This window comes from Strongylocentrotus purpuratus, unplaced genomic scaffold, assembly GCF_000002235.5.
Source record: "Strongylocentrotus purpuratus isolate Spur 01 unplaced genomic scaffold, Spur_5.0 spur5_scaffold_6, whole genome shotgun sequence".
Classification (NCBI taxonomy): Eukaryota; Metazoa; Echinodermata; class Echinoidea; order Camarodonta; family Strongylocentrotidae; genus Strongylocentrotus; species Strongylocentrotus purpuratus.
The window spans coordinates 58173630-58230127 of NW_022145612.1; the positions used below are offsets into that span (position 1 = coordinate 58173630).

Sequence of the window (56498 nt, forward strand, 5' to 3'; positions counted from 1 at the left end):
GCTGTATTTGTTAGCTTCCTTGATACATACGTCATGACGAAGGATATCTATTTCTGTGTAATAGTCTTTTCTGGGAAGTATCACAGCTGCTTGGAAGGCAAGTTTATATTTGATTCTTGTATCTAGCTTAACATCTGCGCAGCTATCTCTCTGTGTAATAATTAGACACACGCCCTCTCTTGTTTAGTGTTAACAGAAGAGGAATGAAGGATCAACAACAGACTTTCAAACACATTCATGACATTATTAGCACCTATATATAAACATGTATATATGGAAGCTATGTGAATTTAAAATATTGAAGGAGAAGAGTTACTTTGCATGTTGGATGGTTTCACACATGCTGAGAATCAAGAAATGATCAAAATAGAGTTGAGTTGAAGGAACCCCCCCTCCCCCCCCCCCCTTCAACCCCTGCTTTTCAAAAAGGCATCTGGAGAATCTGACTGGTTGTCAAAAAGATTGTTAGTGAATTAGCAAAAGAAAATGTGATGATCATTTCCAAGTTTTTGCTTGTCAGAATTGTATTCCCTTCAAATTTGTGCCCCCTCCACCATTACAGAATCCTGAGTCTGCCCCTGCCCACACTTACATTAAATCTTTAGCACCACAGGTTGAGGGTGTTTCCTTCACACCTCCTATTAAGTAATAATCAGAAAAAGGCGTCAAAACAAGCCAAATATCTACCACATAATTTCTCATTAATTGATAATTTCCCCCATCTTGGCCTCAAACCACTCCACAACAAGTGCGTGTATCACGCAATGATCCAGACCGCCCAGACAGTGTTAACCGCTTTACTGCCATGGGCAGTGCAGCTAGAACTAATCTGGCACTCTGCCCTCAGTGTGGAAATACGGCATGATCATCATGTACTTCATAATTCAGCAGGTTAATTGGGCCAATGAACTATTTTGGCAAAAATAGTCAGGGATGAATATTTTCTAAAATTTGAATGTAAGACTTAAGACAAGTGTGAGTTTTGAATTTTGGCATCGGTGTAACAGGTCGTGGTTCTTGTAACATGACTTTTATTTTGTCCTCTTGAATGAAAATGCTGTTACTGGCAAGGTTTGGCAACTCAAAAATTATTTCACATACTGGCCATGCATATATATATATATATATATGGTAAGTCACGTAAAACTGAAGATGTTCATCTGTTTGAAACATAGAGGGGGGGGGGGGGGATATAGACATACAGAGAGATAAAGAGATGAAGAGATGAAGTGAGATATTCCCCAAAAATTCTGCTCCCAGGTGGAGGGTGTGGCAGTGTCTGCCAAAGCAGGGCAGGGCCAAAATGGATGGCGTTATCGTCTAGTAGATTTTGGGGTAGCGTGAATATTGTTCTGAGAAAAATATATCTACGTCACACTATCAGTCTTAAAAGACATATTCACATGAATTCAGGAATTTAGTAATGTGATCAGAAATTGAATAACCAAACTGGTATATATAACCACATTGTCTTTAAAAGAAAAAAACCTTATTTACCTTTTCAGTAGCAGTTAATTTACAAAGGGATACTATAAATCAACTCATTTATATATATTTAAAAGAGATCACATTCTTTTCATTTATTGGTTATCTGAGGTACAACATCTAATTCATTCTATTTCCATCTTACTCAGCAACACCAGCCTTCTTTAGAAAAAAATGTGGAGTATGAATTTAAGATTAACAATTTGAACATGTACAGCACCTACTGACCAACCTAAAAGTGATTGACCTTCTAAGCTTTCTACTAGTACCCCAACGCACCCTACAATTGACCATTTCAATGATGTTCTTGTGGGTGAAGCTGTGATGTCATCATTTCCTCGCCACAATGAGCCTTCCTTTTTAACAATGTCCTTGGAATTGACAAATATCAAAGTACAGTATCAGATAGCGTGAAATAAAAAAAAGTTTCAAATGTTTCAGTAGCTGCATTTACCAGACAAAAAACCCATCTCTGGAGTGTGGTTTTTTAAACTAATACTGGCAGATATTCCACCACTTTTTGCACTTTAAATGCTCGTGCTCAAAACACAGATGAACTATTCAAATTTTGGTCACATGACTCTTCTATCCTCCATATGCAGAGCAGCGACAAGTTGCCCATGCTACTACTCACCAAAAGAACAGAATGAGCAAACATTTGAAAAACTGAAGTAATAATTAAAAAAAAAGATTCAGAAAAATCCCTCCTAAAATTACTTTTATTGGCCGTAAAATAATTTTTGGCCGTCATCTAATAATTTGTTTGTGCGGTATGAATTTTGTTTCTACACAGAAATATCAGAAGTTGAGAGCCAAAAGGGCATGAACTCTTACAATTCTGTAGAGTTAATGGCCTTCTGGCTCTGAGCAAATGGGACCCTCTGTATTGTTTTCGTCCTGGAAGCCGGTGGCTGAAACAATTCCTTCCTATATGGCCTTGAGCTTGACTAGCAATAAATTGGTACCAAATCTGAGCTGAATGTTTTGCGAGAACGTGACTATTGGCTGGGTCAACAGCCTTTTCTGCCAGAACAGATGGAAGATCATCACATGAAAATGTGCTAGGGAGAATAACATGCTACGAGAGAGAGTAAGTGAGAGGTGAGAGAAAGAGAGAGAGAGAGAGAGTTGAGAGAAAGAGAGGGAGAGAGAGAGAGAGGCAGCTAAGAGATGGTAGGAGAGAATGAAAGAAATATGGAGGTACTGTGCCAAGAACAATTGGCATGAATACAATTAAGGCATGAATACAATTAAGCCATCATTTAATCCCTAATACACTTAATGTCTATAAAGCTTAAGTCTGTAATACATCAATGTAGACCAAAGTAACAAACAAAGTTTACAGATCAAAAGAACAAAACTAGAATCCAAATACAGAGTTTGTGAAAAGCTTGAACGTGCAAGGAAGTGCACATGCCTAACCAACCAATGAGAAGTCAAAGAACAACATGTCGGATACCGGTATTCCTGTGGTGGTAACTAGTCTCTAAACAAAAGACCTAGTATAACTTTAAATTACAAAAATGTTGATATTGTGAGCAAAAAGCCTAGGACTAATCCACAATTGAGTCATTTGCGGTTCAATACAAAGTAGAATCATTATTTGTAACCATAAAGTAGTTTCTTGTTAATACAAACTTCAGCATCTTGGTGCCTGTATTTGACGTCACTACTTCTGTGTCTTTATAGACTACACCTTTTCACTAGACACTGTGATTGGTAGTTGGAGAATACAATCTTACTAAATATACAATTTCCTCTTTCCACTCTTCTTCTATCTCTATGTTCCTGTGAATCTAGAGTAGACATCTCTCTGCCCCCCCCCCCCCCCCCGTGCCAGCGCCCCCACCCCCACATCAAGAGAAGGTAGAAAAGGAATTCTGGAGTCATGTAGGGCGCTAATTAGGGGATGGTGGGGGAGGCTGGTTAGACGGAGAGAGTCTGCAGTGGCTAAGGGGATATAAAAAGAGCTGTCGGTGTTGCAGATTTGTCAGTATCAGGACAGTATCATCAGCATTATCCAAGGAATCTGAAATAACAATGTTTTCTTGATGAACATAACTGAATCAGCGTACTTAACCGCAGGATACACTGCATCTGTGCTTCCAAAATTGGATCTCATTTCTTTTTGTTAATTTATGTGTTTATATCTTTTGATTCCTGAAGAAAAAAATATCTTGATTTTGAGATGGAATTGAGAAATTTTGTTTGGAGTGGTGGTGTAATCTTTGTGTGCTTCCTTCAGTTTTTGTCACAGAGTGAGGCTTGTAACTGCCTTGTAGACCATCCTCAGAGTAAATTTTGCCGCTCCGACTTTGGTAAGTCTTAATCTTTTCTCATCAACTTGACATTCAATTGTAATAATAAAAAAGGTGGCTTTTGTTTAAGTATTTACTATTTGATTCATGCCTCCAAAAAAATGTATATTTAGAAGCAAAAATAAAAGATAATCAGAAAAAAATAATACTTCAACTATGACAATCATGGATTTGATTTGACAGTCAGACATGATTCTATTTCAGACAAACCCACACAATTAGATTATAGTTCGCTGATGCAATATTCAACCATGCAGACACTGTAATAAGAGTTGATTGCATGCTGACTTACTCAGTTGCATCTTCTTTAGTCTAGAGAGAGTTTTGCTGAGATTGACATTTCTTACTCCATCCAAGTAGTTTCCAACCATCCTCATCGCCATAACAACTCAATGAAATTCATTGAATGTGAAACAAAATTCACATGCACAGATATAAATTTGGGTTTAGGATTCAAGTCATTCTAAAAATACATGTGGGATGAGGCATTTGTCATATCAGACATTTTGATACATGTCATCAATATGGGAATTAGTTCTTTCTGTGACCAAAATATACCTCCCTCCCAATTTAATTTTTTTTTTTTTTAATGTACTAAAATACATTCCAGAAAACTTTTCAGTTAAGATTTAGCTCTTCAAGTAAAGTTTAAGTGAAGAACTTAAAAGATTCTATGAATTCATGTACTTCAAGAGAACATATCAATTTGTTGTACATCAAAGTCAGGTAAACTTTCAAATGAAGAAACTCTTGAAAACATACACACCAGTAACATTTGTGGCATAACAATCTCTCCCTCACTCAACTTGTTGATACTATTATGCAAAAAAACTTATTCATAAAGCCCAAATTATCTTCAGAATGTGGAATCAATCGAGTAAAATATGTTTCTTCTTTTATCTTCATCTTTCAAAATTTTAAATGATTTGAACAGCCATCCAGGCTAAAGTGGTGGAGAAGAAGAGAACTGAGCAATTTGACAACTGAGATTTGAAATTCTTGAAAACATAAACATACCAAATCTTCCTCAAACAATTGTTAGTACTACTATGCAAGAAAGTTGTTCATGCAGCCAAATGCATATTTAGAATGTCGTAACTTAGTAAACTCATTTCTTATTCTCTTCCCCTCTCTGAACTTTTCCAATGGCTTGAAACAGTTGGTACTATTACATAGAACAGTTGCTCTTCCATTCAAAAGCATAACAGGATTGTGGTAATTAGAACCAAGTAAAAAATCATTTCCTTCTCTCTTCTCTCCCTCATAATTCTCAATGAATGGAACAGTTATCCAGGCTAAAATCCTAGAGAGGAAGAGGATTGAGCATCCGGACAAGAGTCGTCCGTTGAATTATCGTTTCTTGATCGGCTACCGTGTGGAGCTCCTGACCGTGTTCAAGGGAGGAGATTTCCTAGGAGAAGCTGATGAGATATGGGTCCAGTCTCCCGATGCTGGTGGACTCTGCGGTGTTACTGGATTAATCATTGATGATGTATATCTACTATCAGGTAAATCAAACAAGTATTTAAACTGATTTAGTTCTTTGCAGCCCTATATTTGATGTTTCATCACCAATCAAATTGTAAATCACTGGCTGCTATTAAAGTGCAATTTGTATGTTCATTTTTTCATTGTTTACCGTAATATACTAAGTAAGATTACTACACTTGATAAGGAGGTTGGATATAGTTTAGTGCTTTACCTTTACTCATTAAATTTGTTTATGGGATGAACACTTTGCTATTAAAATTCAGAATTTTTTCCAGTTTCCTCAGAGTTTTGAAATTACAGTCCCAAACGTACGCAAAATACTCTCACCCTTGCCCCCCACCCAAAAAACCCTTCCCTAAATGAGTCTGCTCTGGCTCTCTGATTATTTACCACAAACATAGCCTAATCTCTCTCATTTAGGGGTATACTCTTGAATACTTTAGCAAAAATATGCCTAATCCATTACAAACTATCATTAATCACTCTCGTCAAAAAACATACTTTAATTAGGATTTATTTTTTAATGCTAAATGAGTTTCTATTTTAGCTCGTAATTGCAAAGAATCCAATAACCCAATTTCAGAGAGAATGTCATTTGCTGTACTCAGATTAATCGTACTTACATAAATCACTCCATTATTAAACTACCAAAACATTCAGATAAACATTCAGACAAACAATGAATGTTGTTCAGATCTAGATTTGCACCAGACTTGAAATATATCTGTCATATAACCTGTTTTCCTCTTGAAATCTACTGAGCTGATCTGGAAGAATCCTAAATTTAGTCTCCTGGAATCAACAAGACATACAATACAATACATGAATCATATCATTTATGCAAGAATTATTAAAAAAGATATCACCAGAACCAAAATCATTACTAATTTTCCTTTATCAGAGTTTTCAGAAAAAAATAAGAGATTTAAATTGCAATATAATTATAAACAAGCAATTTCAAGATTTATATATAAATTTGATGTTTTATAATTCTCTCAAATGTGTAGATATTTCTCTAACAAAGTTGTCAATTTTATATTGTATAACGGGTTCCTAACGGTATCCTAACAGTAGGGGAGAAAAACGTCTTGTTTTGTAGAAATCTACTTTAAATATGGTCTATTGGAACAAACTTCTCCAATGATTGCAATCATTTCTACAGAATTTTTTTCCTTCCTATTCTTATTCTGTCAATATTTTGGATGGCAAGAATTGAAGATTTCAAGTGAAATTTACATTACAAAAAGAGATTTCACTACATGTACACCTTCGAGCTAACAGCATTCTTACTGAATTTCTTAATACCTTATTTGATCTTCCCTCATTTTAAAAACCTAAATTACAATCTTTTTCCTCCCGATAGGTCGTATCAAACTGGACCTTAACTACGTGACATACTGTGATATGTGGTTCGAATGGGATAAGTTAACTGAGGAGCAACTAGTCGGCCTGACATCTAAATACAGCAATAACTGCGCCGATTGTAGGGTGAGTTGATTGGTTGGATTATCATATACCCATTAATGATCATCTTCATTTGGTTGAAAATTGCTAGGTTAGCAAAGAGCAGGACAATTTTCCAAGCCTGTAAGATGTATCATGGAATGACTTTCCATGCATGATTATCAAGAGTGAAGATCAAGTACTAGTAGTCTAGATCCATCAAAGTGTATTAACAACATCGTGAGGGCTGATTGCACAATCAAAGAATTGCTATGAGTGTCAGGACATGAGTGCTATGGCAGGTACCAAGTAAGAGATGGGTTGCACTGAGCATTGCAATCTCTTAGCATATTGATCCTTTTCTGGTCTTAGTTGATTCCATGGCACCTATTTTATCACATGTGATTTGTGAATTTATACACCTGAAAATCAAAAATACACTGGAATCAATTAACAAAAATACCCCTTTAGATATGTGGCACAGGTACATAAGTTGAGTGGTATGTTAAGATTTAAGCAGCATCACATAAAAAGTTCATTCAAGAATTTTAATTGACTTTATAATATCTTTGAATTCTCTTTCAGATAAGAGGCGTAATTGGAATCATCAATATAGACACTCATTCCGAAGACAAATATACAGCTTCATATGTGGATAAGTCCCCTCTTTGGGATGACGGAAGTTGTCGTTACAACCCTGTTGCATCTCTCTTCTACAAGTCGCACGATTGTGAGACGCAGTACAGCCACTGCATATGGGCCAACGACACTTGCCTATGGGAACCTTCAAGAAACTACAACCTTTGCTACAATGCTCGGGAAGCGGTGTGGAGACATCGCAACAAAATGAAACGCCTAGCCGCCGATGTACCTAAAACTAGACCACGATGCAAGAGTTCCGCGACGAGATACATAAGGCGCTGTGCCGCGGCCAAAGAGAGGAGAAGACAGAAGAAACAGGAGAGAAGAGAAGGACAAAGGCCACCTGTCAAATACCTTCAAATTTTACTTAATGGAACTAGAACAGCACTGGAAACATCAACTGCTTTGATGGAATGATGATTAAAAAATAAAACCCCAGAGATGGACTGTTTCTTTCCCTGTTCTATTCTGAATAAAAGGTACAGTATCCTTGCATCTGGGAAAAAACAACTTCTGATGACTGTTGAGCCTTTTATTTGGTGTGGCTAGTTCTCTGCAGTCATTGTCCTCCACTGACAAAAGTCCTGACTTCAAAGTTCAACCAAACATTGTATCTAACACATTCAAAAGCCCCATAGCATACCTAACCCTAACCTTAAAGTTCAGAGCAAATGTCGATTGAGTAACATTTGTCAGATCACCTAGGAAGAATCAGCATCAAGTTTGTGTTTAAAGAACAAGCCCTTGGATTCCTTGTCTTTGAAGTAAAAACAAAAATCAAAGTCTTGTTTCGCTTTCAAACTTGAACTTTGCCCTGTTTCATAAACTTCTTGTCAATAACAAATTTTAAATTTCTATGACAAATTTGCTCTCAGCCAATCAAATACCACGATTTCAGTAGCTTACTTGTGAGCTACAAGTTACAAGCTAGTAACAAGTTAATATAACTTGTTATTAATAACAAGTTTTTTTCAAACTGGGCCCAGTTTAAGACAATATCATTTGATATGCAGTTGCCAAGATACAGGATAATTAAATCATTCAATAATACTTGTGATTCTTCCAATAAGTGCATTTGATATAAGATCTTAGTAAAAGATGGTCAGATTCATGGAAGCTCTTTGCTGCCACTTTGCACATGTTATAGGGTTGTATTTGTGAAAACTATATTATTTATTAGAAATGCTCTCACTGCTGAATCTTCACTGAGTCATCATTGTATTGAGTTTTAGCAATGTTTGGGCAGTACTATATACATTCAAACATCCTTTGCATCCACCTGTATAGAAAGACCACCTGTCAAATAGGACATCATTGTGTTTCCCTGTGAGGTAAGTTTCTCAATGAAAACTGGATCAAAGGAACCTGTAACCCACCTACATATAAAAACTACTTTTCTTATCAATCTTTTTGTACCGGTGGTCTTTATATAAAAGGTTTAACGGTGTTGCAGTTAGTTGCTACCCTTTTTATAGGCACTTATCCATGTATTCCTTTACATAAAACAGTGACAGAATTAGACTGAAATAGTGACATCTAGACAGACACAAACTTAATGAATGTTTGACTTTTCCAAATCACAGAAAACTTTACAGGTGCATGTCTTAGTAGAAAATTAGGCAACACTCTAAGCAAATCTTAATGCTTACTTTTCTAGAGAATTATTGTATATTCTGTTAAAGGAATTTCTTATTATTATCAAACTTGAATAGTCATAGCATGCAAGAAGGATCATCATTATATTTGTTGACAATTAAAAGGGAGCTGCTTAGTTTTGAGGTAATACAAAGTTTTGGTATGGGGTCATGAATTTGCTTCAAATGAACATGTTGGAAGCATATGAGAGCCTACAATATTAATGATCGCTGTCAGGGTTGAAATCGATTCTAAAGTGATGAAATTGTGAATAATAAACTTTTTATGTTGTATAGCTCCCTCTCAAGATTGATATTGCTTTAGCTTCAAAACAATGTTTTTTGACTAAAATCAACCAATTTTCTATTCCCGTTTGGAAATTATATATCAGAACTGCATATTCCGAGATTTTCAAGGTTGCAGCTACCATTGTATGGCCGTAGACCTATTTGTAAGTTATCGGGAGCACCAATAAATTTGATAAATTAAAATTCTCAAAATCCTTAGCGTTTGAGATCCAAATTTGTTCAAAGTTGCTTATTTTAACACTAGGTTTCACAATGGTAATGCAAATTTTAAATTTCATAATCCAATCCAGTAGAAATATTACCAAAACTTTGTATTATCTTTAACATGACACTAGTTCCTCTCTGGCTTTCAACAGACTGTAATGAAACCATAGCGGTAAGAAGTTGCAACATGTACTTATTTAAGCTAATTGATTTAATGATGTCACTATAAACCTGTACACTTTACATGTAAAGTTTAAAATTCTCAAACAAAAGGCAAACTGTCACATTTATGTATACAAATGTTTAGGTTTACCATATTGAGTAAACAATACATTTCATCTTTACAATCTAGTGCTAAAAGAAATGTGATTATCATTTGTTTATTGTGAGGCAGTAATATAGAATCAAGTCTTAAAAAGTGCGTCTTTGTAATGATGCCTAAATCGAAAGAAGTAACTTCAAAGGCCCATACAACAATTTCATTTTATTTCTTATCAGAAATAAAGACCCAATCTTTAAAATTCTATTGTTGAGTCATCAGTGTGGAAGTTTTAGGGGGGAGGGGGGGGGGGGTGACATTTTAAAGGTTAAATCTGTTCAAACATTAGGGTTGGTGGTTCACTTTCAACCAGTTCCTTCCCTTTACCAAGGACTAGAATAGATGAAGCAAATGAACCAATCCAGATTGATCATCACATGATATCTAACCAAACATCTTAACCTACTGAATACTGAAATATCTTTTTCCGATACAAAACATTGCTCATTTCCTGTAGGCAATGGGTTGGTTAACCTGGCATTTAAAAAAAAAAAAAGGAAAATGAAAACCAACATTAAATTGAAAAAGAAGAGAAAACCAACATCAAATTGCCAGTATGATCTTCAAGTTTTCTATCACTTCTATCACCAAACTATTGAGGTTAATGAATTAACATTTAAAAATGTAATAAAGTCTGCAGCAGAAGATTTTTGTATATGATGTAGGTATGTCAGCATAGCAAACTTCCAGTAATATATACAGTACACGCCGAAAATCTCCGCAACACGATTTACACGATTCAAAATTTACACGATTTGACTGCTCGCGGGAATCGTGTAACCATTTATTTTTACACGATTCGTTTTTTGCCAATGAAGCGAAATTTGAATCGTGTAAACGTGTAATCGTGTAAAATTACACGATTCCTCAATTCAGGTCGAATCGTGTAATCGTGTAATCTGCCCGCCGAAAATCTCCGCAACACGATTACACGATTCAAAATTTACACGATTCGATTGCTCGCTGGAATTGTGTTACAATTTATTTTCAGTGGTGATGGTGAGCAGGTTAAGGACGTCTAGTTCAGTAAAAGCAAGAAGTTACCTCTTGGTTGAACGAGGACAACGTGGACGATACGAGGGGATAGCGAAGATTACGCTTTCTTTCTCTTGTATATATTTTTAATTGCAGTGTCTTGTCTCTAATTTTATTATAGAATGTTTGAAAGTTAAAAAAATCAGTCCACTTCCCGAAAAGCACTCTCGGATTTAATCTTCGGTGAGAAAAAAGAAAAAAGCGATGAACAACGAAGAAAGGGGGGAATTTTGTTATTCCTAAGTTGTAAATTAGTAAAAATGATTACAAAATGTAAAGGAGGGCTAACATAATTAAGTATGTTGTGATACTCTTACATTACAAGGCTGTACCAATTAGAATTACGAAAACCAAGGTTTGTCGACAAACCTCCTTTGTGAATTCGGGCCTTAGACTTTGATCACTTATTGCTTTTTTAGCGTTCCTCATTTTCGTAAATTACCTTTTACAACATTGCATTATTCAGCTATATGTATAAAGAGCTACGGTCAAGGCTTAAGGGCACACTTCCTGTCACATACAAAAGAAGCTTACTCTGAATGTGGCCTGCCATTGACCCTCGCCGGGGACAAAGGCCGTTGCCCTAGCTACAGGCAGAGATCCTTACATAATACCTATTGTTCAGGGGGTTCCCCTTGAACATAGGATCCCCCTGAACAATAGGTATTACATGTACGTAAGTATGTAAGCCACTGGCTACAGAGTTTAGGGAACAGTTCCAAGCCGAGAATGAATAGAATAAGTGAATGGCCAACTGTCTTTGAGTTACGTTTAGCTAGCGGCACAGTGTCCCCCCACTTTTTCAAGTTCCCCCAAAGTGCCCCTTTGTATGTAGGAAAAGTACCTATTTTACTTTGACAAGTGTCCCTATTAATTTGTAAAAGTGCCCCTTCCCCTTTTCAACTCTGATAAGTACTCCTTTTCTTTTGACACACACCCCTTTTCCTTCGACGAGTTCCTATTTTCCTTTACAATAAGTATCCATTTTCCATTCTCATTAGTGTCCTTTTAATCTCTAGTAAGTATCCCTCTTTAAGTACGAGAAGTGCCCCTCTTCACTTTTGATAAATGGCCCCATCAACTCCGATAAATGCCCCTATTAAAATCTGATCGGTGCCCCTTTTCTTTCAACTAAAGCTTTTTTTTTATCTCTCTCTCTCTCTCACTCTCTCTCTTTCTTTCAATATCTTTCCATTCCCCCATATCTTTCTCGCCTCTCTTTCCCTCATTATGTTCCCCTCTTACCTTATTAATTTGTCTCTTTTCCTCTCCGTTTCATAACCTTCTCATTTCTGTTAATTTTACTAGGTTTCGTCCTTCTTTTTTTTATCACTCTATTTCACTCTTTCTTTTCTTCCGGTCAACTTTTTAGTTTTCCCTTTTTTCTCTCTTTTTTTCTGTTTATCTTTATCGTGCCTTTCAACCCTCATTTTCCTTTTATATATTATGTTCCCTTCTCCTCGTAGCTATCTTTTTTCCTTTACTATTTCATCTATCATGTCTTCCTGTTTCTGACGTTTTCCTACCTTGTCTCACGGATTAGTATACGATACATGTTAGTGGAAAGTGCTGAGGTTTATACACGAATATAAAGTACAGTAATTAACTGATGTACACTGAAGGTAAGTTGTGTATAAAGCAATTGGTGTCAGCAGGATAAGATTTAACGATTGTTGCAGCTTGTCGCATCGTTCTACCAATGCCCTTATAACCCTAATAACTATTTACACGATTACACGATTCAGAGCGACATTCTTCAATCGTGTAAATTTACACGATTACACAGTTACACGATTGTTACATCTGGTCGAATCATCCCACCAATGCACTTAACTATTTACACGATTACACGATTCAGAGCGACATTCTTCAATCGTGTAAATTTACACGATTACACAGTTACACGATTCAGGTGAATCGTGTAAACCGTGTAATCCTAAAAATAAATCGTGTAATCGTGTTGCGGAGATTTTCGGCGTGTACTGTACTATACTGAATTCAATAATATATACTATACTGAATTCAATAATATTACTAATGGAATCTTTGCAAGAAATATGTTTCATCTTCAAAATGCCTTTTCAAAATCTTTCTGAATTTAGCAGAATGGCAAATGAACAATCATGAAGAAGACAATTACCTTCATGAGATTTATTTCTTGTCTAAGTTATTTCATCCAATTTCCACATTACTAGCTGAGCATTATGTTCTTCTATGCTGTGTAGTAACAATGAAATATATCTTTATTTCTGCAGCTTAGAGAATTGGGAGTTTTGAAATATACACTTGTAAATAAAGACAGAGGTTGAAAAAGTGCAATCCAGTATTACTAGCACATATAGTGCAAGGATTAGATAGAGAAATGGTCATGTTATGTTTAGTGCTCTTCAACTGTTACTTATTTCATTTTGCTATTTAAAATCATGAAAGGCAAGGGAAATGGAAAAAAAGACAAAAGTAGGGATGCAAATCTAGTAACATTTTTGTTGGTGTGTTTTGAGACTACTGTACAGATTTTCATTGTAGTTTTTGTTTAAACCACTGTCTATTGTAGTTAAAGTTGTGTATTGTGTGTACAGAAATATTTCTGATGTTATATATGAAATGTGCTGAATAAATTATTTGTAAAAAGGAACAATTTTATGGCTGCTTTTCTTTTTTCCAAGACTGATTTTGATTGACAGGGTTTCAAATAATAGTATGTTTTAAGATAAATGATATCATGCAAGGCTATTTTAGACAAGCCAATCTTAGCAGTTATAATAAATGACCTAAGCAAGAAAAAGGAAATGATGATGATGATGATGATAATGATGATGATGATGATGATGATGATGATGATGATAATGACGATGATGATAATCAGAAGGAGAAGGATATGCTGCTGATGGTAGTGACTTATTAAACCACATTGACATGCCAACTTGGATATGACGACGATGATGATGATGGTGAGAAATTTTAAGATAAGTCTATAACATTGACAGTTACTTGGATAACATTTTATTAGAATTATAAAGTGTCAGTGGTGCCCATTTAAGGATAAATGTACTTAATTTATATATTTTTTTTTTTAGGGGGGGGGGTTATTCTTTCACCCCAATTTCTTTCTTCTTTTGCTTTCTTTTCCTTTTTTTTTATTACATTTTTTCCATTCACCTCCAAGCCCCCACCAGTACACCGCTGTTGTCATGTATGCCTATTAAGCATGATTCTTATTCTGTTGGCTCAGTCTAGTCCTTGAGAATGTAGGGATGTGTGGCTGACATACTTCGCAGGAGGAAATTACCTGTGCAAGCAGACAGAACTGGTGTTACAACTACACCAGGAAACAAAAGGTGTGTCCAAGTCTGTCAAACAATGCTTCCAACCTGTCAATAATGTCTAAGAAGTTGGGAAAGCCTTGAAATTTTGACCCAAAGTCTAGTCATTTGATGACTCAGGAATTGATTTTTAAAGAAATCGCAGCAAATGTGACCTAGGCATTACACCAGTCAATTTAAAAGGTCTTTTTGTGTGCCAGCAGACAAGAGTAAAATGTAAACTTATGTGCACTTACAAAAACTTGAACATAATACATTGTTAAAGAAACGCAATCATAACTCCATTTGATTCAATCACAAAATTGAAACATATTGTACCAGAATTACCATGAAAATATCAAGATCGTATCATCTTTCTCAGAATATCATCATGAACGAGTGAATTTGACTTCAAATTTGGTATCAACAAGATAGTAATTTGATTACAGCTTTGTTAGGCAGTCAACGAATGAGCATCAAATATTCTTATGTTGTATGATGTTGTAAGAAGAATTGGGATGAATTATTTGATTCACAACTTATCAAACTTTAAAGTGGTACAATCTAACACCTGTGATGGTATAATGTTAGGGTCATATTTGGTATCTATAGTAGACACAGATGAACAGGTGTCCCGCTGTGTCTGGGCTTACATTCATGTTCCCATCTTATTAATGTTAGGGTGTCACACTAACACCTGTGCTGTTTCAGTTTCACTTTCTCATTGTTTGGGGTTCAATGTACGCCAGTGACATACAATCCTTGTCTACATTCTTTAAATCCCCCTTCAAATATGTAATGACATGAAGTGCAATGAAACAAAACTGGACACAAGTGCTGAAAAGTTCTGGAACTAGATAACTTGATTTCATCGCAGTAAGCGTGAGAATGAGAGAACTTTAGATTTATAAGGTATTCTTGGACAGCGTTCCTGTTTAAATTGAACAAAGTGTATAGGTGCACATACATGGCAGAATAAGAAAAGAATTTGTTTACACATTATTATAAGACAAACAACAAGTTGAGTTTGATTGAACTATAACAGCGAGATTTGCAGACAGAAATGTCAAATTCTAGGTTCTCATTCTTTAATAATACGCCACACTTGATACTTATATTTTGTTTTATAAAATCATCTCTTGTCACAAACTAGGTTTACAAAATGAAAGTCTGGAAAGAAAAAGTACTGAAATTAATAGTTTTTGTTCTTTTTACTTCTTTTTCTACAAGGAAAAGATGATAGTTATGAAATGTCAAGTGATGCGATAACTTACCTTGAACATGCAGTGTAAGCATGATGCATGACTTCATTATATTCAGGTATTTCTTGTAGGTATTATCTTTTCTCTTCACCCACCTGTACATGTGCCTTCTACTCAATCAGCTATGATGGATCAACTCTTGACATTGATTAAAACTTTACCAGCGTGATACTGACATTTGGTTTGAAAGAACATCATTCACTGTATGATGAACTAGTTTTTCTTGATTGCAAAACAAGAGAAAAAATACTTTACACTGTAAGTTAAGTTAACTTAATCTTCATGTCTCTTATGCTTGAGAAGAAGCCTTCACTTTTCATTAATCAAAACAGAACTACAGCTTTCAAGCTCTTCAATTTAGTAGTTTCTTTCAAGTTCTTTGTCACCATCATTTGTGATCTCTTATCAAATACATTTCAATGAGAAATTGTGAGTTGACATTATTGATCAATAAAATTGTGTTAGACCCCGTTCTCACTCACTTTGAAAGTGGTCTTAGTTAGACCGCTCCAGAGGAACGGGTCTTGAGGAACGGTTTGCCAGCGTTCACACTCCGAGCAGTATTTTATGGCTCAAACCGCTCCACGAGTCAAAGTGGTCTTGTTGCTATGGCAGCTCAGGTCAGCAGGTCAATTTTTTCGCGCGCGAAATACAAACCGTATGTACCGTACTACATGTTTCGCACCGAAGGTCACTAGCTCACTTCCGTTCAAAGTACGCTTTCCGTTCACATTGCACGTTAGAGCGCTCCAAACCGCTCTTAATAAGACCCGCTCCTCAAGATCACCTCGGAAGGTGGTCTTCTGGAGCGGTCCAGAAGTCCACTTCCTGGACCACTTTGACCGTTCTCACTCACCTAAGAACTGCTCCTGAGGAACGGGTCTTAGTTAGAGCGCTCCAGAGCGCTCCAACGAAGTGAGTGAGAACGGGGTCTTAGATTTATTACTAGGATAGTAATTATGGGAAAAAAAGCCCTTTTAAAATAAAGAGTTAAAAACTACAGGTACCTACAAGAAGAATTGTCTCAAAAGGTGCATCCTCAAGCCTACTGTATAACTACATCACCATGCAAGCCGATACTTACAAGCAAGAAGAATAGTGTATATAATATTATTTCCAGTTAAAACATTTTATGAGTACATTCATTGTCATCACAAGGATTGCGATTGATCACTATAAATTGTCTTCCATCAATGTTGGAAATACTTCAATTTTATAATAAAGGGGATGGGTCCCGGAGGATGAAGAAAGAAGAGAGGAAGACTCCATGGAGGGGGCAAGATGCTATCAAAGAGCCTTGACATTATCCTTCAGTCTATGTCCTTATTGAGACATCATGGTAGGTACATCCTCATTAGGCCTGCCTTCATCAGCTCAAAATTGCCAAATCACCCGCTATTTTAACTATTCCGATCGCAAATTATCCAGCTAATTTGCATCTTCATAAGGCCGCAGTTGCAATTAGCGGGATATTTGGTCGAGCTTATCATCCTAAGATATCTTGGGCTAGTTTGCAAAATATCTTCACCAGCCCGAAGACTCACACTTTGCGTGAACGGTGAGCAAATTATCTTGAGTTTCAAGGTTTCGAGAATGAGTCCCAAGCTGATGAAGACGTGATTTGTAACCTCGGGCTTATTTCCCAAATCAGAAATAGCGGGCTATTTGGCAATCTCGAGCTGATGAAGACATACCTATTGGCACTGAACGTCAATTCTGACTGGAGTCTTGATGCAGCGACCCTCAAAAGCTGCAGGATCATCCAACCGGTGGAGATATGAGATCTGGAGATAACCAGTTTGTGATAGGGGCTGGTGAGGAGGAAGGAAAGTCTATGTTGATTGCCCTTCCTCGCTTCTCTTATTTTGGAAGACGGATAGAGTATTTTTGTTGTTAGAATGTATGCCAAGTTGTTGTGAAGATGCGTCTTTATTGAACCCTACATCAGCATTTTAGATGACTAGACAAGTCACTCCTATTTTCATCCCCCCCCTCTCTATCTATCTCTCTCTCCTACTTTTCTTCATCTGTGGATGAGAAGTGGTATATTACCTCTGACCTTGGAATTATGATGCTATTTGTGTCCGTCGGTCTTGTTAAAATGGGTTATAAGTAGGCCCTTAGATAGGATTAAGAATCAACAATTACATGCAAATCATTATCCTGATTGATGAATGGCCTGAGTGGTAGTGACATGCTAGACAGTTGGATGCTTTGGGCAATTCAAGTCTGGGCTTTATCGACAGGTACATGCTTAGAGATATGGAAAATACTGCAAGGTAAACTCTCACAGTAACCCCTCCCCCCCCCCCCTCAGAAATATCAAAGTCGATATGCTGTAAAAGGGCCAATGTACACTACAAACGAAAACCTGGCAGAGTTTTAAAAAAGATAGACTCAGGTGGGCATTTTCAATTGGGTTTTTCATCATGTTTATGGGTGGTTGCCTAGCAACATCCAATAAAACCTAAACATTTCTTATCACATTGTAAATGCCCCTAAGTTCTATAAATCTTTCTTAGGATAAACACAAAAAATATGACTGGCAAACCTCGAACTGAAAATCAAATCAAATGGAATTATACTTATCTTTTGATATTGAGAAAGTACACAAATAAAAAAAAGAAAATCTAAAATCATGGTGAAAACTTCTATTGGCAGAATTTACATATCTCGATATCATTATATCTTCCTACAATCAAAATAATTTCTAAATTGTATTCAAACCAAGGAAATTTGAGAAACGATTTAATGTAAAAGTTATAAAAACTTCTCTCTGGAAGAGTTCCCAATAAATGATGATGATAAAAGGTTAGATAAGGAACTCTTCCCAAGATTTTGGATGTTGAAAACAATCTTTTAGAAAAGAAAAAGATTGCAGATGTTGCCAGTGCACTTCACAAAAGTTGAATTCTTGGTTTTACTAAGAGACGACAGACACAATGATTGAAGCATCACACGTGTTCGCACACATGGGAATCTATGTCTCGTGATGTCATTTAAACATTTGATGGATAAAACAAAGTATTTGCCTGAGTTCACTCCATAGCACCGACTGTTACCGATTCATCTGCTGATTCTAGTATCCGGTGACTCACTATCTATGTGGGATGATGCTAACTATGTTGACTTTGAGGTTATCGAGGAAAACCAAGATGTCAGCAAATGTGACAATTGGTTTAATCCATTTCCATTCTGTACCATTCAGACTATTTATACACTAAGAGAGAAAGTACTTAACTCAAAACTAATAAGAAAGCCCCACCTCCCTTTAAATAGAACATGATATAAAACTTTACAATCACTGTATTCTAGACAACTCAAGACAATATCAATATCTCCATTTAGATGCATTTTACATTGAAAGAAAAGAAAATCTGCGATACCCTGTTAACTACTGAATTGTATTATCCTTTGTAAAAGGCACCACCCAGTTCCTGTTTATAAAAAATCAGTAAGATTATATTGACTTATTTCAACAACAATAAACACATAAAGAAAGAAACTAGGCAAGAACAATCTGATAAAAAAAGACTAGAGATGTGCCATATATAATACTATATAGCTGCAAAACATCGGGTAATCACTGTTTTGGAGGAGAGAAAAAAATCACTAGAGGTAGACATTTGAAGCTCTACAACTGAAATGATCAAGGTTTTATTTCATTCCCGTTGTGTTCCGCTGTGCCACTGGTGGGCTTTACGCAACCTCTGCTTGGTAAAGTAATTGAATTCAGCAGGATGAAATATTAGAGGCGATAGATGGAATTATACGATACATCTTTGACTAAATGTTTGGAGGTGTGTAGGTCTGAAACTATTGCAAGAGGATCTTCTTGCTCCCAGCAAGTTCCCAGCTTGATACTACTGAGGCAGATGCCCTACAGGTGGGGGAGGGGTGCACCTAGCAGGGGCACTTACACCCCCTCTCTTTGGATTCAGTGGTATTCTCATTCTTTGATGAAATGGAACAATCAATTGTCGACAGCAAGAAGGGCATTAACACTATGTAACGCCTTTTGGCTCTTAACAGACAATATATCAATGTAAAGCCTCATGACTATTAGCATGTTCTCCTTGATATATATACTGACTCACTCTCTATCCTTCTCTCTCTCTCTTTCTCTCTCTTTCTCCATCTCTCTCTCCCTTTTCATTTTCACTTAAGGTTCATAATCTTTTGAAAGGGGTGAGATTGGGCGAGGGGGGGGGGGGAGGGAGAAAACCATCTTAGACTACCAATTTTGTTTCTTATGAAAGTTCACATCCAATGACCCGCAAACGACTGAACTCGAATCGCAGACACTGCAGTTATGTCATCGTGCCAGTTGCACTTATGCATTAGTGGGATGTGCTCGAGAAAAACAAGTTGCCAGTGTTAAAGATACATTCGTGTTGACAAATATGTACTTCTCAGAAACACATTTAATCTTAATGGGATTATCGTAGAAAGGTATACAAGGTTAAGTGATTTAGAGCTTCATGGACAAGAGGAACATGCACTCCTTGATGTTCTTCCCCCATCTATTTTAGTTTTTGTTTTAATGTTGGGTTTCTTTATTTGAATGACACAATGACAGTTCAAACTCATGTTGTCTCTAAAATAAATATGTGGAAAATCTATTGAAGAGGATCAGTCAATGAATTAGAATAATTTGCATATCATTAGAAAGGCATAAAAATCACCCAACAAACCAATATGAGATATTAACTACATTTACTTTAAAAGATTAAAGAGCATAAGTGACAAAAAAAAAGTTATATCAAATGCCAGGAGAAAACATTACCTTGGACTTTTAATGAAAGCTATGCTACTCTGTGTTCCAAAGAAGTCTGTTATATTCATGTGTGAACTAAATTTAGGGATTCTATTAGTGTCTGGACTAAACAGAGAATCTCTGAGATTTGTCTTAACAATGAAACCTTTTAAACTAATGAGAATAACTCTCGCAATAATTCTTTCACTGAAAATATCTATATTTACCTAAAATCATACATTAAAATCATACATGTATTGAATGGTTCTGCTTTTTTAAACACTTACAACCAACATTAAATTTAGTTTTGTTCTTCCTTTTTTATCAATATAATCGCATAAAGTATCCGTGTTTGAAGGTGAGACTGAGCGATCATAACTAACTGTTCTTTGATTTCCTTGAGAACAACTGAAGTTCAAGGTTGACTGGAAGTAAAGTATTTTCAATGTGTTTCTCTCTTTCTGTCTACATGGTATTGATGACGCACAACTCTATGTTTTTGTTACAGATGATAGAATAATTTCAACTAGACATTGAAGCCAGCCAAACATACCTGGAAAGCATCATAATGACTTCAGAAGAAAGACAAAAGTAAAAAGAAACAGGGGGATATAATAGAACGAGAGATAGAGATACAAAAAGAGAATAAATGGGCTAGGAGAGATAAAGAGAGAAAGATGTGAATTAAGAGAGAGAGAGAGAGAGAGAGAGAGAGAGAGAGAGAGAGAGAGTGAGGAGTGGGTGGAAATAGATATAAAGAGGGATAGAGAGAGAGAGAGAGAGAGAGGGAGAGAGAGAGGGAGAGGGAGAGAGAGAGGGAGAGAGAGAGAGAGAGAGAGGGAGAGAGAGAGGGGGAAGAGAGAGGGGGAAGAGAGAGGGGGAAGAGAGAGGGGGAAGAGAGAGAGAGAGAGAAGGAGAGAGAAAGAGAGAGAGAGAGAGAGAGAGAGAGAGAGAGAGGGGGGGGGGAGGGGGGAGGGGGAGAGACAGACAGAAAAAGCAAGAGAAAATTAAAGAGAATCAGAGAGATGGTGAGAGAATTCAAGAAAGAAAAGGGAGATCAAGAGAAAGAGACATTGAGACAAAAGTGTTGGGTGATAGTGAGTGATGACAGAGACCTGCTCTTACCAGCCCACTTTCATCCCATATTGAACACCTGGAGAAGACATCATGTACTGAATGTTCATTTCATGAAACTACCACCCGTCTCCTCTCCATCTGTACTCCCAACTGTTGGAGGATATTAGGAACTCATCATCAGTCCTCAGAATAGAACATTATCGCAGAGACTTCTGAGAAATCAAATAAAGGCAATTTCAATGGTCTCATCCATCACCTTTAGAAGTGTGTTTAATAATGTGTGAACATTACTACAATGTATTATGCAAACTAAATATGATTTCAATGGGGTATACAATAGGGTATAGAAATTACCCCCTGACCATATTTTGTGTTGGAAATAGCTGAAAGCATGTTTTTGTTTTTAAATTACTCCAAATAAAGGTGTTTTTATCATTCACATTTACTTAATGATATGATAATGCATGTTGAAGGTGCTCTTACATGCTGTGGGTGGCAAGCAAATCCTGCCACAGGATTTGAGTGCAGCCTGTGCAGGACAATGTGTGTTTGATCTAGGAAGGTCTATATTTTTCTTTCTGAAACAGACATTGACGTTACCTCTAGTCAAAATATTTACAGCAAAGTACATGGAAGTGGTCTTATACCCAATTCATTAATGAAACAAAGGATTTACATTTCAAGTTCATTCATTAAAAAAACAGGAATTTAGGCAATTGCTAAAGTGCTGAAGTGGCCAATTAAGAGAAGGTCAAAGAGTCGCTCTTATCCATGAACAATGTGTAGATCTTTTTACATAATGCTATTTGTTAAGCAATACTTTATTACATAAAAAACAGACTTGGCAGTACTTCAGCCAGTACTTCAGCAATGTATGGGGACATTATGCACTGCGCTGTATAATTTGCATAGACACTCCCCCTACTTCCATAAAGAGGTGCACTTGTTATAAAACCCTCAGTCTAAAACACGCCAATCAAAGTCACATCACCTTATAAGGAATTGATTTCCCACAATGCAATTGATCTGACGTAGGGAGTGATCTACGAAGTGGTTGGTGGAATGAGACACAGGCTTCCTGCCAGACTTTGATTTACGTAGCTCTACAGGTGGAGGGAGCAAGGGTTGTCATCATGGTAACCCCAAAGAAAGGTTGACTCCCTGGAATTTCAATTACCTGGTTGATCCAAGTTCATGATTACTTTTGGAAGGTAGTTAAGGATAAGGCTTTGAGGACATACAGGAGAGAGAGAGAGAGAGAGAGAGAGAGAGAGAGAGAGAGAGAGAGAGATTATACGAGAAAGTAGATTGTATATAAATGCATATATCTAATACAGATACATAATAGCATAAATTTTGTATATCTGTTATTTTTCTATTCCAACAGTACTACTTCCAATCTAAACCTATATTCCTATTGTATTACTTTGGACAATTGAAACCTAACATCTCCCTATGTGTATAATGACAGAAATATATATGCAGCCCACCAGTAGATGGCAGCATAGCAAAGAAGGGAGACAAACATAACATCGGCTGGAAACAAATTGTATTTCCACAGACTGGAGGAACACCATCACCAACAGAGGAAATAAACTTACCATAATGAATCAGACTTGAGATGGCGCTAGTCATTAACTAGGCATGTTTTCTTCAATATATTGAGAATTTGTTGATCCAGTCACAGTGTGATGAGCAGTGTAAGGCCACCCCAGCCCAATCAACATGTTCATGAGTGAATGTGTATACAAAGGAACAGTAACAAAGGGTGTTGACCTCAAAGTATTGGTCAGCCAAAGGTAGCAAGTAATAACAACAATTCTGTTATATTAGAAGAATTATCACGTGAGGCTCAGGTATTCATAGACTAATAGAATCTCATTTGCAGCCAGAATGTGAAGGAGAAAAAAAATCATACGAATATCAATATTGCAAACAATTTTGCATGCCACCCCCCTTTGGTTTCATTGCTTTTAAAAGTTTGAAAGGCTGATTTTTTACCTGATAGACGTTGACGTGTTTTAAAACAAATATTCTTTAAAAAGTCTAATCTGATTATAATAAGGACTATGAATACAAAGCTTCAACAGAAATTATATTACAAGGCTTTTTTTAATCAATTCCAAACATCATATTAGTAAAAAAAAAAAAAAAAAAAAAAAAAAAAAAGGTTATTTTAAAGCACACTGAAGCACAATTACCTTCAGTTAAGTACAACCCAAAATACATTTGATACAAGAAGAAACTGTTGCATTGAGAAATCTACATGCAGTTGACCAAAGTCTGAAATCACAATTATATTCATCAAAGTTATGGTCTAATCCATACCAATACAAATCACAGCACAAGCATACAATCACCTTATAACAATAAATTTCTTTCAACCTCTTTAATTAATTCTCTATTTATTGTGGAAATATAACTAATTTCAATGTTACAACTAATTAGATAGACCACTTCAGTGATACTAGTTAACATAATGATAAGCCTAGAGTCTAGACTAAGTGAGTATCATTTTCAGAGATTATACACTTACCTTTAATAGCATTAAATGAATAGTAGAGCCACGGCACATCAGAGGAACCATCATGAAAGATAGAGAAAAAGAGTAAGAGAGAGAGAACATTATTAATCATTAAAAAACAACTTCAATCATATTCATAATAATAATTGTGGAGATGAAAATAGAAAACAAAGGCCTCTTTGCATGAAAATTATTCTTGTAGCAGATGATATGTGATTGGAATAATGCTTCTTAACAAATGCATTGAGATATTCAAGTATCAATCTTTGGCAAAACGAAGCTCTACTATCAAATTTTCTCCCTTCTAAGAAATGATTTCAAAGAGATACTTGCAATCACGCTCTTGTAAAAACGAGGCGTGCTACACTTTTATTATTTCCTTTTTTTTCATTAATTGGTCAAATCAATGACACCATCTTTGAAGCAAAAGGTTCTAAAAAATCACGTATACTATGAATAACTGTGCCAAAGGTCTGTAGGTGAAGCTCACAAGATCCAGTGTGTTCCAGGTTCTAGGGCTTGGTCCTTGTAAAAAGTAACCACAAAACTGATGTGCAAATAGCCCATCCCTGATGGACCAGCAATGTTTTCTTGTAGTCATGACAACAGTGTCTAAAAGCCGCTAAGTAACTGCGGTATGCTACCAACCACAGCCCAAAATGAAATTAAAAGACTATTTTTAGGAGCCAATACCAACAAGTTTGAAAGAATTTGCAAAGTAGTCAGGAGAGATAAAGATATATATATAGATTTAAATGGCTTGAACAGAAATGTTTCAGGAACATTCTGCAGTGAACTTGAAAAGCTTGATAAAGGCTGATTAAAAATTACAGAAATAACTTTGTCAACACAGAACCACTGTTTTGTCCCATGACCAAAATGACATATGAAAAAGAAGCATTAATCCTTTTAGTTTGATGTGGTTGGTTTATCTACATTTTAATACAAGCACATTCATGTTTATCATACATACAATTCAATATTGAATATGATAATAAATTCATATATCAGACCAAAATAAATATATTTAAACGAAAAAGAATCATTGCACAGGACCTATTTGCAAAAACTGAATAAACAGTTTGCTGATTTTTATAACTGCCAGTGGTAAATTTGAAGGGTTAATCATTATTGAATAAAAAATGCAAATGAAGGCAAATTCCACAGGAGCATTTAGTATAACAAAGAATTATGAAACCAATTCCAACATGAAATAGCAATATATTAATTGTCACTCAAAACTACATAACAGTTTTTAAATAAGAGACAATTTTCATGGTTACAGTCTGTAGCCTAGCCATTCTAAGAAACAGACAATAGCTAGTTTAACATGTTTGAGTTGTTCAGCAATCAACTATAGATAAGTTTAACATTGTCTGAGAGATATTGCAAGTTATCCAGGTTTCTTTAACATTGAAGACCCTGCAAATACAGGTATAAAACTCCATTGCAAGGTATCCTTATCAAAGTAATTGTATTGTAATGACGAGATATCTCCTTTATCCTTTGTTAGACTTTGTGATTGTTGGCCTTGTTTGCGAAGACATAATACTTCCATGCAAAATGGGAGGTCTATGTTCGTATTACATAAACAGAGACCCTCTCAAAGTCATTTCAAAGACTCTATGATAATCAAATTGTTCTCACTAGAATAAGTTTTCATTTACTTGGTAAAATAGTCAATCAGTCTTAATTAATTTGGGATCTGGTATCATCAGGATTCGGCTAGATGTCAATCTGGTAGGAACTTTAGCTTACAGCTGGCTGAGAATCCTAAAGACCACTTGTGATGCTCTTCATTGAACAAAACCACCTCCAGATATGACAAATTATAGCACAAGAAGTATATTTTATCAACATCTTATGATGTGGATCCCATAATCTAAATGCATAAAGGCCATTTCCAGGAATGGGGCTGATAATAATAATAATAATAATAATAATAATAATAGCCTAATAGTCCACTCCAAACTTTATTCGGATATAGTGTATACATGTTGCATGTGAGTTAGCAAACAAAAATAATGATGGTCATCAAATTGCACATGATGATACATAGAAATGATATATTCAGCTACTTTGCTGCCCAAATACGAGATTATTTGGGCACCTTACTGTCTAAATAAGAGATAATGGTTGCCCAAATATAAACACTTTAGTTAAAGGTATAAGTTTTGGGAAATTTTGAAAATTGGGTGATTTGTGATTCTTTACAATTTTGATATATTTGGATGCCCCTGTGAATGTATTGTAAGCACTAGAAAAATTAGCCAACAAAACACTTCTGCTTTCGAGAAAAATTGCATATAAAAATTTACTGGTGCTCCCGGTAAATTTTGATAAATTTAAAATAGCACCTACGGCCGTACAACAGTAGCTGCGACCATGAAAATCTCAGAATATGTAGTTGTGATATATAATTTAAAAACGGGAAAAGCAAATCGATTGATTTCAGTCAAGAACCATTGTTTTATAGTTTAATTAATATCTTGACCTTGAGAGGGAACTATACAACATAAAGAGTTTATTATTTACAATTCAATAACTTTCGACTCGATTTCAACCGCGACAACGATCACTGAATATTGTAGGATCGCCTATGCTTCCATTTGAACCAAATTCATGAACCCATACCAAAACTTTGTATTACCTTTAACTTCGGGGGGTGCTCGTATTTGAAAAAGAAAGAAGCATAAACTATCACATTTTCTGGTCAAAGAACAGAATCCAAGTGAATTTTTAGTGATGAAAGTGACCTTTATTATTTAAAAAGAAAAGGTCTTGGGCCAAGGATGAGTTGCACAATATGCCATGCCTGACATCATAAAGGAGACAAGTACAATTGCGCAATGTATAATACGATCTATAAAGAGAATCAATCAGCTTAATTAGGTGTGATAAGCTGAATGGCAAACATATCCATTCACAAAGGACAAAGGACACATGGAATTCAGCATGGATCTCTCAGTGGTAAAAGGACCTTCAAGTTATTTCAACATTTCTTTTGCCAAATCTGTTTGTTGGTACGGCAGGCAGCCAGTGAAAACGAATTTTTTTAATCAAATTATGGAAATGCAAGCATTACTTTTAACAAACAGAACTTTGTTATTCCTTGTTCATTTTTCCTGATTGAAGTGACATATGAAAGGGCAGAAACTGAACTTTCTAGAAATGTGATTTTCTCTTTGAAATTCAGATACCGTCTGCCAAATGACTTTTTGGTTCCCTCTCTTCAAATTGATTTTAATCACTCATGCATGAAATATGCATCATATGAGTTGCAGCAAACGAAAGAGGAGGATCTAAGCTTTACAAATATGTGTCATTTACTAATTATAATTGTGATTAATTTATGATAAAACATCGATAATTCTCTGTTTCGTTTTTTCTGGGACGCACTGTAGTTTCAAATGTTTGAATGTTCTTTTCCCATGATTATGGTCACATGATCGATAATGGCAAACCAAGTCCTTGTATTTATCAAACTCAACATCCTAACCAAGATAATTCTCCATTGTTCAAAGTATATTCTGAAATTAGACATCTGCTACTCGGATGCTTTACATGCTTTTTACATACATGATGTATTTGATGAAAATGGAACTGCATGAATTGTAGAATTGTTAAAACTGGATGAAGCTGGTTATTTCAATGTTACCATTTAAGGAAGCTGATAATATTAATAGTTCTATTTACCTATAGACTAGGAACTACTGCTCTTGATTTTGTATTTCTACTGGGATAGAAAGAGGATGCATACAGTGTTTTAGATGATGTTTCAGTTCATTGTTTCATATTTTACACATTATGAGAAAATATTAAAAAAGAAATATATAAATATTTCTAATTTAAAGCTAAGTGGTATAAAACAGTTATGATTTGTCCTATTGTGAGGATTCATCATATGTGTTGATACAGTTGATATCAATTTACTATGAAGTTTGCAAATCAGTGAGCAAAGCATGGGTTAAATCTGTTATTCAAATTTTAAAAAATTGCAATATTGAAAAACAGTTCAAAATGTAATAAGAGACATGATAAGAGGATTGATTGAAAACGAAGGAATACAATTCCTTACAAATGACTATTATCTATGGTTATAAGGGTATTTAAACCATGGAATAAACTTAATATTTTAAAAACCTTATTCCAGGGTGGTTTATCTTACATTACCAGATTGGTGTGCAATTTAATTGCTTTCATAAACACATCAAAATGTTACATATAGTACCTTTTATGTTGGACAAAAATTCTATACAATCAACAAATGAGTAGAATAATAGTAACCAAATCCTCATTGTAATGAACAAAGGCTGGAATACTTCATTGCCAAGTCACGCTGCTTTCCATGAAATCTATACAGGCCATGGACAGGAAGAATATGAACCAGGAATGAGTTACTTGAAAAACAAACACAGAATTAGATCACCAAAAATCCTACCATGGTGACAATACATCTTGTTTAATACAACAAGACTTTCTCATAAAAGAGGATGCCGACTTGTTTGTTTATTTGTTTGTTGGTTTGATCAGTGGTGGAAGTAAACAATTATCTATGTGAGAGGGCAATAACTTGTAATAAAGTTAGACTTGGGTTGGATTTTTTATGGGTAAAGCATCCCCCCCCCATTTTTCTTTCATTCTGTTTCCTTTCCATTTAGAGATCATATCATCTGTTGTTCTGTTAAAAAAGAAAAAATGCTAGAAACATTATCAAAACTGCAAAGGACTAAGCCTGTTTCCGGCAAATCATCTATATATTTACCAAAATAATGAAGATGAGATCTTTACTATTTTGACAACACATCTACCACTTGAATCCTTACCACAAAAAGAAGTTGACAGTTACATTTTGCACTCGTATTAACAAAATGGTTATACAGGACTGTAGTCTATACGATGCCTGTCTTTAAAAAGTGTCTATTGCTTTTAAAATTAAAATTAATAAAGATTTCTTTGAACAAACTGGGAGAGAACATTTTTCTTATTCTTGTATCATTTTTTGCAAGGTTTTGGTTAGTGGTGTAATGGACAATTTAGGAGAAAACAATGCTCACTGATTAAATTTTGAATGGAACTAAAAGAAATAGTTCTAAAGATAATTCACATGTCCTTAACACTTCCTTTTCCCTATCGGTCTATCATGAAATAAGCAAAAATCCCACTCTTCTCAAATTGGATAGCATTTCTGGAGGCTTCTAATTACATGAGTTGCTTAATCTTGGTGGGTTACAGCTGATGCAAGGGAGGAAAAAAGTTTCGGAAGCAGCTCGGATCCGGTGCGATCAGGATGAGGTCATCTTTAATCAGATTGGTCAATAGTTACGGACAAAGACACCATTTGGTTGGTTGGTATCGGTAGCCAGTCAATGGAATGTTGGCTCTTCCATCTACCGTGCATACATGCATGCTATGACATTGAGAAGTACGTCCAGGTACGCACTCTCATCTGCTTGGAGATAAAAAGAAGGTTAATACTGTCTAAAATGAGATAATTCTCTGCTGGCTCCGAACAGATGTTATGTGGGTAATGCATGAGATCGTCTGCTAGAAGGGTGTAATTAAACTCAACTTTAACATAAAGTGAACGGCTTTCTGGTTGTGCACAGACAATATACGGACAATGGATACAATAGCCTTCAGGAGACACAGAGTTAACACCCTTCTGGCTCTGAACAAATGGGCAGTGTATAAGATGGTCTGCAAGAAGGAGGTTAACTCAAACTTTTACAGATGAAACATTATTTTCGAGTTCTGTGGAAGAGATCACTTTAAAACAAGTTGTCTGTTTGTCTTGGACAAATGAGAAATTAAACTATGTCTATGACATACGAGACATAATAGAAATGGAAGAAAAAAAATGGATTCGTTGCAAAGAAAAGTATGTTAACCCATTGTCTTGAGAAACTGGGTGGTCTGTCCTGGAATGAAACCTATGGGAGAATTCAGCAATCATGTGGGTTGATTCAATGTCTCTTGACACATGAAATCAAATCACAGAATTTAAAAGTCAGAAAGTGCGAACTTCCCTTAATTTCTTGGAAATGGTTTGCTAACACGTCTCTCAGACGGAAAGTTTGACGTCATCTCTTTCCTGTCCCTACTTCCCCTGCCTGAACATAAAATGATCTGAAGCAACGCCTAGGTTGACATAACGTCCTTATTCAAACTTCACAGCTTACTCAGGCAGAAGTGCATTGACTCAGAATGAAACAATCCTATCGCAATTGGTCAACAGAGAGAGATTACATAATCACTGAAGGAGGGGATATCGCATCATGAATGGAAGAGCCCTTTGATACTACATCCGTAGGTTAAAGATTAACCAGGCTGATTGGTCAAGAACTGCTTAAATATCTATCCAGTCACCAAAATCAGTCAGTTTCTTACAAAGTCACCAAGCGACCAGCAACCTGGAATAATTAGCAGACTTGACTCCGAGTGAAATAGAATTTTAAGGCTGAAAATTTGGAAGTGTACTGAAATCATATTTAAAGATGGCATCCTATCTGAAATCATCCTCATCTGGTATAATGAGATGCTGTATCTTGGTTACCATGGTGACCTCTGCTCTTGCCTGTATGTGTCAACCTTCTCATCCTCAGCAGCAATACTGCAAGGCAAATTTTGGTAAGTTTTTATTCTCTTGACTTATAGAATATGGTCTTGACTTTTCTTACATTTCTTGTTAAATGAACAGCCATTGCAAACAAGCTGGATTAATACTTTTGGGTCATATTGAGTCTCATAAAAGTTTAGTCTGCATTTAAAAGCTGTGATGAACATAGATACATGACAGTCTTTCTGTTCAATCTGCAGTAAAAGGGTGACCGTTTTTTAATGAATGGCAGACAGTATCAAGAAGTTAAAGTCTTTCCTCTATCTTTCACTCCATTTTCAGACAGGATCCTATGCATTATTATATTCAGCACCATACCAGCATTTGAAGAAAAAAACAATTGAAACAAACTTTTAAAAAGACCAAGAGTAATGAGTGATTAAACAATAGATAGTTAGATAGAAAGATAGATAGAGAGAAAGAGAGAGAGTGGAGAGGGATAGAAAGAGGGGTTGCAATGCACTTCACAGTCACTTTTTCAATCCACTTGTGAAATCAAAAAGTATGATATCATGTAGTTCTAAAATACAAGAGGTTATTCATAGTCAATTTAATTAAATTCTATTTATGTTTGATCTCCTAACAGTGCTAACAGGACACGTCTTGGAAAAGAATCCAATAGACGACATACAACTGAGAGGGCGCTTTGGTCAATTTGAGTATGTGATCAACGTGGACAAGATCTTCAAGGAGAATGAGAATCTGAAGAAGGGTGCGTCAGGGTTCCCATTGTCTATCCTGCCCTCACCAGGGGACAGTCTCTGTGGACCCAAGTCACTCAGGATAGGAACAAAGTATCTCATAGCAGGTAAGCATATATCATGCCTTCAAATCACTATCATCATTGAATGTGGACAGCCAGAAGGGTGTTAATTATGTCCATGTATATGATTTAAAGCCTTCTGCCTGATAATTTGCAATTGATCCCATAAATGATAACACACGCCAACTTAAATCATCAAAAAATATATCTTACTTGACTCTTGACAATATTATGCCTTTTATGAGAACACAATAATGCACTTAATAATGTAAGTGTGCCAAAATGTCAACCCGATGCTATGAACAATAAAACTGTCTGAAAAAAGAAACTTCATACATTTTGCATGCTTCTGAAACCTGTTGTGACTATAAATACACATAACCAAAGGATAATTCTGATATCACATCTGAAATAAATATTATCACTTGTAAAGATGTAACTTTTCCTTTTCTCTCTGGAGGAAAAATATTAATGAAATGTATTGTTTTGTTTGTCAGGTAGCGTTGTTGGTGGTGAGCTTCACATCAGTGCATGTGATTGGATACAGGAATGGAGAGATGTAACACAGGAACAGAAAAAAGGAATTAAGAACTTCTACAGTGCATACTGCTCTCAGTGCATGGTAAGTCCACTACCTATTCTTAAAATTTGAAGATTTAACAAAAAAAAATTGGGGGGATGGTGTAATTTCTTCTCCAAGAATACTGTATCTGAACCATTTCTAAGTTTCAATATCTTCAGGCTACTTTCATTTCACATTTAGAAACTTAATTATTAGTCTTCACATTCTTTCCTAACCTTCTTTGTTATGAGTGGGCAGGGGGTATGGCCAAAAAAAAAAAGGAAGGAAAGAAGAAAGAAAGAAAAAAGAAAAGAGGCACACCCTTTTTATACCAATCATGGAGGATAAGAAGTAGTAAACTATTTTTTAGTATGATACTATAAGCTCTTCAAATTGTGCTGATGAATGAACAAAAAACAATTAACCAAAGATAACTAGAGATTGAGTCTATGGAATTATATGCTATACTAAATTCAATGGTAACCAGCAGGTTAAGTGAGCTAGGACCACACCCTTGACTTTCATCTCCTTAATTTATGTTCCATCACAGATCCAGTCTACCATGGGAGGGTTCAGGCAGAACACCGGTGGAGGAACAGCTGGGGGGTGTATCTATGACCCCGCCCCCAGCATGGTGAATGGGGTGGAGGACTGCCAGGCTCTCTATGCTACCTGCATCATCCAGCAGGGACAGGAGTGTCAGTGGTATCACCGTGGTAATGACTACCAGGACTGCATCAGCAGGAACAAGCCTTACTACCATGGGGTCGAGACCACGCAGAGTGTGAATTTTCCAATCATGGATGATGTTATGACGTAATACCAACATGATGTGGAGGACTGCCACGCCCTCTATAGATGATCACTATTACCATGGTAACAACTACCAGGACTGTATCCAGAGGAAAGGACTCTGAACCAGGGGTTCAAGCCAACATAGAGTGTCAATTTGTCCTGTCATGAATGATATTATGATGCTATACCCATATGTATATCAGCATGGTAGTCTACTTAACAGCTTGAAATAAATGCTCACGATGTTTTAAGAAAATAAGTGCATGTTGCACTCTAAATACAAACACAGGTTTCATATCTGATTGGACCAGTCTTGTGTCCGTTCATGTGTATATAAGAGTTGCACAGAGTACTTTTCTGTTTTGCAAAAGAGATCTCCTTGAAATATGATCTGAAGTCAGAGTTTGTCATGCTCAGAAAATTTGACATATCTTGCCTATTATTTATTGCAAGTATAAAATATATTGTATATAGTTAATATATTTGAAGAATACTGTAAGTTCAAACGAATGTACAAAACAGACAGGAGGAATCCCTGTGTCAAAAAAGAAAATGACAGAAGCCCAGCAAAAAGTATGAAATAACATACAATAAAAATGATGTTGCTGCACTTTGCTACACAATATTTAAATTGAAACTTAGTTTGTTACTAATGGATGGTAAATTAGGGGGAATTCCATCTTTTTTATTACACCATATTTCATATTACTTCAGACTTAGGTGAATACAAACTCACTGAAAGACAGTCCAAGGATGTTGAACAAAATCATGGTTCATCTTTCGAGTAAAAGTACCAAAATGTTAGTAACTCCAAAGTGAGAAATATAGATAGCGCCATCTATTGTCTATTGTTGTACAGCTGCTTTCTCCTTCAATCAGTTTAGGAGTACTCTACCTGCAAACTGGGATTGCCATACGGATAAATAAAAAAGAAGATGAATAATCCAATGTGATAATTAAAAAAAATGAATAAAAACTACAATTTCTATAATAAAAAAGTAACTTCTATGATTTCCATTGCTTTGATATTTTGCATTCTAATATAACTTGTTGGTACACGTCTAATTTTAGCAGTTCTGCAAGGGCAAAACCAGAGAAGGTGAGAGAGAAAGATATGAAGCAGAAATGAAAGAAAGGTGGAAGGGATGGGAAAGGGGAGAGATGTAATGGTACAAAATAAGATCAGAGAGAGAGAGAGAGAGAGAGAGAGAAAATGATAACATAATAAAAGGAAATAAGAGAAAGAGTACAAGAGTGACATAAAAATTAGAATCATATATGACCTATAAAAAAGAAGATTACAGAAGATAAAGACAAAACAAATGAGAAAGGGATAATTGGATAGAGAGAAAGATATATATATATATGAAGAGAGCGAGAGAGAAAGAGAGAGAGAGAAAGATCAAAAAAGGAGAAAGATATATATATATATATATATATATAAGAAAAAAGACTAACAAAAAGTTATGAAAATATTTTCTTCTCTCAGTTTAGCTTGGGTCTCAACTCTGTCCTGATTCATATTGCTATTGATAATTCGTGACTGTGATGGGAGGAGCCATGATTCAATTTTATCTGAGTAAATAAAACATCATAAATTGATTCATTATCAAATGCCTGATTTCACGTTCCCCTAATTTCCTTATTAACAAAATCTTTATATGAAACAGCGATTCATCTCCTTGCTCCTTCCTCTCAAAAATAACCTAGAGCAAATAAGATTCCAGAGGATATTTTCAATTACACCCAATAAAATTCATTTTAATGATGGAAAGCACTGATTTGATATGAAGTGACAATCAGTGTGCAAATAGGAAGGAAGGGATGAAAAATATGGATGTATCAGGGTTATTTTTCAGTAAAAGGGAAAAAATAGGGAAATGTTTTACTTTTTTATTCGTCGCTGTTTTCACGAAGTGACGGTAGTGAAAAAAAATTGCATTCACTTTGCGTTACGATCTTCCTCACTACCGTCACTGAAGTGGGTCACAAAACTGTAGACTATGAATAAATAAAGTTTATGTGAATATATATTCCCCTTGATCTATTTTCCTGTCCTCGTTGAAAGTCATCCCAAATTCATTATCCGAAATAATAATTACATTAAGCAATTACATGTAAAACATGCTTGCAACATGTTGAGGCTACATGGTGTACTCATACAGCTCAACTATCTATACTGCCCTCTCAAGTCTAAGCCTATGCAATGTTTCTTGAATTTTGCTATCATGGTACAGCAAGCTGGATATAAAACATGAATCTTATGTCACAGAATAAACATTGAATTTAATGATTGGATTTTTAAAATCTAAGATCTAAAGATTTCTTGAACAAATAAGGCGGTGTCACATAGAAAAATCCCTTGAAAAATCCTTTCAAGGGAGAATTTTCTTGCTTTGTTAGAGGATTTTTAATGGGATAATTGATGACAGACAGCAATTAAGAGGATAACTAAAATCCGGATAACTAAAATCCGGATTTTTGGCCTCCGCTTTTTGACACCACCTAATAGTATTGAAAGAGCAATCTCACCTTGAATATAAAGTTAATTCCTATGATTCAGTGTTGAAATATACTATTCAGTGTTGAAATATACTATTCAGTGTTGAAATATACTATTCAGTGATGAAATATACTATTCAGTGTTTAAATATACTATTCAGTGTTGAAATATACTATTCAGTGATGAAATATACTATTCAGTGTTGAAATATACTATTCAGTGATGAAATATACTATTCAGTGTTGAAATATACTATTCAGTGTTGAAATATACTATTCAGTGTTGAAATATACTATTCAGTGATGAAATATACTATTCAGTGATGAAATATACTATTCAGTGTTGAAATATACTATTCAGTGATGAAATATACTATTCAGTGATGAAATATACTATTCAGTGTTGAAATATACTATTCAGTGATGAAATATACTATTCAGTGATGAAATATACTATTCAGTGTTGAAATATACTATTCAGTGATGAAATATACTATTCAGTGTTGAAATATACTATTCAGTGTTGAAATATACTATTCAGTGTTGAAATATACTATTCAGTGATGAAATATACTATTCAGTGTTAAAATATACTATTCAGTGTTGAAATATACCATCAATTTTTCACTTATTGCTCTAACACGATAGAAAATACCTTCAAAAAATCAACTCAAAGGTAATTCCAATACAATCATGTTTGGATTACATATTACGTCTCTCTCATGTTCACACATTTTAATGGGTGACGCACAAGGCTACCGAAACTGCCTCAACTTGACTCTTTTTAAAGTAGTTGCGATCGTGTCCTCTGTTTATACCCCTCCCCTCCCTCAGTTCTTGTAAGAACTGTTTCTGAAATCCTCATAGGAACTAGTATACATATTTTGCATACACTCATTCACGGAAAGCAAACACTATGTGACAAGAGGTTTATATGTACCATTTTAAGATTGGGAAAGTTTGTATTGCACCTTTTGCCAAAATATTATTGGATTACCATTTAATCATGAATTTTTAAATGATAACAACATCAACATTACAACTAATGCTGTCAGCTCCAGTTAGCATTTGGCACTAGATATGTATATAGTTAACTATGCAAGTAGTCTAGCATTGCAGGCCTGGCTAGGTTTTAGTCTGTTGCTTACAAAACACACACAAATGTACTCAAGGTACACAAACATAGACAAACAGATCCTTATCCAGTCTGCCCTGTAGTATTGAAGAGATAACCAGTATTATAATGTATATTTTTTTAGATAAAGACATTATCTAGCTTGTATTCCTTTCATTTCCAGCAAACTGTGGTCTTTTCTCCAAAGCTAGAGTTCCATACAGGTGCATGGATGACACGCAATGCAAATTAACACTTGACATTGAGGTTATGAGCTCCTTGATTGGACGTCATAAACTAATTAAAACAGGGAAATCAAAGAAATGCAATATTTCCTCCTCTGCCTCCAAATGTCGAAAAAACAATAACGTCCTCTGACGCCCCAATAATAAACAAAACTTGTTTTTGTCCCTAGCAGGTGAGTGGACTTATGACATGTTTGCTTCTTCTTCTTTCAAAACTGACCTGTCATCAAAATATGATTTTGTCTATGATGAAAGAGTGGACAGAGCTGCTTGCATTACAGAAGATATGTTTAAACACAATTCAAATATTTCAAGCAACTTGTTGTTAGCCACTCAGGGTTGTGTACTAAGGATTTGCATTAAAACATATCTCTTTCATGCAAGTGCCACCTATTCTCTGACATTCTAATACAGACTTTCTCCTACTGATCAGCAGCAAAGTCACTTTTATCTGATTAAAATGAAACAAAAATCAACTTATATGTGTATTTATTGTGAATCAATTTTTACTCAATGTTGAGTGGTTGAAAAAAGAATATATAAGCCCAGACTAATTACTGGGTACATTACTATCTTCGTAAGGAACTAGATTCATGAACTGCAAAATTGATATATTATGGTTTGATATATATCTTGTAAGGAAGATGAATTGAAAAGTTGAAAAGTTGAATTAAAAATCTGTTAGATGGTCTAAAATGAACTAAACGTTGGAAAGAGCTATAAACAATATATTGTTAGAGGACTTTGTAGATGTAGATTCCATAACTCTTGTTCCTTATTTTCAAGTCATAACACCAAACCAATATTAAATGCAGAAAAAGATATCAAACCTTTTAAGATTACCAATTTGGTATAGGCTGCAAGTGCACTAGTAAAATCACATTTAATTTGCACATACCAGTCAAAATCCATGGGAAGCTCATTCACATGTGTAAATCTAGGGAAGAAATGTTTTCATGAACCAATATTAATATAGGGGAAATGGATGTTTCCTGATAATGTTTTTTAATTTTTTTCTCAAAGAGAATTTGTCAACCTATTGCTATTCAGAAATAATCATTCCCATTAGCAATTGAAGCAACTTGTACTCTTGTGGTGATAGGTATAGAGAAGTGATATTCTGAGAAGTAGATACCATATGTTATTGACTTCATGGTCATGAGGCGTTACTTCCTATGTGATATCCAATGAGGTTGTGATTATATGAAGCTAGCTTAAAAAGACTGCAATCATTTATGGGTCATCCACCTTTTTGTGCAATCCCTGATACATTTTCAACAATCTAATAACAATTGTTTGATCAAAACAACAGGAATATGTAAAAAGAAACAGTAAAATTAAACAATTAAACTTAAAAACATTTCAGATTTTAAAAACTCTGTGGAAGAGTGGTTTCTCCTTTAGAGCTACCCCACAAGGTGACATGTCCTCTATATGAGGCATTCCATCTGCAGTTGCCTTTCTCCACCCAGGTGTAAGATATATGTACCTGGTAGTATGAGTGCTCAGTGGTAGGCAGATGCAGAGTGATATATTCAAGTGATGTTTGTATATACTATTTTGCTGATTTCTATGCCTATCATCTTTATTAGATGGAATAGTGTAAATCATTTGTGTGCCAAGCAGATATAACAAAATCTTGTCCTGACTCATTACCAAATCCCCCATAGACTGTTTATTATATACTCACCACCCCTAAAGAATAAAACACTATAAAAAGTCTGAGTCTACTTTTACAAAACTGCATTTGAAACAATAACAATGTAGGCCATTATAAAGAACAGAATACTTCAGAATGTCCGAGTTCATAAAACTGCAATTGCAACAATGAGACATTAACCAGCAACTTAACCAGGCAGGGTGTAGAAGATATTCCATAGTCAGCCTGGTCTATGATTGATTCCTAAAATGGGTTGGTGAAAGGAGAGAACATTGAACCAATTAAACTCCCTTGACCCCAAGACATGACCCACATTCCCTCTACATTCATGTTGACATAGTCAAACAAACATGAGTTTTGAAGCATACTTCCTTCCCATTCTCACCATATGAGAACATGGCATGCTTTTCTTTCTTTTCTATCAAACTTGAGGTTATTAACTTTCAGTTATATTTTCTTTAAATGACTGTTTTAAAAAGAGGATAAGCATTGCAAAAATAGGTATTTGTCCAATTTCGCATAAAAGAGAACTCAAATATACTTTAAGAAAACCATTTATAAAATTTCAGTTAAAATATTGGGAAATCCCCTTCATTTCAATAAATTCATGATATTTACATGCAAAAGTTTATATATTAATATGTTTGCAAGTCTCTATGCAAGTCTATACCTGTAATCTTGTAGTATGTGGCCACATCGTCCATTATTCATGTATGTTCCAGCGTTAAAGTATGGTTCAATGTCTGATACATTTTCTGGGAACAATTGTGGAACAATTCTGTGGACTATTTCCTATACTAACCTAATAACTTACCTAATACTATACCTTATTCATAAGCATAAACTTAAAAACTTTAACATAATTGAAACCCTAACCCTAACCCCATATCCTAAATGAAGCCAGGATCAAAATGTCACCAGAGCAAATGTTGGATAACCTACATGTACATGAACTTTTCAATCACATTTTCTGTGTATTACTGATCTGCTGTATTGAACCCAACTAAAGTATTTAACTCTCAATTATGATTGAATTTGACTTTTCCAGGTAGTCTGGTTGTTTATGAAGTGTTCCTAACATGCTATCAATTTCAAATGAGACGTAACAGGAAGCATCCTTTCTCTCACTGCACGTAACTCACGATTCAGAAAACATTGGAAAGGGCTCATGATAATATAACCATCAGAATAGATTTTATCTTTCAGATGAGAAATGTAAGACTCACGGAAGTGAAATAGATATTGGTCAAGACATGAAGGGAATTAGTCAACTTTCCGATAATCCAAATGTCTTCCCGGGTAATTTTTAAATGAACATGAATATTTTCAAAAGGAAACAAGTGTCTACCACGATGATGGGATGAATGTTACCATCAATATCTTGAACAAAATGTCAAGCAGCCTTTCTTTTTAAAGGGAAATAAAGTTCTATTAAAACTTTGGCATGAATGGTAGCCCTACCCCCCTACCCACACACACACACACACACACAGAAACAAAATAGAAATCAAAAGATACAAAGTACTAAAAGTTTAAAAACAAATTAGTTGATCACCTCCTTTTAATCAAACAATCGATAGCAAAGCTATGGATAGTTGAAAGTTGAGATTACTAACCATGATGTGGAGACCTTCCTATTGGGTATGTTTTCATGATGCACAATGACATACATGAACCTAGGTCTCCACTTTCTGTCTATTATGAAATTACTTACAATACAATTTACCTGATTTCATCAATGGAAGAGGTATAACATTCCTGAAATATCTCAAGAAACATATCTTTGCATGTTACCCCTTATGCTTCATAATTGAGTGAGGATATCCTTACAAAAGAAAAATGTGTATTCTGACCATGAACAAATAATTTACTCATTAGACTTTGCTTTTGGTTTTAATAATTTCATTGTGATGATACTTTCACTTTTGTTTCAAGTTTTAGGGATTCAAGTCCAGTTTAACCTAGAAATAACCAGTTTCCCTGTCACATTTAATTTTCATTTCCACATCTGGTCTGTTGCACAATCAAAACCGAAAGCAAAGTTCAATGACTAAATTGTTTGTCCGTGGTCAGAAAACACATTTTTCTTTTGTAAGGATACCCTTACTCAATCAATCTCTGACATGTTAAGCAAACGTGACATGCTTGAAAACATAACCAGGTCAACAACTACATGATCTCAGAATGGTTTGACAGAACAAACATGAAGTCAATGGAATAAGTCATAGTAATTCATAGTCATGGAAAGCTGTCAACTGATTCATTTAAAAAAAAAAAAAAATATTGCAAAGCTATATTTTCCTTTTTTAAATGGTAGAAATTGAATCTGCCTATTGAACCCAGCTATTTTGTTAAGATTCCTCAAGAAATAATGCTAAAACTAGTCCCATATCATTATCAGCAGCATTGTGCTAATTAAGGCCCTGTTCAAGCAACCAAACTTCATCATATCACACTAAACAAGAATGTAGTGAAATGCATGTTTGAGCATAATTCCAATTGAAAATGTGATAATGAATCAGGATCCGGTTCCAGTCCGAACAGTGTATCATATGAAAACTGTGAACTGTGTGGCACTTGTCATGAGCACGATGATGATTGGCTAGCTATCATGTCAGCTGACCTCTTCAATATACTTGTTATACTTGTTATTTCTTTAAACAACATTTTTATTAAAGAGTGTATGCCCCTTTCTCCATACAATGATTCTTTATACAAAGTTTCTTTTACACATTTTGTACGCATTTTGGTTAATAGTGTGAACAGGTTAAAAGATGACTTCCGCTAGTCCGGTATCTGGTGTGATGTTGAATGATGGGAGACAGAGACCAACGGGAACAGCTGAGCAACACTCATTCACATCGCTGTGTTTGTCAAGATGAGATTTATTTGGTATTTGGATTGCCTGAGCTATTCTGGGATCAGTCCTTCCAAGAATAGTTTCACAGTGGCTAGGTTCATACGACTCAGAGTTTAGCTCATGGTTTTAAACTTAAATCTTATCCTGAATTTTGGATAACCAAAGTTCACTTCAAGTTTCACATCATAAGTGATCTTATTGTTAGTGCAATCACTAATGGCTTCAGGGATTTCACTTGAAGTTATATTCAATGCGGACGCAAGCAACTTCGAGGCATTACCAGCTTGTAGTTTCCACTGCTGGTTCAGTTTGTTGTTTAAAACCTCGAGCAGTCGTTCTGCTGAAATGTGAACGCACATTATGGTCAGTGGATCATTGTTTAAAACTAGAGCATTCACTAACTTTTAGAGTTTAAAAAAGTGTTAAAACTCTGACAACGCTGTGTGAACATGGTGAAGGAGATATGTCCTAGAACGAGGTTGTAAGGTCAATTACATGTACGTGTTTATAATTCATGACCCTGTTTCACTACAGAAATTCTATTGGCTGAAAGCAAATTTGCTATGGATCTGTGGTAGTTGCCATGATTATTAAGTTTTATCAAGTTAAAGAGCCCAGGGACCGGCCTGCAACACAAAGATAAGTTAGCGATTGTTTGATTGCTATTTTGCTATGGATCACTATCATCTATTGATTGTGTGATCAATCAATTGACCGAACATTCAATTGGTTAGAAAGCTTTGTTATAAAGGCCCCAGGATGCCATGAGTCAAACGCTTAAGGCAACAGGCTGTTAAAGTAGCGTTTAAACTTACTTGTTTTTCATGTTATATTTCATTCTTTAGTAGAATTTTAAGTGGTCTTTACATTATGACATACACAAACAAAGAAATCATAAATATAAAACTGAATAACATACAGGTTACTACATCCATTAGTTACCTTGGAGCAAAAAGGGAAAAAAAAGTTCTGTTTCTTATTGTTCCATATTCTTAACTTATTTCATATTTTTTATATTTGAGCGTAAAGGAACACATTCTTTCTGTTCCCTTTTACCCAATTCTGCTTATCATTGTACTTCCTTGATTTCACAGTCATTTATAATTCATCGCCAGTAAATGCACAATATTTTTAAAGTATGCTGCAGTGGTCATATCGCATACTCTGACACAAATTCACTGATTTATTGACAATAATATTGTTGAGCTGGTGATACCATAGCATAACAGTTTTAAGAGGGGATAAATATATCTTCCATTCAGTAGTTTTATAAATAGCCCAGACCAGTAGCTAATGTACATCTCAGCTGGATAGCTCAGAGTATGTCCATCCCATCTCCTTTTCTGATTCAGTTATTTGATCATATCTTTCAACAGAATAGATTTCCTCCACTTTCTCAAACAGGAAGTCCACCCTAATAGCTGGATTTAATAAATGTAGAAAAAACAAATGAGTGAAAGTTTGAGCAATATCCAATTAAAAGTATGAAAATTATGAATTTTTATAGTTGTCATCGGTGAAACACAATTTGGCAACACTGTGATGTATCTGGTGAGGTTCCCTCCAATTTGCTCTGCACAGAAATTTCATGAACTTTCATTTTCTTAGATATTGATGACTGAAAAGATTTGTTTCATACAGGTGTTGTACAGAAAAATATTTGCAATGATTATATTGAAGGTATATGTATGATTTAACATTTTTTTAAAGGGAAAATATATATATATTTAGTACAGAGGATATAGGAGGAAACCTTGCAAGATAATCATATTCTATTAAAACCAACTCAATATCAGGGTGGACTTCTCCTTTGATAACTAAACGCAATATACTCTATACTATTGTACTGTTTCTGATTTTAAAAAGCCATTAAATAAAGGACAGAAATCTGTATGGATGCATTCTTAGAGTATTTGCTACCAACTCAAGCTGTTGATAGTATGATGATCATGACGTCAGACACACGCTTCACTGCGCTCCATTCCATTTACGCTTTCCAACGCTTCGTAATTGGCCTGTGCGGGTAGTAAATTTCTGGCAGCATTTGACGTGGGCAGGATTTATTGGTACACTTCATCAAACTAAAAGCAGTATAATATCATGCATGATGCGGCTATTTTAGTTCCTGCGTAGCTCTCGATGTGTTTCAAGTAATCGCAGCCAAAGCAAATCATACTTGGCATTATTCAAGGGAGGAAATAGGGAAGATTTATGGGAGAGCCCTCGTATGTTCGTAGGTGAATGAGCACTGACAGGTTAATAACTATCACTGAGATTTAATCAAATGATATATAAGGTATTGCAATTTTGAGGGTATCTATTGCTAAATATAACTGGTTTTATGCTGAAATGAATTGAGGCAGTGGTATATCATACCTGACATCAACAATGAAAGATACAATTCATGCTCAACTAAATAGAACTTGATGAGTCGAACCTATTTTTAATGAAACCCAATTTCAAAATCATTCAACCTGATTTGAGAATGACTATGACCATTAAATATTGAATTGTGTGAACATTACAAACTAATATCTGATCATAATTCCCATTTGAAATAAAGTGTGGCACTGAGATTGTGTCAAATGCAATGTTTGGAAAGACTATTCAAACAAGGAGAGGAGAAGAGTCCATTCATATTCAAGCGAGCCACAGCTTTAAAATTGTATTTCTTCCTTTATTGTCAATACATTAGCAATGGTTCTTCTGTTCTTTCTAGTTTTTCCCTTAAATATATTCAAATTATATTTATCCCTTTCTGTGACCTTGCACACTTCCATAATATCCAATAAAATGCCTTTTAATGTATATTTTTTTTGTAACTAACACTGAATACACATTAATGCTAATCTTTTAAAAAAAACAATGGTATGCCATCAGCCAAACTTGAATAATAGTCAAGTGTAATGATAGTTTTTCACCATTGTTGTGCAGGGCAAACTTTGAATTGAACAAGCTGAAGCAAATATCACAAAATGAGAACCAAAAAGACAGCAACTCTGCTTTATTATGAACAACTTAAAGCCTCTCTAGCTCTTTAAAGTTGATATACAGATGTTTTTTAAAAATTCAAAAGGGTCAAAGATTTTTCTTAAACTTTTATTACAGATAATGACAAAAAACAAAGATTACAACATGAAAAGATAGCTGAATAGTTTGTGGATGAAATGAATAGAAGATAAAGAGGCAAGAAGGGCAATAAGTCATAGAAACAGTTAATCAGTTAATGCCCTTCTAGCTCTCAACAGAAAATATATTTGAAGCAAAGATCCTTTTGACATTCAGACAAGAGAAAAGTTATTTTTGGAAACATAATGACACATCTCAGTAACTTATAAAGTAGCTGCTGTTCATAATTTGAAGAAGAAAAAAAAAGACTTTTCAAAATATTTATCTATATGAGATTTTAAAAGCTTTAAAGTACTAAACAAATGATAAGTTACAGCTTCAATTTGATAACCACAATGATGAGCTTTGTTGTGCTGCCAACTCAAAGAATCATTTTGTAATGATTGACATTTTAAAATAAAAACAATGATTTCGTGCAGATGCTCTAACAAAGTGACAAAAGGGCCAAATAAGGGGACTTACCTGATCTGTATCATTTTTCAGAACAGGTAAAGAACTTCGTAAGGTGCTAGGTCTCTACAGGAATTGACAGAGAAATGAAAATATGACAGAGGTTCATTTTAAAAGTCAACAAAAGTCAACTTTGAACTACCTAAGCTACTTAGTGCCAGCTTACCTAGGATTATTCCTCACCCGTAATACTTGATGGACTGCTTACACATGCTTCAATTTTAGATTTAGATTAAGATCAAGTTTCTGCTAAAAAGTACAATTATGAAGTGAACTAGTACCACGGCATGACGCCTGATCATACCTACATTTCTTCACTTTCACTTATATAGCCTCCATTTATAATTGAATGCAAAAGTTTGTGCACAATTGTGAAAAATTTTGTTTAATTAAAGCTATTTGCTATCCAGCTTGGTGAGTTCCACAGATGTCTTTGCTCTTACATGCCCACTCAATAATGCAAGATAACAAATCTTGCTTGACAAAATAGTAGGCCTATATATAAAATATCTGCATTCTTGGTTGATTATAAAAACATGTAACATACCTTGACCATGGCCATTACAAATAGACCATTTGTTAAGAATGGTCAAAGGTATATAAGACTGACTATGGGTCCAAGGTTAATTGGGTATACATGTACCTACTTCCTTGAAGTTAGCTCTGAAGGTCATGTGACTTCTTAAAGTGTATTCCTTCAATCACAAATATTTTGGACAATATTTCAGACCTAATAGTTTGTAAAGTCTTGACTCTTCAGAGAGTTGAAATATAGTCTGCTAAGAGCCAGAATGGCATTATGTTATACATTTTCTTGAGAGTTAATACCTTTCTAACTCTCAGTAGACAAACTGCCATTTAAAATGCTAAAGGTATTCCACTGGAAGAAATTAAAGTTAGGAATAAGTTCAAAGGCCGGTACTCATTAATTCCTTACATAAACATAACTTTTTCAAAGTTTGTGGAACAGAAATAAGAAATTCCTTTGTAATAAGGTTTACATGGCCCTGACTATATTGTATCTGTAAATACTTATTTAGATATATTGTGAGAACTTTGACGAAGGATAAATATTTCTGCAAATTGACAGAAATGTTGTTTGTCAGGCAGTCCATACTGCCTTGCAATAATCAATTTGATAAATTGCATTACAATACTCAATTTCTTCACGACATGTAATCTGGCCAAAATTGAGTTTGAGCGAATTCCACATGCCATATGGACCTCATTACAATTGCAAATAATCCTTATTTTGATCGACAAACCAATGGGAAGGGTTTGTCAGTTTGAAATTTAAGAATAGGGCCTACTGGACAAAATTCAACATTTCTTATTGATATTTGTTTTGTAGATTTGTGGCAGCTCGATTTGGGTTTGTAGTTCAAGGTTGAAGTTTTGTTTAACAACTATGCAAAGAAATGTAATCCAAAACACTGTACTTTAGTTTTAGACAAGTAAAATGTGATGTACTATGTTTAGTTAGAAACTAAATTAACATTTTCAGTAAGCTGGAATATCTAAAAGAGAATTGGGCCAAAGAATGAAAGCTATGCTGTAATACATAAAGTCGTTGAGAAAATGGTAACACAACTGAATGTTTACAACAAAACAAATAGAGAGTAGAAACAGAAAGTGTAAGACCAAACAAGAAAAAGATACAGAGAGAGAGAGACAGAGAGAGAGACAGAGAGAGACAGAGAGAGAGAGACAGAGAGAGGGAGAGAGAGAGAGGGAGGGAGGAAGGAGAGCGAGAATGCATAAAATAACTAACAAAAAGAAAAGAGCACAGAGCAAGAAAAAAAGTATGGAGTGACTTCCGACCATGACCATGATCAACGCAATCTTCACTGTTGGCTCTGTTTTATGAATGAAATTAAACTCCCAATTCATTCTGTCAGCATATTCTCATTATGTCTAAATTACTGGTAAAATGTTCAAAGCAGAGATCAGTCTAGAATAGAACTCCTGTTCAGCTTGGTCTATGAAGAAGAACTAATTAAACTTTAATCATTTCCTTCAGGTCTTCTAAGAGTACAGCTAACATCCATCATTGATTAAAAATATGATTTGGCTTAAAAGTAATCTCAGGTGACATACAAAAGTCTGAAATTGTTATTAAAATGATGTGATCATTTTGCCGTTAAATAAATTCTTTGAAATGCATCAGTTATTAAATACTTCTGATATGATTATTTTGCCACAAATACATCCAATGATATTTACTACTCCAGATAATACTACATCAATACACTATGATACATTGATTCTATGATTCTAGATGATTGCTAAACAAGCAATATATCAAGGCTGGAAAATAAAAGTGATAATGCAGCTTTAAGCTCCAGAAAAACACAAGACAAATAATTGAGAAAAATATCAAGAAACAGATCACATAATCAGGTGATCTGTTTTTCATCCTATCTGTCATTTTATTTTTATCTGGGTCATTTTATCGGTCATCCAAAATAAACATAAGATCAAATGGTGCATACTTACACCCCTAGGTGGGCGAGTTGACAGTGCCCATTTTAAGGAATTATGTCTGAAGGGTTGTGACAGAGATAGAAGGCGTTGGTTGATGTTTGGGACAGTCCAAACGCATTCTATATGTTATCTTCAGAGTATCTTGCCTTTGTTGGATTAAAAAATAATTATTAAAAAAGGAGGGGAAAAGGAATACAAATTGAATAGGGAGGGGGCTACTAAACAAAATTTCATCCAAGAAGCTAGAGTTTTATTTTCCATTCGATGCTAAAACTTGACCATTAGACACAACCAAAGAAATCATGTGTTTATAAGATTATGACTTTAAAAGAGAACAGTGTTATTGGGGAAAAGCAAGAGCGTGAAGGTGCAATAAATGCATAAAAACGTCTTTAAAATATCCTTGAGATTATCTTTATTATTAAACATTTCGGAAATATTATATATATATGGTCAATAACACTTGAATCTTGAAATTTGAATACAAATTTAGAGAAGAAAAAAAATTGAATTGTGTTTTAGTAAGTCACTTACAGATAAAGGGATGCATTGTTCTTTCCATAATCATCCCTGCATGTTGCAATCCTCTGGACAAAGTCGTATTATAAATTACAATTTTCTGCGGGGGAGTGTGAATGCTTCAGTATAACAGCCAATAAAACAACTAAACACCCACTGATACACACAAATCATTTTCATTGCCTAAATGGATAAATAAATATGCAATTCTGGACCAAGATCAAAACACATTTCTTTAAACTGTCACATGACAAGATGCAAGTAGTCTGCATTTTCTCACACTTCACTTTTATATAAATATAAGATTTCTCTTAAATCTTTCACAGATCATCATCCTTTTGAAGCATTCTTCTTGGATAAATTTTTAAGAAAATGGAATTAGCGTTATTTGGATTAGCCTTTAAGAATATGAACAAGTATGACTCATTATGAAAGAAATAAGAGATTAAAAAAAAAAAATATGTTTATGAATGACAAATGATAAAAGACAGACACAGAGACATTACAAAACAGTTCTCAGTCATCTACCAAAATAGTTTGATGATTGTACAAACAATTAAGGGAATAAAAGCCCAATCCATTCATGTTTGAATGATACAAATTTGTGGTTTCTTTTAGTGTGAACCTTTGGGAATCATACGAATGGATCCGTCATGTTTAGAAATACCCATTTTTTAAATCCTTGAAAATATTCATGGCTTATGAAATTTAATTAATAATAATAAATTACATTTATATAGCGCTTAATACAAAGTTTCTAAGCGCTTAACAAAAATAAAACTAAAGTAATGTTAACCTGCAAATTACAACAATATAATACATGATACATAATTATAATAACAAATTCCTAACAACAATAATACAATAATAATAGTAAATATTTACATAACGCTTTATAGTTTAATAAACAAAATATGATTACATTACATTACATGTTGAACAGATAAGTTTACTCTTCAATGTTTCTAACGTTGGGGACTCGCGTATTTCATGGGGAAGATTGTTCCAAAGTTGGGGGGCACAGACAGAAAAGGCACGATTTCCATAGCGGGTGTGGGTGCGAGGGCCTGGGGCCAGATGAAGATGTGCTGTGGATGATGATCGGAGACGCATAGATGAAGTACGGGTTTTAGGAGTGATGAGTGCCGAGAGATATGAGGGAGCAAGTTTGTGAAAGGCCTTGTATGTAAGCATGAGAATTTGAGATCTACTTCTTTTTTGTAATATCTTTTAATTTTGTTTTAAATATCACACATGTTCCCCTTAGTTGCGCATGGCATGAATCTCTCCATATCATGATTTTAATAACCAAAAAGATTTTTAAAATTGTTTAGTTGGTGCGCAGCTTTGAGCACATAAAATGTTAATTTAGAGCAAACATAAGCTGAAATTGTTTAATAAAGATGGGGAGGAGAGGTTAAAACAAGCAGAGAAACCAGATTAAATGGATATCTTTGGGGAAATAAAGACACATAAATTTGGATTGTCACATATGCTTGGCTCCCCAGATAGAAGTTCAAGGCCATTGCTTGTAAGGAATTTATAGGTTTATTTAGTGACTCGTCAATGTCTTGGATTCTGTTTTGATTTGGCCTTTTGTCACTCCACCCAAATGTTTATACCACTAACAGAGACTCTTCTCCAGTAAATCAATGAATTATGAAGCTGGAACTATATGTCACCATGCCAACATGCTATCTTCATATCAGAACGAGTATTCACTGGACTAACATCCCAACAACTACCCTCTGGACACCAATACTTGTCTAAAAGGGATAATTGTTAATAACACTAATGATAGGTAGGGCCTAATAGTTTTTTGGGGAGGGGAGATTTCGTCCAAATCAGTTTAGTCTACCATTATTGGGAGAATGCCTCATAACATTTGGGGCAGGCTGAATATGTTCAGGAAATTAAGATGTGCCTTACAGCAGAGCTTTATAGAATGAAAAAAAGATTTTTTTCCATATAAGATATGATACTTTTCTTTTTTACACAATCCTTTTAATCTATATTGATGATGGGAGGTGTATAAAAAAACACAGTAAGTATGTTGACACCCAGACAAAGACGTAGTGAAAAAATCAAACCCTTCTCATGTACCCCTGTATGGAAGTTTTATCCAAGAAAAATGCCAAGTTTAAGAAAAATAAGGTCAAAGGAGCACTGCTGGGGGTCTACTTGACCTTCATAGCACAGACTTAATGGATTTAGCTTTGTAGCTCTTTCTGCTTAGCCCTTAAAAGCCTGAGATTAACCTAGATTCCATATATTCAAGAGAGGTGAAAAGTATCTTCTTCCTTCAAAAAAACACTCTCAGATGATATATAATGATTGTCAGACAGGGGCCCTTATATCTTTATATGTGGAGCAGTGCAATCGTCAGAACTGGGATGTATCCCCCAAACCCCTGTACTCGTCTGAGGGGTAAATTACAAAGAGTGATTTGTTTACAGGATTTTATTCAGGTAAAGAAACAGGTCATGGGTGAAATGAGACTGCATCGAGTAGGGGCTCCTTTGGGTGAAAGAAGAGTACTAGCAATGTGTTTATGTATGATGTCTCCATCAGTATTTGAGATGAGGCAGGAACCTAAAATGGCTGACACCATGATATCATTTGTTAAGAGCCAGAAGGGCATTACCTCAACTTCATTGTCCTTTTTTGTTACCTCAAACAGGGGCACAACAAGATGGAGGGAACTGGGGGGGGGGGGGTGATTTAATACTCTGCTTTTTGTTTTCTTAGAAAAGGTGTGGCTAACTTGTAGGCAAATTTTGTCTCATCCCCCCTCCGCCCTCTTTCAAATAGTCTAGCCATATCCCAAACAAAGAAGAATGTCTTGTGTCTCTTATATAAATCAGTGCAAAGTTTACCCTTCATCCTGACAGTGAAAAATATACAAATTTAATAGAAAAAATGAATAAGACAAAATTACATAATGAAACAGGCATATTGGGGCACTGTTTCTTGAATGTAATAAAGAATCAATACTTGCCATGTGAATACATTTTAATTTGAGAATGTACTTCTCTCATAATGAATATATTAAAATACATGTTCCCACCCATGATATTGACCTCTTCATTTTTCTTTATTGGGCCCCATATCTTCAAGGAATGATGGTGGGGGGGGGGGGGGGGGGGGTCATAATCTGCCTGTAATTCATTCAACCTGTCTCACCCACAGAAACATTCCTACACATCACAACAATTAGGAGATTAATACTCTTAAGGATTATTAATATACGTGGGACTACCTGCTCCCCCGGTTGATTCCGTAGGCGTTCCCTGACCCTTCACATAAACAATCCTCACTCAGGTATGCACTTCAGAAGAGAAAGGGGAAGACATTCCTAAGATTTCTGGGATTCTTAGGGCTTGACAAGACAGCATTTAGAGTCTGGGTGGAGTCCATCCAAAACTGACAAACAAGAACCCAGGGAGTACATCTAACCAGACACCTGACATCTATTTATTTGTACATATGTTTGTAATATATATCTCACAAACTCAACTACCACTGCAAAGACAAATCCTTCTCTTTTGTCGTTGTCGCTGAATTATATCCGGACTCTATAACAAGTTTGTATTTTTCTTGGACAGGCTTTACACGCAAGGCCTGTCAAAACACATTCCTCAGATCACTCCCAATCCAAAATAGCCATATTTCTTGGAGCTAGGAGATAAACTATATATTTCAATATTTTGATTTGTGGTTTCACAACCCAGCAGGAAGCTGATTTGAACTGTCTCTTTGCTGATTTCATTTTCATTTTCATACTATATTCCTTTGGGGAATTTTTTATGGCTATTCCTTTCTTTTTTATGGTTGTCTTTTCTGACTTTGCTTGACCCGGTAGGTTCCGGGTCCTTTTGCTCCATTGTCACAGAACTTTCTGGAGTCTTTGTCAAATCTTGTAATCTCAATTTCTAATTCTGGTCAAGCATTGTCAAATACAAGAGTAAGGGTTTACAGTTTTCACAAGTACCTTTGAAATATAAGCAAAAGATGAAGTACCCTTTTTTTAAGAAATAAAAATATATAAAAACCCCAAAATATATCCAATCTAGGAACAGAATGTGACAAAGGTCCTGTATGTACAGACATTCCAGCAATGAAGACCAACAGGTAGTTTCTAATGATATATCATTCTATACTATCAACCTCATATGATGAACATATGACAACAAAAGACACACTCACACAAAATAGATAAACATATACTTAGATACAGAGTGAAAGAAAGCAAAGCGCATCAGTTATAGCAATGTATCAAAGAGTGATTATTGGAGGAAAGCATGTAATAAACAATATGTTTTTTCAAGCTGATTAAGACCCCGTTCTCACTCACTTCGTTGGAGTGCTCTGGAGCGCTCTAACTAAGACCCATTCCTCAGGAGTGGTTCTTAGGTGAGTGAGAACGGTCAAAGTGGTCCAGGAAGTGGACTTCTGGACTGCTCCAGAAGACCACCTTCCGAGGTGGTCTTGAGGAGCGGGTCTTACTAAGAGCGGTTTGGAGCGCTCTAACGTGCAATGTAAACGGAAAGCGTACTTTGAACGGAAGTGAGCTAGTAACCTTCGGTGCGAAACATGTAGTACGGTACATACGGTTTGTATTCCGCGCGCGAAAAAATTGATCTGCTGACCTGAGCTGCCATAGCAACAAGACCACTTTGACTCGTGGAGCGGTTTGAGCCATTAAAAACTGCTCGGAGTGTGTACGCTCGCAAACCGTTCCTCAAGACCCGTTCCTCTGGAGCGGTCTAACTAAGACCACTTTCAAAGTGAGTGAGAACGGGGTCTAAGTTGACATAATACTGTCAGTAAAATTGTCTCTTTTTCTGATTTGATGAACGGAAGGTAATGAAAAGTAACAGTACACACATATGTATCCTTTAAGTAGAATAAAAAATAAGGAAATACATGGTTCACCATCCAAGGTTGTTATCTGAATTATGTTTTCATTCCAAATAAAAACATTTCCCTTTCAAAACTTTGACATTTTGCCAAGTCCTTGATGATTAATGAATGAAAGAAAAAAAGCCATTCTAAACTTCTCCAACAAGTGTGAAATAGGACTAACAGTATTGTACCATTTGCAGGGTGGTGCCCAAATATCTTGTTAGGAGAGGGGCAAAGGGGCTTTCCCTGATGCCACACCCAGTTATTTGGCTTCATGTGAGGATAGCTTGTGAGACCACAGCCTACTGGTACAAGTAAAGTTCATAAGACTGACAATGTTAGTCTCAGGAATCCTCAGATTAGTTTTCATAAGGCCTGCTAGACCCACTTGTAATTGGTCTTGTGGCCGGTTCATGAGACCAACATTGGCAGATTCATGGGCTGTTGTATTACAGAAGATCTAGGCCTATCCCTTTATGTTGTGTTATTTTGTCGCTGTTTTCACGAAGTGACGGTAGTGAAAAAAAATTGCATTCACTTTGCGTGACGATTTTCCTCACTACCGTCACTTCGTGAAAACAAGGACGATTTGTAAGGTTTTCAACACAAAGATTTTGTAACCTCAGAATTCCTGTTCTCAAAAACAAACAAAAATGTAGACATAAACAAATTATGAAATGAATAATAAATGACATTATACTAATAGGTGTACAGGTTTGTGCATATACCCATAATTATCATCAAATGATGAAACATACATGAGAGGTGTGGAGAGCTTTTAAAAGAAAAGTGCATAAACTTTTGGTCCCAACTCATGTATCCAGATCAAAATCTTTTCCAGAGGGGCTAAAATAGATCTATTTTCTCTTATCCTCCCTGAGGAGGAAATATCAAGGAACTTTCATCCTTCCTTATGACAATTTCCCCTTCAAATTTTATTCTTCAAATGTTCCCAAAACAAACGATTTATGAATCCGATCCGAGGTACGTGATGCTCAGGAATAATGCAAGGGTGACTGAAAGTGATGTTTCTGAACATGAGTTTATCCTGGGTTGGCTCCGCTCTTCCTGATCATGTCAAAACTGATCAGAAATAAAATAGGGGGGGGGGGCTTTATTGATCTAAGATAGGGCACGTGCGTAGTTTCATGATGAAATGGATAAAAGAATGCTTTTACATCATCATATGTGTCTTTCTTCATCTTTCATTCCTTAGAGATCCTTTGAGATGAATGATAAGATATTTTATGACATCTTAAAACTTTGTGTCAAAGTAGATACCCTTTATCATCAATCTTCAGATGTTTAGGCAAAGATTGCATCACATTCTATTGTATCTTTTTCTCTTCTTAGAATGTCTGCCTATATTCAAATGTATTCACACAACTTCATAATACAGGTATGTGACTTGTGTGCCTGCATGTTTTAATACCAAAATAAGGCATTTACTTAATAAAGTTGTCAGCTTATAATGACCTGAATCTTCAGTCCTTATTTCTTTCTGAACAATTATAAGAAGTATTTTAGATCATCAATGGTCAACTGTTTTACGCCATTGCCCTCTAAACTTCCACTTGTTACAACAGAGATGCTAAGGTTAGACATCTCAAATCAGTTCATACTTGCAATTACAACTTTTTGGTGATGTCATTGATTTGAAATTGATCACTGATGGATTATAACTAATGCTTCTAGTACATCCTCTATGTTATTTTTACAATGTAGATGATAGATGTAAGAGAAACAGTGTACAAATTTGCCAATTACGGAAGAACATTCCTGAGCGTACAACCACGGAGGAAAGGAAGTGATGCTGGAATGTAAACTCTGGAGCAAACAAGCCAAAGGGGGTTTGGATGTCGAACATAACGACAAGTGACAGGCAGGGCGAGAGCATTGCCTTGCCAATGTCACGGCCAGGGTATTAAAGGCACTTCACCCTAACACCCAGCAACTCATTCCTGCACGAAGATATTCTCCCTTCTGTCATCCCCTTGACTAATGCAATCATAATCATATTCTTGGGCCTGCTCTCTATCCCTCTGTGGCGCTGACAAGTGGCACGATTTCCGCCTCCCGCCAAACCGGTTTGCACTTTCCTGGAGCCCCCTTATCATTTTCAATCGTGTTTAAGAACATGAATTTCAATGTATTTTGACTAAATTGTTCAAACTTTAATGTTTGAATAAGATGTTGTCCCATCAGGGGGCTAATGTATTTTTTTAAGATAAAGTACTTCCCCAATGGGAGTGGGGTATTTTTTTCAGGTGGAATTATATACCCTTCAGGCTGAACTTGACTGAACATATTTAGATTGAGAAATCTGTTTATAAGGGTTACATAAATAATAATAATAATGACATTTAGGTACCCATTTACCTCGCCTGGATTAAGTGTGCCAAATGTATATTAATGTCTTGCCAAAGGACATTAGTGCAGCGGCGGGACTCGAACCACGGACCTTGTGATCCACAGTCTGGTGACATATCCACTCGACCACGACACAACCTCTACAATGTTGATTTGTAGTTACACAAGAGATATGATTTGAACACCACAATGATAGCTTTTTTGCCATTCCTGATCATGAATAAGCCTATTTGTAAATTTCACACCAACCGTTTTCTGAATTTCCATCTAATAACTTGAATAATTGAAAAAATATTCAATATATCAGTGTGATTGGGGATTGGCAATAGTACTTTTTAATTCTTCCCATTGATGCCTACACCCATTTCAGTCATATGTTGCATCATTTCCACTTCCCATTAACAAATTAGTATTAAGAACAGGCTGTGGACTCATTTTAGGGTTAGCCTTATGGGTAAGCGACTTAGTAGAATACAGGGATTTATCATGGTCACAAGAAACATTGAACATTGCAAATTATCCAATGTGATTGAAGGGATACTTGCTCATTGAACCCAAAACAATTACAAACACCACATCATGTGACACTGTGAATATTCTATTTCTGTGGGTCTTCAAATATACTTCTTCAGATTCTAATTAAAATAAATTGAAATTAGGACTCTGACCATTTTGACCCCGATCCTCCCACATTGAAAAGAGGCCTTTGATTATATCCATGAAAATGGGACAATAGCATCATTAAAAAAAACAATATGTTCTTATTTCTTGCACAAGAATTTAGTGTGGTAGCACTGCAAAGTCATGATGACATATACCCTTTTCTAACTGCACCGATTTTCATCGGATGCATCCGGACGCATCTGATGAAAGTGGCAGTTAGAAAGCTACAGAGGAGAAAAAGGCGATTAAATAGCCGATGAAAAGAAGAGAAATAGGCGATTAAATTCTCCTGCTCAAGAGCAGGAGAAATTCTCATTCTATCGGTGTGACACCGATGAAACGTGCACCGTACACCGATGAAACGTGCAGTTAGAAAACGTTCGGGAGAAAAAGGCGATTAAAACAGCGATTAAAATGGTCAATGGTCGCAGTATACGCGCGCTTTATCGTAACCAGCTGTGTTTGTTGACTTATGGTTGAACATGCTGCATGCTAGCTAGATGGAGCGCGGGCTTAATAATTACGCAATAATTCTTCACTTCCGGCATGGGCTCGCCACAGCGAGAGAATTTCACCGGCAGTTAGAAAGCAACAGGGGGAAAACTGCGGTTTCACCTTTGTTTACATAAGGAAAATTCAATCGGTATTTCATCGGTGTGACTCCGATAGAGTGCAGTTAGAAAAGGGTAATAGTCAAAGAAACCAAAGCTATGAAAATTGAAATAATGAACAACCATACCAGTATTTATGAGATCGGCAGCTGCAGCTAAACTTGCAAAAGAGCTAAAAAGTGAGACTTATACATTTAGTTAAAAGACACACAAGTTTATTTATATTTCATCACATTGGTAGAATGAAAGGAAGGAAGGAAGGAAAAACATACGGAAGGTATTTTGTCACATCACTGCATTCTGAAAAATCACAGATGGGAATTTATTGGATTGGCCTCATTTAAAAGTGTATTCAATGGATACATTGTATTAGGGGCACTTCTGGAAGATATACTAGCTATTTGGAGAAGCATCTCTTGGGTTATAGGTTTTTTTATATTCATTAA

The 56498-nt window shown here is 35.4% G+C and overlaps 2 protein-coding genes across 2 annotated transcripts; both read left to right on the forward strand.

Annotated features, from left to right (window-relative positions):
- The first annotated feature begins 5055 nt into the window (after positions 1-5055).
- Positions 5056-7881, forward strand: LOC105442774. The gene is made up of 3 exons (XM_030973279.1): positions 5056-5311; positions 6658-6782; positions 7323-7881. Exons 1-3 carry the CDS (start codon positions 5077-5079, stop codon positions 7794-7796), a joined length of 834 nt encoding a protein of 277 aa, XP_030829139.1. The 5' UTR covers positions 5056-5076; the 3' UTR covers positions 7797-7881.
- Positions 7882-29983: 22102 nt separating this feature from the next.
- LOC115919455 (metalloproteinase inhibitor 1-like) lies at positions 29984-33160 on the forward strand. Its single transcript, XM_030973313.1, has 4 exons — positions 29984-30431; positions 31007-31228; positions 31681-31805; positions 32296-33160. The coding sequence occupies exons 1-4, from the start codon at positions 30299-30301 to the stop codon at positions 32563-32565; spliced, it is 750 nt and encodes a 249-aa protein (XP_030829173.1). The 5' UTR covers positions 29984-30298; the 3' UTR covers positions 32566-33160.
- Positions 33161-56498: the final 23338 nt, after the last annotated feature.

Bases quoted from the DNA above. Each gene is read 5' to 3' on its own strand.
- LOC105442774 (XM_030973279.1), top strand. From the start codon at position 5,077: ATGAATGGAACAGTTATCCAGGCTAAAATCCTAGAGAGGAAGAGGATT. The intron at 5,312-6,657 runs GTAAATCAAACA...TCCTCCCGATAG, and splicing joins TGATGTATATCTACTATCAG to GTCGTATCAAACTGGACCTT. The intron at 6,783-7,322 runs GTGAGTTGATTG...ATTCTCTTTCAG, and splicing joins ATAACTGCGCCGATTGTAGG to ATAAGAGGCGTAATTGGAAT.
- LOC115919455 (XM_030973313.1), top strand. From the start codon at position 30,299: ATGGCATCCTATCTGAAATCATCCTCATCTGGTATAATGAGATGCTGT. The intron at 30,432-31,006 runs GTAAGTTTTTAT...ATCTCCTAACAG, and splicing joins ATACTGCAAGGCAAATTTTG to TGCTAACAGGACACGTCTTG. The intron at 31,806-32,295 runs GTAAGTCCACTA...GTTCCATCACAG, and splicing joins CATACTGCTCTCAGTGCATG to ATCCAGTCTACCATGGGAGG.